At 39.5% G+C, this 70,876-nt stretch overlaps 6 protein-coding genes and 1 long non-coding RNA gene across 11 annotated transcripts in view; 3 read left to right on the top strand and 4 right to left on the bottom strand.

Annotated features, from left to right (window-relative positions):
• The window catches only part of LOC115732568 (probable UDP-N-acetylglucosamine--peptide N-acetylglucosaminyltransferase SEC), a 9,794-nt gene extending 8,994 nt beyond the window's left edge, over positions 1–800 (top strand). The window contains exons 27-28 of the mRNA XM_048281683.1: positions 217–337; positions 455–800. Coding sequence (XP_048137640.1) covers positions 217–337; positions 455–568 — 235 coding nt within the window. The 3' untranslated portion in view covers positions 569–800. The remainder of the gene's footprint in view (positions 1–216; positions 338–454) is intronic.
• A 630-nt stretch (positions 801–1,430) lies between these two features.
• Positions 1,431–2,165, bottom strand: LOC115732569 (cysteine proteinase inhibitor B). Its single transcript, XM_030663235.2, has one exon. The coding sequence runs from the start codon at positions 2,062–2,064 to the stop codon at positions 1,654–1,656; it is 411 nt and encodes a 136-aa protein (XP_030519095.1). The 5' UTR covers positions 2,065–2,165; the 3' UTR covers positions 1,431–1,653.
• A 4,466-nt stretch (positions 2,166–6,631) lies between these two features.
• LOC115743397 (kinesin-like protein KIN-12B) lies at positions 6,632–13,782 on the top strand. Its single transcript, XM_048281679.1, has 16 exons — positions 6,632–7,126; positions 7,363–7,500; positions 7,587–7,670; positions 7,754–7,876; positions 7,967–8,026; positions 8,122–8,175; positions 8,262–8,354; positions 8,464–8,559; positions 8,759–8,904; positions 9,904–10,053; positions 10,136–10,265; positions 10,354–11,448; positions 11,546–11,644; positions 11,725–11,877; positions 11,960–12,760; positions 13,248–13,782. Exons 1-16 carry the CDS (start codon positions 6,821–6,823, stop codon positions 13,560–13,562), a joined length of 3,843 nt encoding a protein of 1,280 aa, XP_048137636.1. The 5' UTR covers positions 6,632–6,820; the 3' UTR covers positions 13,563–13,782.
• Positions 13,783–15,545: 1,763 nt separating this feature from the next.
• Positions 15,546–21,951, bottom strand: LOC115743411. Of its 4 annotated transcripts, none has more exons than XR_004015678.2 (9): positions 21,644–21,951; positions 21,471–21,526; positions 20,557–20,719; positions 19,150–19,238; positions 18,180–18,312; positions 17,725–17,817; positions 16,713–16,815; positions 16,362–16,559; positions 15,886–16,026 (listed from the first exon to the last, which is right to left on the bottom strand). XR_004015678.2 is itself a non-coding variant. In XM_030678174.2 (8 exons), the coding sequence occupies exons 1-8, from the start codon at positions 21,839–21,841 to the stop codon at positions 15,620–15,622; spliced, it is 1,242 nt and encodes a 413-aa protein (XP_030534034.1). In that variant the 5' UTR covers positions 21,842–21,951; the 3' UTR covers positions 15,546–15,619. The 4 variants fall into 4 exon arrangements, 1 of the variants encoding a protein (XP_030534034.1); XR_004015679.2 differs by having other exon boundaries at positions 15,888–16,026; positions 16,344–16,559; XM_030678174.2 differs by lacking the exon at positions 16,362–16,559 and having other exon boundaries at positions 15,546–16,026.
• A 1,454-nt stretch (positions 21,952–23,405) lies between these two features.
• LOC115743338 lies at positions 23,406–25,971 on the bottom strand (the record flags this gene model as incomplete). The annotated part of the gene is made up of 2 exons (XM_030678075.2): positions 23,406–23,821; positions 25,396–25,971. Coding segments are annotated over 2 exons (729 nt in total), but the record flags the coding sequence as incomplete, so codon positions are not given.
• Positions 25,972–27,226: 1,255 nt separating this feature from the next.
• LOC115743337 (DNA topoisomerase 3-beta) lies at positions 27,227–38,993 on the top strand. 2 transcript variants are annotated; one of them, XM_030678072.2, is made up of 15 exons: positions 27,227–27,355; positions 27,461–27,517; positions 27,848–27,951; positions 28,397–28,490; positions 29,525–29,624; positions 30,409–30,652; positions 31,364–31,526; positions 31,653–31,772; positions 33,552–33,631; positions 34,132–34,410; positions 34,753–34,921; positions 36,195–36,323; positions 36,419–36,631; positions 37,333–37,512; positions 38,069–38,993. In XM_030678072.2, exons 1-15 carry the CDS (start codon positions 27,332–27,334, stop codon positions 38,708–38,710), a joined length of 2,598 nt encoding a protein of 865 aa, XP_030533932.2. In that variant the 5' UTR covers positions 27,227–27,331; the 3' UTR covers positions 38,711–38,993. The 2 variants fall into 2 exon arrangements, with proteins under 2 accessions (XP_030533932.2, XP_030533934.2); XM_030678074.2 differs by lacking the exon at positions 27,227–27,355 and having other exon boundaries at positions 27,475–27,517; positions 28,402–28,490.
• LOC125315818 lies at positions 30,570–49,437 on the bottom strand. The gene is made up of 3 exons (XR_007199099.1): positions 49,425–49,437; positions 39,748–39,758; positions 30,570–30,677 (listed from the first exon to the last, which is right to left on the bottom strand). It is a non-coding gene; the product is annotated as an uncharacterized LOC125315818 (long non-coding RNA).
• Between the last annotated feature and the right edge of the window lie 21,439 nt (positions 49,438–70,876).

Below are 70,876 nucleotides of genomic sequence, written 5' to 3'. Positions count from 1 at the left end.
TCTCTTGTGTGCATCATTGAGTAGACTATTAGGTAGTTTGACTTTTTGACAACTTTCAAGTCCTCATGTGTGCACTGCATTTGCAACCTGTAGTTTGGTTGAGATGGTTGTGTAAATTCTTGGTACGCTATCATTAAGTATCATATTCCCCTATTCCATCCTCGCTGCTGATGTATTTACATTGCTTTCTGGGACTAAAATGATCCAATCCGACAGTCTGAAGGAATATGAAGAGAAAGCGGTTTCACTCGCATTGAACCGACTGAAGCTCGAGGATCTTAAAAGTAGGCTTAAGGCAGCTCGTCTGACTTGCCCTTTGTTTGACACAACCCGATGGGTGAGCTCTATTTCTTGGCAATTCCCCTGATTTCTGTTTCTGGTTTCATTGCACCTGCATGTTGTAAGCTTTTTCGGGTCAATTGATTGATCTATTTAAACAAACATCAAAATCCAGGTGAGAAACCTCGAGCGGGCATACTTCAAGATGTGGAATCTCTACTGCTGCGGCGAGAATCCTCAGCCCTTCAAAGTAACCGAGAGCGATTCGGAGTTCCCATGCAATAGGTAGGAATAACAGATACAGAGAGCTAGTAGACGGGAATGTAGATAAAAAAAAAAAAAAAGATACAAAAAAGAGTTCCGGGGGATTTGCCTTGTCGCTCTTTATGTTGACAAGAACGAGAAAACCTCCTTCAACATTTGACCTCAAAAACAGTTTTTAAGGATCTCAACTATGATGTAATACCCGAAACGTTCATAAGAGCCATGGGAGGTATGAAATTATTAAAAGTCTTCGATGATTGATGCCAGGATCAGTGTCTTGTCCACTCGGTTCGTTTTTTTGTCTCAAAAAGCTTCCATTAGCCATGGAAGACGAGCTTTTCCTATTCGCTTGTTCAGAGTTGAATATGCTGTGGGCAAGCATGCCTCGGCCGTAATGAGCACCGATCATTTTCCTTGCAGATTGTTGAAAAAAAAAAAAACGAAACACTTTCTGTAATCTACCAAATTATTAAGAATATTTCTTTTTACCATGAAGATCGTTCGAACTTTCCAAATGGCGTTTGTCGAAGGGCATATCATTGAGTATTTTACAGGGTTCGAAACTTCCTTCCGACATTAAGAAGAACAAGATTCGAAAGTAGAAGAAGAAAGAAGTCGGACCGAATGAAAGATGTTCTCAACCCCACGTCGGCAGGCCTAATTAAATCTCTAACTACCTCTCTAAGACGCAAACTGACATAGCAAGTATTTGCCATTTGGAGTGTACCAAACTCGAGTAGTTCCTGTTGACTCTGACTCGGCCATAACCACGCGTCACTGACTCAGTAAACCAAATTTAGTAAACAGCCCCATTGTCGGGAGTGGTGAAGTTTATAGGTCGAGCAGACCAGACCAGACCGATTCATGGAACCGAAAAAATCCGTCGTTCCGAACATAAAATTTCTTCTTCATCACTCATTATTGCCTTTTATTCAGACAGTTACACAGCTCGAACTTAACCTGTGCATGCAGAGAAAAAAACCTACGAAGATCTAACAAAACTCAAGACAAACACACCAAAAACACCCACCAAGAGAAAAAAAGAAGAAAGCAAAGAAGATAAACTCGTTATTTAACTCAATAAGAAGCCGGATTGGTTACTGACTGATCTCAAAACCCGGACTTGCCGCGGCCACCGTCCCCGCCTCTGGATGGCCCGAAGGTGACGAGCTCCTTGGATCGCACCCACGGCTTCACCACCACCACCGACTCGAACACCTTCCTCGCCCCGCGCTGCACCCCCTCGATCTTTAGGTAGTACTTGATCCCCGCCACCACCTGCCTCTCCGCCCCCACCACCTCCCCGAACGCGATCTCCCCGTTCCCGCCGCCGCCGCCTCCCCGTCGCTGCATGCGGTTGTACTCCTCCACCGAGTACCGCCCCAGTTTCTGCACCTCCTCGTTCGACCTCACGTCGGGGACGGAGGTCCTGCCCCCGACTCGGGGGCCAACATAGCCGGCGGCGAGGAAGGAGAGGGAGGTGAGGGTGAGGGTGATGAGGAACAATAGTGAGGAGGCCATGCGAAGGTGTTTGCTGTTGTTGATGGATAATGATGGAAGGGTGAGATTGTTGATGAGAGCGACGATGAGTTTGCTTGTATTTATAGAAAGAAAGAGAGTGAGAGAGAGAGAGAGAGAATGGCTGTGGTTGTGGGGGGTGGACACGCAAATTAAGGGAGGAGGATGAGACCGATGAAGGCAACACCAACGGCGTGCCGCGTCTTATACTAAACGACACCTCATTCTTTGTTTCTGCATGATTTTGTTTGCATTCATCGACAACTCACACACACACACACACTCTCTCTCTCCCCTAGTGGGGCGAGTTCGTCCAATATCTATCTAACTAAAAAAAAACTTGAGATGATGGATGGTGGGAGATCACATATATCGTGTTTCAACATCTCTTCTTGCGTGTAATTCAGATTAGGGTCGAGCTGAGAGGTGGTCAGGAGCCATATATATCATGTTTCAACACTTCTTCTCCCGTGCAAATCCGATTAGGAATGACGCGTGATATCCGACGAAACGTGCACGAAATAAAATTGGGGTTGAATCTATATATAGTGTTATCTCAGATTCCATGTTGCCCCTCTCAATTGATCCAAAAGTTTGTTGAGAGAGACTGCAATTATGTAAAGAGAATATAAACCCCATCGTCAAAATCAGTCTTGTAAAGTCCGACTCAAAAACTCGAGTTGATAGGTGTTTGAAAAACATATATATCTCCAACCAAAAAAGAAAAAAAGAAAGAAACCATACGTGTCATACGTCAACACTTTCTCGCGTGCAAATTGGATTAGAAATAACATGTGACATCCGACAAAATAAATTAGGGTGAAACATGTTTCCGATATCATATCCAATTTCAGGGAACCATTGTTAATTGTTCTAAAAGCTTGAGTTGATAGATGAAGAGAGACCTCAATTATGTAAGGAGCATATAAACTCATCGTCATAGGATACATCGAGCCGGTTCTCAAGGCACTCGTGACATTATTGCAATTGCAACTAGCTAATTAGAGGCGAGCCCCTCATCGAGCGGGAGGGGAAAATAATAATAAAAAATAAGCAAATAATTTTAGGGTTGATAACACAGAAAATTCCAAACTGATACACTTGTGACAAATTTATCCTAAAGTATTTTTTTGACCACAAAAAAACCCAAACTAGTACATCTGTGATGAATTTATCTCAAATTATTTTTTTGACCATCAAAAATCCTAAACTGGTATACATGTGATGAATTTACCCTAAATTAACTTTTTTTACCACGAAAATTGCAAAATGGTATACTTGTGACAAATTTACCCTTTGTTAAATTAGATTAATACTATGAAAAATCCCAAATTGATACACTTGTGATAAATAGAGGGTAAAAATCATAAATTTGCACATCCATGACCTGCCATGTGCTATGTAACTCAACAATTTGACGGTTAAATTTAATGAAAACTAATGGAGTGTAATTTTATCACAAGTATACTAGTTTAGGGTAAATTTGTCACAAGTATATTAGTTTGGGAGTTTTTTGTGATAAAAAAAAATAGTTTGACATAAATTTGTCACGAGTGTATCAATTTAGGGTTTTCCGTGGTATTAACCCATAATTTTATATATGTAGATGGCACGTTTATATTAATTTGCTCTATCCAATACCGTGAGCCCTCTTGGGCATACGGATGTAGTCGGATCAAAATCCCAAAAAGATATCATCCTCTCAAAATGTACAAACCCATTTCCTGTGGATGCAATGGCACCACATCAAGCCTTTGCACCATCGTTTTGTCAACCAAGGCCTAGAAAAATTGGTCTTATTCCCTAAAAATCTTCTAACTTCAGATCCAATTTCAATTCTGACATAATTTTCTTTTTGTCTAAACTCAAATCAGCCCATGCGTCCACAAAAAAAAAAAAAAAAAAAAAAAAAAGCCACTAATTTCTTCAAAACTATGAACATCGAGGCAAGTAAGAGGTTCATTATTTGAACTTGCGTCTTCATCAATACTCTCACCTTTGTATAAAACAAACATATTCTGATGTTGATAGTTTTGAAGAAACCAGTGACTATTTTTAGACGTTTTTTTTTTAAGACAAGAAAAAGTTCGGGACAAAACTGAGATTGAACCTAATATTTGGTTTTTTTTTTTTTTTAGATTTACACTATGATACTTATTATTGTACAATAAGTTCATTTTTTTTCTTTTGCATCATCAAAGCCGTATAAGTCTAATGATTTTTTAATTTTTCATTTCGGCGAAAAAAACCACCTTAAATTCATAAAATTCACTCATTTTTTGTTTATGAACTTGTGGAACTTGAATGGATTCAGCTTGGGAGCTCAAGGTTCAATGAGAATTTGTCCAACTATCATGGAGATGGATTTACGAAGAATCATGAAAAAAGTTCTAAGTTTATTGTAATTGTGCCAATTCAATCTTATCTATATAATACTAATTCTATCCTAAACTTTTTGCATTTGTGTCAATTCAATCCATTTGACTAATTTTGGTCGAAAATCATTGACGTGGACGTCGGCCGTCCTACGTAACAAGACCGGTGCTAACGTTTGGAACTCCTAAAAGAGTTTACGGGGCGTAGCTCAATGAAAAGGCAAGTCCTTTGGACATTATTTTAAAATTATTTTAATGATGTAACTTTTTTTCTTTTTTATTTACCTTTTTTCTTCCCTTGCACTTAGGGTTGAGACACCCAACAATTTGGAGATGTCCTTTTTTATTCCCCTACACTTGGGTGTGGGTCGCGACACCCTCACCCAAATTTGGCTAGGTGAGGGCGTGGGGGCCCTTGCTAGGTCTAGGTGAGCAAGGCCGGCACACACTCGTAGTAATATTTTAATGTGGATGCAATTGCCTATTGGGGTGTGATTCATACTCCCTATCTATGGAAAAGCAAGGAATCTTGCTTCTAAATGAGCGAACAAAGGTTTCACGAGAGGGAGCGCCCTCTAGACACAAGAGGGCTTTTATAATTTGAGTTAATATTTTTTCATTGATAGTTTGGGTTTGGGCTTGTGCTCATAAAGAGTTATATGCATATATATATTATTTTTTGCTTATGATTGAGTGATGTAATAAGAAGTGTAATGTGCTAATTATAGTGGAATCATCTATTGACGTAACTTAGCAAGGTGCAATAGTACTTTAACGTAGCCTTAGTTCAAGGGCGAACCGGGATAAATCTCGTGTCGATTTCTCTTTCTCGCTTTACGCTTTATTTCGTTGTGATTGTGTGTCGAATTCTAACATTGCCTTTTCAGCATTATATTTGGCCCTATCATTATTCCCATGTCATTTCTTATTCAGCTGCTCGATTTCTATCAAACTCCCCGAACTTGTTTGGTGATCGAGAGTTTTCATTCATGTTTTGTTCCCTCCTCGTGTCAATGTTTCCATTCTATATTTATGCATACGAGATTGGTTTTGTCTCCCTAAATTTCATGTTCGGTTAAATCCCCGGATTAGGCGATTGGTCGGGGGCGTCAGGTACTTCCAAATCAGGAGCTGCAGGTCATTTTTTTCACGAATCCGACCAATTGTCTTTGAAATTACTGTGGATCCAGGACACTTAGCACAAGCTGAAGGCGTAAACTTAATCGGTCCATGAGGCTTGCAGAGTGTTATGTAAGCCTTCCGGTAGCCGGACATGTTAGGGACCATTTCGATCGAGAATTCCGGGTCGCTTTTTGAAATTCCAACCCCGCCTTATGTAAAATTGCTATGGATCAAGAACACAATCACACTCCGAAGGCGTAATTTAATTGGCTCGTGGAGCTCGCAAAGAGTGTCCCACGAGAGTCCTCCCGGCAAAGAGACCTTTATGACAGTACCCTTGGGTTGTAAAAAGAATTTCATATTGGACCGCCACGTAATTAAGGATCCGTTTGTTTGAAGGAGAATTGTTTGTGGAAAATTATTTTCCGATTTTTTGACATTTAGATGACGGAAAATTAATCTATCTATGGAAATCGTTTTTCATGGACTGAAAATAATAATATTAAATTGGGAGGAGAACAACTCCCGCTTCTAGTAAGTAAATAACTTTCTATAAAACCACTAAACAAATGAAAATTAACCATTTTCTTTGAACATGATTATTGTGAAAAATATTTTCTTTTATCATGAAGTTTTCAATGAAACAAACACACCTTAAATCACCAAATCACCAAATCACCAAATGGCTTTGGCCTGCCTGATGCAATTTTCATTTGTTTCTCTTGAACAATGTAGTCATTCCATTATTAACATGATACTATCGTTTAATTCCATAAGTGAAGTTCAAATTGTTGATTCGAGATGGGTTTTAGGGTCATTAAGTGATAGTCGAACAATTTGAAATAATCAATACTCTTATTTATAATGTGAATTTTTTATTATGTATATTCATGTATACTATTTAAAAAATAAATGTAGTTTAAAGTTAAGATTATTTAAATCGGTTCGGGGTCACTGGCCACAAAATTTACAAATCCACAGCGCTCCAGATCCAAGAAATAGATCGAACCAGTTTTAAGATGCCCGCACGCGTGAGGGGACTTGGCACGTGCGACGTCACTTCATCATCTTCTCCGCTGGGAACTCCCCCAATTTCAAAATCTCTCTCGCCAACGGCTACATCTTCTCTTTCCTCTCTCTCTCTCTACCTCTTCTCTCGCTGCTTTGTCTCCTTCCTCAAACCCTAGCTCTCGTTCAGAGACGCCCGCGACCCTTCTCTCTCTGTCTCTTCTGTCTCTCTCTCTCTGTGTTGCACTTCGCCGATGAAGCACTTCATGTTGCCCAAAGGCGCGGCCGTGTTCAGAGAAGCGCAAGCACCGCCTGCCTACGATTCACCGCCGCCGAAGAGCAAGTCGTCGTCGAAGAAGTCGAGCCGGTGCAAGGAGAACACTCCGCCGCCGGATCCGAACTCCATGGGCTCGGACAAGAGGGCCTCGCCGGCGGCCGCCGCGAAGGCGCGGTTTCCGCTGCCTCCGCGGCCGCCCTCGTCTAATCCGCTGAAGAGGAAGCTCAGCGTGGAGGCGGTCGCGGAGAATGCCCTAGCTGGAGCTTCCGATACTGGCGTGAAGGTGATTAGGTTTTGTAGCTCCGCGATCTTGCTTCATTTTTTTGTGGTACATGGCGATTGATTGCTGGAAATGGAGGGAAACTTGGTTAGATATTACCTAAACTGGACTACTGCATTCATTGGTAGCGTGTACAGCAACAGATTTGCTATATTTAACCTCTAATTGATTGATTTTTGCATTTTAACGTAGCAGTACTTCGCTAAGATATACTTCTGCTGATTTAATATTATGGTCAGGTCGTAGTAAGGATGCGACCACTAAACCATGATGAAGAAGAGGGAGAGATGATAGTGCAAAATGTGTCTACTGACTCTGTTTCAATTAATGGTCAAACATTCACATTTGATGCTGTAGCTGATGCCGAGGCATCACAGGTACTCTTAGCTGATCTCAAGCAACTTAAGATCCATCGTTACCTGAGAAATGGACTAAAACATTAGTTTGCATTCTATTATTGCAGCTCGATATTTTTGAGCTTGTAGGCGCCCCTCTTGTTGAAAATTGCTTGGCCGGATTTAACAGTTCCATATTTGCTTATGGCCAGGTACTTAATCTACACTCCTGATCTGTTTGTAATCACATATAGATCCTGTTATGATATTAACCGTTGCGTATCTGTTTTGGTAGACTGGAAGTGGGAAAACTTACACAATGTGGGGTCCAGCACAGGCATTACTGGAAGATAAGTTGTCGAACCAACAAGGCTTAACTCCTCGTATTCTTGAGTGCCTCTTTGCCCGTATAAATGAGGTGAAAACTGCTCCTGTGTGGTACATCTTTTGAGGCACTTCCCTTAAGCTGAGCACCATTATAGTACAAAGTCTTCCTTTTTGTGTGCAGGAACAAATTAAGCATGCTGACAAACAGCTTAAATATCAATGTCGCTGTTCATTTCTCGAGGTTTTTTCTTCTTGTTGGATTGATTTTTCCTAAGTCTCTTATACCATGCAGCACCAATTTATAATCTTTCATCACTCAACACTCTGTATTTGTAGATCTATAATGAACAGATTACTGATTTACTGGATCCAAATCAGCGAAATCTTCAGGTTAGATTACTGAAGTTTATTATAACCTCTGTAACACTGTAATTTAGGAAATCCATGTAAAGTCTCATGACTCTTTTCCTAATCAGATTAGAGAAGATGTCAAATCTGGTGTATACGTCGAGAACCTCTCTGAGGAAAGCGTGTGCACTATGAAGGATGTGAACCAACTCTTGCTACGGGTATGGATTTAGAATCTTTTTGAACTAATGCAGATTTGTTATTGGCCTTGCATCTAAGAACTTTAATATAGGTCCAGCATAATCTCCTAAACAACCATTAATGGTGCAGGGACTGTCAAACAGGAGAACTGGTGCTACCAGCATAAATGCAGAGAGTTCTCGCTCACACAGTGTCTTTACTTTCATAATTGAATCCCGATGCAAGGTAAACAGAAATAATTTAGTTGTACTAAAAAATTGTGGAGTGCATGACTTTACATTGGATGTTAGTCTCCACTTGATTACAAAGCATGGGTTATGGGATAAGCATCTTTAAAACGAAGCAATCGCCAAAGTTGACAAGTGCTGTAAAATTATGGGGTGCTATGACTTTTCTCTAAAAGTTAGTCTCGTCTTGATTACAGAGCATGGCTGATGGAATTAGCAGTTTCAAAACAAGTAGAATTAATCTGGTCGATCTGGCTGGATCGGAAAGGCAGAAGTTGACAGGAGCTGCAGGAGAACGGCTAAAGGAAGCTGGGAATATAAATCGCTCACTCTCACAGCTTGGGTATGGGTCTTTTCTCTTTGATTGTGATTATTCCCCTACTGCAAATTTATCTTCTGCAAAATCCTGAATGACTAATCAATTTCAGATGATTCAAAAAAAGCTTTGAACAGGAGTACTGCTGGTGGTTTGGTTTAGAATCTGCAAAAAAGTTTTAATAATATTATTAAGGAACATGTAGGTGGTTAGGAATGTGGTGTCCTAGAATTATTGCATGGGGATAACTCGAATGAAAGAGCATAAAAATTTATCTTCTGCAAAATCCTGAATGACTAATCAATTTCAGATGATTCAAAAAAAGCTTTGAACAGGAGTACTGCTGGTGGTTTGGTTTAGAATCTGCAAAAAAGTTTTAATAATATTATTAAGGAACATGTAGGTGGTTAGGAATGTGGTGTCCTTGAATTATTGCATGGGGATAACTCGAATGAAAGAGCATAAAAACAGTACTTGAAATTCGCCAAAAATATTATGTTCAGCAAAATCTAACTGAGAAGCAAAGGGATCTCACCTTTTCATCTCAGTTATTGGCATAGACAGTGATTCTTTAGATTTCATCACTTAATGACATTACTAAAGGGAACCAGGATGGAGGTATGGCTATGGGCAGCAGAACTTAAGTACTATACATTTTCTTATTTTCGCTTTTTGCTTAGGAAATTGGAGTTGAATAACATTTGACAAGGCCGTTGATCATATTAAACTGGCTTAATTCCTTTCCGAAATAGTTGTATCAGAAGTACCATTTGTTAGTTTTCTTGCATTCATTTGGAGTCTTGCGCAAGCTTGCATGACCTTATGCAAGTCTCAATCAAAAGGTACTTATGTTTATTGCGTTTTCACAGATACAGTCATCTTTCATATGTATTCTGCATATTGTGTTTGCTTAGTTATAGACTATTTGTTTGCATACAAGAGTATCACGATAGTGTGAAGGCTTTTTTTAGTAGGATGCAGACATTTTTAGTGCTATTCTAATTATGTTACTTTTGAGCAATGCAGAAATTTGATAAACATTCTTGCTGAAATCTCGCAAACTGGGAAGCAAAGGCATATTCCATACAGAGACTCCAAGTTGACGTTCTTGTTGCAGGAATCTCTTGGTGGAAATGCAAAGCTAGCAATGGTTTGCGCTATCTCTCCTGCACAAAGGTAATTCTCCCGAGCACTTATGTGGAACAAGAAAAGTATCTTCTTTTCTGAATACGCATCTTTACTTGGATAAATATTGCAGCTGCAAGAGCGAGACCTTTAGTACTATGAGATTTGCACAGCGTGCAAAGTCCATAAAAAATAAAGCAGTCGTGAACGAAGTAATGCAGGAGGATGTGAAATTTTTGCGCGAGGTGATAAGGCAATTAAAGGTATATGATCCTTGCTGTTCTTGGCAGCCTGTGTACCTAGCAGCGGTCACAAATTTCATAGAGAATCTTACCTTTCTATAATCTGCAGGACGAGCTACTTCGAATGAAGGCAAGTGGAAATAACCCAAGTGACTCAAAACATTACCTAACGGGAAAGGATGTTAGGAGGAGTTTGCATCTTCTGAAATTGAGTCTCCACCACCCAATGACATTACCTCATGCTGATGATGATAGTGATGAGGAGATGGAAATAGATGAAGAGGCAGTTGAGAGGCTCTGTCATCAAGTGGGCTTGCAGTCATCTAGTTGTGGAGATATTGAAGGAGTTTCTGAACAACCTGATGTGGAGAACCTTGGAGATCATAATATAGAAACCTCAGAGAGCAACTCCTCCAAGCATCTATTTGAGGGGGAAAAGTTGAACTCCTTGGATGTCAAAATGGATGAACAACCTGACGTGGAGAACCTTGGAGATCATAATATAGAAACCTCGGAGAGCAACTCCTCCAAGCATCTATTTGAGGGAGAAAAGTTGAACTCCTTGGATGTCAAAATGGATGATGGAGAAGCAGCGGCTGTTTCTCTGAACAGTTCAACGAATTGTCTCTCCCCATCTGGCCTTAATGTCGCTGTTAGTGAGACATCCCCTCTTAAGTCTCCCACTCCGAGCGTTTCTCCTAGAATCACGAATGCAAGCAGAAAAAGTCTCAGGACTTCGTCCATGTTGACTGCATCACAAAAGAATTTGGGAAATGACACTTCCATGGAGCAAGGAGGTTTGCGCATTTCTTCTCTAAAATCATTAAATAAGAGCTCATCACATCACCTGCCTACGCAGAAGAGCAGTAGCTACCTTATACCTACTGAACACTTGGCAGCAAGCCTCCAACGTGGTCTTGAAATAATGGAACGCAAGAGTTCAGCTCTGAGAAGGTCGTCATTCAGATTTTCATATAAACCTGCAGAATCTAAGTCAATTATTCCTGTTATTAAAGTCGACACAGGAGTGCAAGTTTCATTGGAAGACAACCCAATGGTTGTCGAAGCTCCAATGGATTACTTGTGCAGTAATTGTAGAGCCAGAACACAGACAGATATTAAAGATGTCGAAGGGTGCAACCTGCAGATGGTGCCAGTTGGTGAGTCAGAGTCCAGTGAGAAATCAAAGAAGCAAGTTCCCAAGGTAAGCCTAAACGGCTGCAAATTTGAACTATTTTCCCCATGCCTAACTAATCTTTCATAAAGGTAATGGTGATATCAATCTCCTATATGTCATACAGGCAGTGGAAAAAGTCTTGGCAGGATCTTTCAGGAGGGAAATGGCACTAGAAGAATTTTGTGCGAAACAAGCAGCAGAGATAATGCAGCTTGACCGCTTGGTAGATTTGCTAAATGCACCTTCCAGAGATTTGACTTAGTAGGAGCTAAAAGTTTGACCATTTTGGTAAATCTTTTACAGGTACAACAATTCAAACATGAAAGAGAATGTAATGCTATAATAGCACAGACAAAGGAGGATAAAATACTTCGTCTTGAGAGCCTCATGGATGGTGTTATGCCAACTGAAGAGTTTATGGGGGAAGAATTTGCCTCTCTTAATCACGAGTACAAGGTACAGTTTTGCTCTAAAGTAATTGCACATTTATTATGGAGTCAATGTGATGACACAGCATAAGTTCTTTCCTTTTTTCCAGCTTCTGAAGGAGAAATATGAAAACCATCCTGAAGTTTTGCAGTCACAGATTGAGCTAAAAAGACTGCAGGATGAACTGGAGCAATATCAAAACTTCTATAATAATGGGGAAAGGGAAGTACTGCTGGAAGAGATTCAAGACTTAAGAAGCCAACTCCAGTATTATATGGATGCTTCCACTTCATTGTGTACGAAACGCAGTCCACCACTGCTATTGGATTATCCATGTGGACCCAGTTCGGCTCCACCGTTAAGCACAGTCCCAGAGTCCAATGAAGAAAGTGCCGAAGAGAAATTTGAACAAGAGAGAAATCGTTGGACTGAAGCAGAGAGCAAATGGATATCACTCACTGAAGAGTTGAGGATGGAGCTCGAAGCTAGCAGGTCACAAGCTGAAAAGTGGCAGCAGGCATACGTTGGTGAGAAAAAGTGTGCAGAAGAGTTGAACGAAGCAATGCAGTTGGCTATGGAAGGGCATGCGAGGATGCTTGAACAGTATGCCGATTTTGAAGAGAAACATATTCAGTTACTTGCAAGGCATAGAAGAATGCAGGATGGTATAGAGGACGTGAAGAAGGCAGCTGCTAAGGCCGGTGTGCGAGGTGCTGAATCTAAGTTTATAAATGCCCTTGCTACAGAAATATCAGCTCTGAAAGTGGAGAGAGAGAAAGAGAGGAGATACATGAGGGATGAGAACAGAGAACTTAAATCTCAACTGCAGGATACTGCTGAGGCTGTGCAGGCGGCAGGTGAATTACTCGTGAGGCTTAAAGAAGCAGAAGAAGCTGTTACTGCAGCCCAGGTGACTCTTGCATTTTCTTTACTTGCTGAAACTTCCTGCTTTTACAAAACCGAGTTGTATTGTTTGCCTCTTATTGCACCTTCTGTTAGTGGCTGGTGTGTGAACTTCATCATATGTGCTAATCGACATCCATTCATCACTGGCATTGGTGCGGCGCATGTGACGCGCAATACTGCTCACTGATTCGTGTAATTTTCACCTGAGTTCATTTGACAAATAGATCTGCATCTTCCATTACCTTTATATGAACAGTGTAGAACATCTTGACATCTGCTCTTTGGGGAGCCATTACCACGAAGATGTCTTGTATACTCGTGTAAACCTTGGGCATGTCTTATCTTTTAATACGATTTGCTTTCTTTTTGTGCCTGCAAAGTTTTACTTAGGCCGAAGGAAAAGTTCTTTTTAGATTGTATATGTATGGTTGAAGTCATGTTCTTTGTATTTGTAATATGATAATCTGACGTAAAGTTTTGACATGCTGCAGAAACGAGCTATGGAGGCCGAGCAAGAAACTCAGAAGGCTCACCAAGAGATGGATAAGTTGAAAAAAGAGCACCAAACTGAGATACAGACTGTGAACCGCCTCCTGGCAGAGTCTCGATTGCCCAATGATGAGGCATGCGGAGCTGCTGCTGATCATATCACTGTGGCCAAATACGACAACTGCGACCCCCAAAATGCAGATGACCAGCATTGGAAAGAAGAATTCAAAGAGTTCTACAGTGGTGAAGACGGTGAGTTGTCTAGACTTGTGGAGCCTAAATCATGGTTTATGGGATACGATAGTTGCAATATATAGAGGAGATAAATGTAATTGCAGAGTCATGTATGTATGTATGTTTACATGGGCCCCTCGTGGCAGCTTCTTCTAGTCAACCCTTTTTCTCATCGATTGTGAGGACCAGTGTCTTGGTTCTCTTTATAAGCTTTGTATCAAAATGTTGGATTTTCACTTCCCAACTTTTACATATAAAGTGACATGGCTTCATTCTTTTATTGAAAAGTGTCTTCGGTAGGTATTCGTCCTCTTCCTCGTTGTCATCCACCATGTTTTCTAACGTTTGAGAAAACTACTGTTGGTTGTGGTTAGGTCAGGCATTTGAAACGCATGGGTGAATCTTACCTTCTTTTTCTTTGTTTCCTTCATTAGCTGTCCAGAACAGGTGAAGATATGATCCTGGCTTAATGGCAGCAAACTGAAGCATTCTTTTCTTAAAGAAACTTATTTGAACATGGTGCATGAATAGTCATGCGTTTTTCCCCTAGTAAGGGTATTCTCCATGTTAAACATAAGTTAAGACTTGAAGAAACTGAAAGATTTGAAAATGAACTGGCAGCATTGTGAAGACGACTTCATGCTTCAATGCTCTGTTTCCCTGTTTTTCCGATTATAGTCGGACTGACGTGGAGATAGCGCACCTGTCGGGAAAGATCACCAAAACCAAACTCAGATGATTTGCTATTTGAGTTTGGATAAGATAAATCCCGCTCCTCGGAATGCAGTCACGAGGCTCTCTCTGCCTTCTCCATTTCAATTGCTGCTCAAATTTTTCACAATGACCTTGGCCTCGGCTTTAGCAGCCATTATGGATAGATGGTACTTTTGGGTCGCTGCCATAACTTTGGATAGATGATCTGGACAGAAATTGATGTGGTGTGGACTCTCTTCCCGCAGAGAAAATATTCGGTGATTTATAACCACCACGTCATTGGGCCACATGGCATGTATAAGCCCACGTGGATCCGCTAATAAAGCTGACACGTGGCCCTAAAGCTCTCTTTTCTCTCTCCTTCGCCGTAATAATGAAAAGACCTGCATAAACAAATAATAAATGCTCATATTTAATTCATGCTTAAAATTTGCTCTCCTCTTTTCAATTCTCAAGGGCCTCTTTACCGTCGCCTCCACCTAGAGGAAAACTGAGCGAAAGAGGTCCGACAGAGAAGGAAAAAGGAGACGAGAAGGAGGTGAATGGAGAGAAAGTGAGAAAGAGGGACCGAGAGCGAGGGACGGATGGTGTCTCCGGCACCGTCCAATGCACCGGACCGCCACTAAAACGAACATAATCAGTTGGTATTCATAGCTACCAAGAACGATCAGTAAACGAAGAAGAACTGGGTACTAAGTTCATTCGACCCAACTTGATTAGAAAACCAAAAGCAAGAGGAAGTGCTGATCATAGTCTCTTTCCACTGATGAGTGTCAATCACTGCGTCATATGAAAAACCAAATAAGCTCCTCAGGATAGTTGCTTCCTTTGTAATAAGCGGTGCTTGTTTTACTTCTTTTCATGATGTGCGAGAGGCTATTTTGGCCTTTTGGAAAATTGGAAAACGAGTTCCCATGTGACGGCGTTGTGCTCGATGGCGGCGACTTCCGTCTGCCCGCCATAAAAAAGGATCACAAGCACATTGTGCCCGCCAAAACAAGATTTGAATCCGTAAGACCAATCTAATGGCAATGTCTGGTTCTCACATCATCAGAAAATTTATTTTCTTGTGTAAAAAGTTATTTGACATATAGAGTATTTCGGCATTAAGTCGAGTGTGTATTCATGTTACATCAATAGATTATTATCATCCACCTGAATTTCTTACTCTTCTATATAATAATTTAGTGGCCATATCGAGGAATTACAAATATTTCAGAGATCTCTCAGCTGCTTTGATCCGAGAATTCTTAATCCCAATACATGAAGCAGCAATACACTTACCTGAAAGTTAAAGTTGGATCAGGCGCAACAGCTTTCGCCGGCGGGGCTCGGGCAATACCTTCGAGAGGTAAATAAAAAGTGTAGGCGAATTTCCATTCACGCTCTACTCATTTGCAATTTCTACATTCTGTAAAAATAGTTCTCATTTGTTTCCTATGTCAGATTGAAGTTTGATAGCTGACTTATCTGAATCTCTACTAGGACAACTTCGAATGTTGTGTCCTTTACATTGGCATAACCTACAAGAGTATGTCTTTCTCGCGGAAATCAGTTTACTCTTTGTATCATCACTGACTCGAACAGCCCCAACTCTCTTAGGGCACGTCCGGCGATTATGGCCACTTTGACCGCAGATTCTGCAATGAGAAAATTTAGTGGCCGGGCTTTTGGGGTATGTCCACCCTGAATTTTCACAAGTTCTTCTATTATGGCCCTTTTCTCCACAGACGCGACATCTGAAACGCCTGTCGATCAAACTGTCCCTATGTTCAGGACAATAATGCCTCCTATGTCCTTCGCGTCCACAGTACGAGCAGTAAAATTTAATGCCTGCAAGGAAAATACAGGACGCGAGTTGTCATATACCTAAAAGGAAGAGTAGATCTACTTCTCTAGAGAGAGAGAGAGGAAAACAAGCTCTGCTTTCAGGTTGCAAGTACAGGGCCAACAGCATGACAATATAATATTCTAAAATAAATAAAATTGTTGGTGAAGTTTTTTATGTATTGATGCGCCGAAAGAGAACTTCGGGTAGCAGCATTTTCAAAGAAGTAACTTTAAGCATGTGGATTAACACGATTCAATGCAGTGAAATGAGGTGGGCAAAATCATGAAATAAGCATCTTAAGGTGTCTTAGAGACGACACCTGTATCAGGTACAACACCTGATCTAAATCATTTGCCAGCTTGGGGATCAGCAGTCAATGAATTTAAGAGGGAGTGTTGCTGATGGAAGGTCGAGAAAGGAAAATCCCCTCTATCTCCTTATTTCTTTGTGCTTCAAGGAGAGAATCTGCAGATTATGAATTCATCTGGAGGAGATGGTAGTCTTCCTCATCAGTCTAGGTGCAGAACACACTTACCTGTTGATAACTTAAAGGTGTTCACTAAGGAAACACATGCTGTCATAATATTGGAGAAAATCTTCTAGAAGATCATGCCACAATGTAGAGGATCAAAATTCACATGAATGACTATTTAAAACTAAATAAATCCAATATCTTATAGAAACTTACCTTTCATGGCCATGCTCCTCTTGCGGCGGTTCTCAGGATCACTGAAAAAAACTTTCTGCAGTTCAGAAGCATGTTTCCTCGCTGCAGGAGTTCCTTTGGCTTTCTTTGTAACACAAAATAACAAATTCTTTAACACTTGACATTCATTTTTAGTCAGACAAATAAACTTGGAAAAGAGAAAAGCTTCTCATAACACTCTGATCATCAATAAGATGGCACTTACGACAATTTTCATGAAATCCCAACTTATGCTTGAATGCTGACAAATTCTTTGAAAATGCGTGGCAGAAGTTCATATGATGAAAACATAGAAGATCTATCTTCAAATGGGTTTAGTGAAGAGAGAAGTCTATACAAGAGTTCTACCAAGTAAAATTGGATTTTGGCCTTGTTTGCGACACTTGAGTAGTTACTGGATCTTGGGCTCATTTGCCTGATGGTGCTGGAAGAGAGGACACAGGTAGTGCAGCCTTGCATTATGGGACCAAACCTCTAATTTTTTTTTTACTCACTGATTCCATGTGCAAACTTCTATTTGAAAGAACCAAAGAAGTTCGGACCAACTACCTAAATCCATCTTGACAAAGCAGAATGCATCGTTCATTGAAATTGATGCACAAGTGGAAGCAAACTTGATGGGATTGATTTTGGTAATACAGGCTGCAAATGCAGAAATTAAGGGTAATGTGCGTCATCACATCAAAAGCATCAATCTAAAGGGACAAAGTTGTTGGATTTATCCTACTAAAAAGCACGTCAGACCGAGATTACCCAAAGCAAACTCATGATCTAACTGTTGACAAGTCATAATTTGGGTGGAAGCCTCACAGGAAATTTCTCTACCTTTACATGGAATTGGAAGCAGACATTAGCACCAACATGGTGACGACATGGGATTCACAAACCTTAGAACTGCTCATGCAATTGACATTATAGAAGGCCAAAAAAAAAATGTAAAAAGAAAGTATAAACTACTTCGCAAAATGGTGTTACAGAGAAGAAAGAAACAAACCTTGATTGCAGCCACTCTTTGTGCATGAAGCATGGGATCACGGTGAATAATCTTCATTCTGTTGCTAAATAGTCCAGTTTTCTCATTGAGACTCTGAAATCAGCAATAAGCAAAGAGATTACAACACGCCATCACAAGACATGCAGTGCCTGAAAGTAAAAAAAATACGTTACCCTAGACATAAATGCCCTACAGCAGTAATTGCAATCCTTCATCACCAATAACATGCATATGATGAAGGATCCTGTGATGGAAGTGATAAATTTCTACTTTCTAGCTTGTAACGTCTCTTCACAAGAACCCACTGCTGCTTGAACTAACATCAGCTACCCCACATAAAGCTGCATAGCTTCTGCCGGCATTACAGTGTCTAACAATAGGAAATACACAAAAATGCACCCCAAAAATTTCTCGATCCAAATTTTGGCCAACTAGAGATTAAGTGGTAAACTAACTTTAAGTGCTCGGCTGATCTTCAGACCAACTTCAGGAGATGTTGACTGGTATACTCGCTTTGACTTCTTCCTTACATCCAGCTTTATGTCTAGATTATCAACTTCATCATCCTCCTTTACTTTAAATGGAGAACTGTAGGAAATAAGAGCAAAAGTTTAAGTGTCTAAACTGTCAATTTATCAAGAAAAGTTTAATGTCTATATGAGCACCAAGCAGGCACTTCAAAGTCGCACATTACCACCAGTGAGAAAAAGATGCAAACAGCCATCCACAAGCTGTTTCATCACACAACGAAACCCATTTGTGGAGCCGAATTCCTAGGGAAGGCCACTAATAGATAATTGACCTAAAGAAGAAGAATCGCATTTTCACGGAACTATAACAGAAAAAACAAAGAGACATGAAGTTTTAAAGGAATTGTGGAGCACCAAAAGTCATCTCTATGCTTTGTAAAACATTGTAGCTCAAGTTTTGCGGCACATTTGATTTGGTACACTGCCAAGTGCAACCATTATCTAGTAGTCACTAACTTGAGCTTCAGCTTGCTTGTCCATGACAATAGCGGAATCTCTTAGTGTCCCAGAATTTTTCCATCTAAGGTAATGTTTCTTTGTCAATGTAGATCAAACAGTTCCTATGCTCAAACATTTAGATAACAATAAAAAGCTGCAAACATTCAGTAAATTCTTCAGCTCAAGAACCTTAATATTGCAACAGATAAACTAGGACACTACCAAACCCAAGGAATTGGAGCATGCTCAAATGACTACAATAAGGAATTTCTTTGATTAGAATAAGGAATTCCAACAAGGTGATAAAAAATAAAAAAAAAAACAGAAAAGGCAACCACAAAGTTACCAGAATGTCTAGATAAGTGTGGATGCATTATAATTTTGATTTCAGAAAAAGGAAACGTGACTTTTGCAGTCCATAACTAAATAAGCTTAAAGCATGAGGTAACAAGGTTACATGGATCGGGCTTTCTCCCATGGTTGTTCATCAATTGATTCTTCCCATATAACACATTCGCCCACGCACCGATGGCAGGTCACTATACCCTGTTGAAATGATCAGCCAAGTCAATCTGGTACATTGTAGACAGAGGACAACAATTTCACGTGACTCTCATTCTTGGATTGGTCATCACAGAAATTGTCTAACAAAAGCATGGTCAGCCTATGCAATAGATTCAGGGGATTTGTGAAAAATATGAGCTCCCGGAAAACTTTCAGCGAATGGTGGTGCATGACAATGAGAGAGAGAGAGAGAGAGAGAGAGAGAGAGAGACAGAGAGACAGACAGACAGACAGACAGACAGAGGAACCAGCCAGTAACATGCCATTGCTGCTGTTTGTTCTGATAGGCAATCAAGTTATGTAGGTTGCCCCATCAGAAAGTTGTGTAAGACATTCATTCAATTCAGCCCACCCAATTAAGCTAGATATTTCACCAATCAGCAACACATAACTGAATCATGATCGTCCAGTTGAAGTTGTTATTCTTTAGACCGATTCGGGTTTCCATTTCCCGACTAGTTTTAACTTAGAATTATATCACGGTCAAAATATATGTCCACCTACAGTAAGTTGACCAACTAATGCAAATGCAATGAAAACAATGTGCAGTGTACTCGACTCAACAATGGTCATTGAAGAATTTCATCAGTTTTATCCTATTTTAATCTTCGACTCAGATTAAATAATGGATATTCCTATTTCTATTGAGCTATTTCAACCAGTCATAAAGATGTCAAGGTTGCAGTTTTCCTCCAAGATGAATCCAAGAGAAATCTGTACCATTCTTTGACATCACAGTGATGAGGTCTCTTAAGTTGCTGACTCTACCAATCAAAAGATAAAAATTTCAGGCAAGTGCAATAGACGTTAACCTAATGCATATAACTGCAATATGATCAGCCAAATTATATCTATGTAATATTATTAGAACTTTATCTTAACCTTACATCCTTGCACTTCCCAGCCACCTGTCACCAGATATAATTGCTGGAACAGGAGATCTCTACTGAAGAATATATATTCCTTGCGTCATCATGAAGTATCCAAGTAACGTGTATGAGTAAACCAAAGGAACTTGTAAGAACTCGTGTGTGAAAAACCAGTCTTTTGCTAAACAGCTGAGAACTGCTAGCAAAGTAATTGACCTTCACTAGATAGGTTTAGTAAAAAGAAAAAAGCATTTTCCAGTAATATTCACTAGTACAGATCCAAAAGAATGTCTCCAGTTCTACATTAGAAATTACATATCCCGACGAATATTGCTTTGAGACCATTAACCAGCTTTAATGTCAAGACCAAGATCAGGCTTCCCAGGTGCAAATTGACATGCCTTACGGAAGAAGGCTACAATAAAAATTACCTTTCCATTGCACAGTGAACAGTCCAGTCTTGATCTTTCAATCCCGCAATCAGTACAAGGAGTATAACCCCTTCCACGACAACTTGGGCAAGGTAGCTCTCTCATATACTGGCCATTAGGGCCAAACCAGGACCTTGGTCGGGGTGTGCCAGAAATGGCATTCCTGAAATTTTGAAGCAAGTATGTCAGGTGTCAATTCATACTGTTAGATAGAAAACAGAGATGAAATGTGTGAACCCAAATCGTGAACCGCTAAAATGCAGTGGCACCTACACTTAGAGTGCAAAACTAAACATGCAAGATCATATTCTGTATGCAGAGATCTGACTAGAAAAATCTACAACAATGCATATGGACTAACAACAGGCACAAACTTTTGGCAGACCTTAGTTTAGCAAGGGACTTTATCCTGAACTAAAGAATCTTCCTGACTACATATATGCACATTGTAATGCACATCGATGTATCCTGCTGTCACATGGAACTTGCTCGTCGAGTTGATGCTATTCATATTTATTTATATAGTCGATCGTTAAAAGAGTTCGCTCAAATGCATGATCAATGCCTCCCTCTATGGTGCCTGCTGGTCGCGGGTGGTTAGATGGTTTTGCTATACTGCAAGGCCATTCTAGTTGTATTTTTTTAAGCAAGTCCTCATCGGCCAACTAGCAGCTGCAACATCAAGAACCAAACCTTTTCCGACTATGTAAAAAGCTAATTCGGGTTAACGACAGAGTAAAAATTACGCGACCCCACAACACGCTTCACTGAAAAGCCAACACACGCAAATGAAATCAGAACCAAATGTCGACAGTTGGATCGAGGCAACGCAACGTGTATCGCAGTACCAGCATAAATTCAGCCTACACCTACAGACCCTCATCTAACAAAATGGGATCACAGCAAGAGCTAACCTTGAGGGCAAATCGACCTCCAGCCCCAGTAACTCCTCGGCCGGATCATAACCCACCTGCCATTAACAACACGGAAGCTTAAAAAGAAAAAAATCAAGATGCAGTTTTTAAGCTCAGTCTTCCCTCCAACACCTTTACACTCTTCAGAGTCGCACGGAGTAGTTTGTGCGTACCTGGCTCCGCCTGGGCTTCGGCGCTGCATCGTCGCTCTCCGAGGAGGAAGAAGAAGAAATTGCTCGGATGATGAGGGAAGGCCGTCTCCTCGAACGCAAGAGGACCAAGAGGCGAGCATTCTTGCGTCTCCAAGGAGGCAAGAGAAGTCGCAGAGAAGAACAAATTGAGGACATGTCTTGTAAATTCTGGGCAAACATATCCTCACAACAGAAACAACTAACGAGAACGACACATGCAACGACTACCGACTTGAACTCTTCGCAGCGATTCACGTTGGCTTCGGCAGCGGAAAGTGATAATCATAAAAAATTTTTTGGGTGTTCTGGCGTTGCAGTTTTGTGGCCACCATCGTGGCATTATCCATTCGAGTATTTCATCATATAACTTACAATATTAACGGACTAGATCGACATCGACATCCCTCTACCTCATGCTTCTTGACTCATTTTCGCCTTTCACTAAAAATTTGTGATGATGATGATTGATCTTACCCAATATTCGTTCGATTTCTCCTCAAGAAAGATTAATTTTTTGATATTTTTCTCAATATCTTAAATAATAATGCTTGTTTTCTTAAGATGTTTGAACGAAAGTCAAAAGCAGCAAGAATTAGTCTTTAAGCCCCCGAGTTGGTTGTCAAGCCATATCTGTTAAAAATTCGATCTTGGAAGTAAAGTTGCCTTTTTTGGGAAGTTTGTAACGTTTGTAGAAATCTCTGAACTCTGCCTCAACTGTATATAACATTTTACTGGGGAGCCATGCTGAAAATGCTGCTGGGTCTTATTCCATAACACAGTTAATATATGTACAAAGAATAATCCTTTTCTTTGTTGCCCCTTCTGCATGTAAATTTCAGAAATTCACCGTCTGGTTCTTGGCAAAAGTTTGTCTGAACATAGTTCCTTCGGGGATCGGGAGGCGTATTATGTTTGACTGTCATATTATGCGCTTCGATTTGCCTATGATATTTAAATGGGAATTTAGCTGCCCATACAAGAACAGTTTTTGAGACCTTGAGAACTCATCATCTTCTTTACCCAGAGTCTTGTTACAGATACTATTAATCTCTTGGTCCTTGATTATGGCAATCTCTTGGAACCCTACTTGTCTCTTAGGAATGTAAGTTTTCAGTTGCCCGGGGGTTTTAGGCATAACTCACAGTGGGTACGGGCTTCTCGCTCTTTCGTTCTGGCAGAAAATTGCTGGATTTGGCGTGCATGCATATGATGCAATGTCAAAGTGAAGGTACAATAGTTAGTAGAACTTGGGTGGAATTTTCTCACGTAAACCCTCTTAGCAAGATCCAAAAATGCTATTGAAGAGTTGCTATCGAAGAGCACAATTTTAGACTGATCGTGAAGTTCAGCACAAGGTTTATCCATCACAAATGGCCTTTCTTACAAAAAATTGCCAGAATATTTTCCTAATACTCTTCGATGTCCTGGCTGTCCTGGGCAGCGATGCCATGAATCTAACTCAGGACCTGCAGAGGAACATCTTCCAGACGACACCAATTGAAGGCTCCGTTTTCCAGTTTCTCAGAGACCAGATGCGCTCTATGTAAGCAGCTTTTAAGTTTTGATGATGAGCTCAAGTCCTGCAGTCAGCTAGAGTTCTTGGATGATCAATAACGCTTCAGACATTCACTGATCTTATCATACCAGCATCACCTCGATGGGTTTATCCTCTATTCAAATGAAGTAAAAGAAAACAAATATCAACAGGTGAGGGGCAACGTAACTAAACAGGACCAAGAGTCAGTTGACGTGAAATTGGTTTCGACCCCTCAACCATTCTGTTGGGAAGAAGGCCATCAATCAGCAACTTTTTTATATTCAGCTTGTCACGACTCTACAGAAAAGGAAAAGTACAAATCACTGCATTAACAGGCGACTCCCGGTAGAAGGATAAAAGGCAGTCGGCGATTTCCACCTAATCAACTTAGGCAACTTCAAATACCATAATAGCTTTCAAGAATTGTCATCCAGTGTCGGCTCAATCACCAGCATTGCCTGATGTAGCAATCACTCGTTTTGCGGACGCTTCATTTTGAGAAGATGAGAGAGGCCAGCTATTACATGAAGCCTACTGCTTGGGATGCCTGTTTTTGCCAGTGCGCTTCCATTTTTGTCCAAAAGCACAAAGCAAGGAACATATCTAATGTCATAGTGGAGGAGCTGCAGAGACAGAGACATAGCTTGTAATTTCTTCGTAGAGCTGCTGGGAAAATAGTGAAATATAACTCAAATGACGTGACAATTATGGCACATGTGCAGACATGAGACATAGATAATTTGTGCTTATAAGAAGATGGCGATAGTATAAGAATCAATGAGGGGAGCAATTCCAATTTCATCAAAATTGAAGAATCAGTTCAAGTTCATTTCAAAATACTTCAATTGGTGCACGCAAGAAATAGGCCAATTCGGCGGCTTTTCCAATGTTTAGTAGCACCAGGAAACATGAAACAAGGACTTTTATCACATAGACTAAGAAAAAGCAACTACATTTATGGATCCTGAATAGCCCATAAGGCAGTGTTTCTCATAGTAAACGATATGCTAGTTCAGTAACAATCACAATTATCTGTAAGAGCTTCAATGAAACATTTAATGACATCGAAGGAAGAGATTTTTCTCTACCCAGTAAGGAGCTTCAATTCATTTTCAAATGCTCTACATCTTTGCACAAGAAGAAAAAGTCAGAGGCAAAATCCTTGAGGCTATTCAGAATTTCAGCATCTCACACAAACTTCAGCATGGGACTGTCCTTTGCACTTACTCCCATAGAAGTAATTGCTTAATGATCAGGTGAAATGCTCCTTTGGAATTTAACAGGTCGTTGTTTCAGATCCATACGAACAGAGATAAACCCCTTGTCAGGAGGCACTTCCAAAAGAGAGATCAAGAAACAAAAACATGAGTAAAGACAGACCAGACCATAAGATTGACAATTTGACGTGCCAAAATTTTCAAGGACAACTGAAAAGTAGACCGATTTCCACCATACTGGTAGTTCTCTCTAGACCTTTCAACAGGGAGTGAAATTGTTGGCATAGGGTTTGCAGACAGAAGCAAGAATTTTGACAAGAAAGATGATCTCATGCAAGAGAACAAATCATCTTGGAGCTACTGGAGACAGGGAAGACAAGTTTGAGAAAAACAAGTCAAATTCATGAAAATTTTAGGCACCCCTAAATAGCTTGTTTGAGGTACCCAATCAATACGGAGGATTTAGATGTACGCACACTTCCATGTGGAAGGCATTGGGCAGGGCATAGCCAAACATCTGAATCATATGGTGGAGTTGACTTTAAATGCTAAGCAGGATAGAACTTGGCCAAAGGGATGTGATGCGAAGCAAGAGTGTTATAGTGCCCTGAAGTTGATATTGTTATGTTCTGCTTGTCTTCATAAACTGCAGTTTCGATTTGCTACTGAATTATATGGCAAAAATCAAAGTGTCACAACAGGCAACAGCTCCTTCCCCAGTTTCCCTGCTCATCTTTTATAACTAAGCACAAGCTCACAACCACAAACCTAACACAGATTATTCCAGCTCCAAGCCATGTGAATGATCAGCACACTGTGCATACACATTTAAGCGCATACAAACGCTTAAGTGTCTACAAGTTTTTGAACAACGTCCTCCATCTATTGCTGAAAAACGTTCAATCATAACATACAAAAGAAATCTCAGTACTACCAGATAATAACCAAAAGACTCAAAAGAGAAAGATACATGAAAGTACCTCAGGAAGCCACATCGCATTCTCTGCATCGGCCATAACAATGTTGAGCCAATCCGAATTCCGTCCCTCCACCTCCAGAACAAACTTGAGCAAAGAACTACACAGCCTGCACTTGGGTGAGTAGAACTCAATCACAGTGGCCTCCTTCCGACTGGCCAGAGCAGAGGCAAACGCTCTCTGCTCCGCCTCTCCTTGCTCTTCAGCACTCAAGCCCTTCTTTTGTGACCTCAAGACCTTGTCTTTACTGTTTCCAGCAACTAAGGCCGAGGATCGAGAAGATGGGTCATGAGAAAGCGGGGGTTTTAAGGCAGGGACGAGGAGATTGGAAGCGAGAGAGCCGATGTTTTGCAAAGATTTGAATAACCATGGAGTTTCAAAGCTACAGCCTCCGGGGTCGGTGGGGTTCCGGTGGATGTCCCATGGCCATTTCAAGCAAAACTGAGGCTGTTTGGGAACCAAGACCCATGAAAATCTACTATGCCTTTCTTCGTCCTTCAGTCTGACTCGCAACTGCTCGGACCCGAATCCGAGTCCGGTCAGCGAAGGGAAATTTGCAGAACCACGGTCCGGGCTCGATCAAAGAGCCTAATAAGAAGAGTGAAGTGACGGCGTTGTCTCCGCCGCTAATGAGAAGAGTAAAGACGGCGTTGTCCCCGCCGGCGGCGGGGTTGACGAGTCGGTTAAAGGTAAGGGAAGGTGAAGCAGCTGATGGAGAATTGGAGATGGTAAAGTGAAGCGAATTTGTATGCAGTTCTCTACTCCTAATGTATACTATGATTTTGAGTTATAGATTTCTTTTCAGTGTGATTATTTTCTTCTTTTCATTTAAATATTCATCGAGGAATAATTTCATTTAATAAATTTTCATCCATTTATTTATGAAATGATTATTATGTTTATTTTTTTCTATAAACTTCCAAAAGAATATATAATTCGTTTGATTCGGTTCAAACAGGTAAATGTAATTGATCCGTTTTAATTTGACAAGATTTTGTATTTATTGTGTTTAATTAATCTTAAAACTTATCCTACGATGATAGAATAAAAGGTTATTTGGGCTATATGGAATCATCAATAATTACGGATGTATCTTTAGGTCTAATTCTTAAAAATCTTCAATTTTAAGTCCAATCCTAATTCTGTTAGGAACTTTTCTTCCCCCCTTAAAAAATATCACCAACTTTCATTGTGGTTCTAAACCCGCTCACGTGTTCAAAGATCACCACTATTTTCAAGAAGTTTATTAACATCAAAGCAAGTTAGAATTCCATTATCATACTTGCATCTTCATTAACACCATTATCTTAGTATGAAAGCCAGTTGATGATCTTAATGAATTTAGTAGCGATTTTTTCTAATAGAGCGAAAATTTAGGATTTTTTTTAGACAAAAAGGTTTGGAGTTGAGTTAAAATTCAATATAAAGTTAAAGATTTTCAGAAAATTAGCTTGTATTTTTTTTACCGGTGAAAACCAGACGAAAAGGATTGGAGTCGAATTAAAATTCAATATAAAGTTAAAGATTTTCAGAAAAATTAGCTTGTATCTTCATATATCAAGAATTACAAGATTGTCTAATTGATTATGTGCGACATCGATTTTTTTTTCATGTCCAAATTTTAATTGGCCTGAAGTTTTCAATAGTTGAAATGAAAAAAACAAAAGATAGATTTGCTTGTATAAGGAATACTTCAAATACAAACCAGATTTTGCATGGATTATATAACCTCGAGGACCATATTGGGAAAATTAATGCAAGTTGAGGACTGTATCTGCAATTTCTTTATTTTAGGGGTGTAAATTGGCAAAGACAGGAAGTTTCACATTAAATGCTTCGTTTTCATTTCGGGGGTGCGCAGGACACAGGAGTAAACTCTTCCCCTGTTGCTGTAGCTCAAGACTGGAGAATCTCTCTCGGGAGTCCGAGGCGGATTTCTATGGCTCCTCCCGGAGTCCTAATGGTGAGTTTCGAAGCGTATAATCACTTCCATCGACGCATTATATGTGTCTTCTCCGATGATTGCTTTCGAGTTCTCATCCGCTGGGCGCTTTTCTGAAAACTGCAGGTGGCGGAGAAGCCGAGCATTGCTCTCTCCATAGCCTCCGCTCTCTCGCGCGGTCAAGTACGTTCTCGCTGTCCAACCCGTCGTTTGGTGTCGTGGGTTTCATCGCCTTTCGATTCTTAGATGATGTTTTGTCGTGTCTTTGCAAATGCCAGCAGCGATGGAGTTTTTAATTCGGTATTGGGATTTACATGGAGCGATTGTTTTCTGATTCATTACCGCTTCCTACGAATTAGTTTCGGCGCCCATGATGAGTTTGTCCTATGTTTCGGGCCGCCTTTTTCTTAATCCTCAATTTTTCATTTCTTGCTGAGTTTGAGAGTGCTTCTATGTTGCGCTGTGGAAGGATTATTTCTTTCTTTCTTGGGTTGAAATATGCACGCGTTACAGATGTCTACACGGAAAGGGAGCACCGAGGTTCATGAGTTTGATGGGGTGTTTCTCGGGTTCAAGGCGTGCTATAAAGTGACTTCTGTCATTGGCCATGTTTTCAGGTGCCTTCCACTTCCGCTCTAGATATTTGAACACAGTGCAAACTGCATTGATACCATTTTCACAATTGTTGGCCTTGACGATGGATCGATCACAGTCTCCAAGTCCCTAGTTTGAACTCTAGGGTACTGAATGAGGTCCGTTCAGAGTAAATTGTTCTATTGATCACGCTTCCACAGCCATTCCTATACCACCGCAGATGTTTTTGAAGCATTCTTATATATTTGACACATTGGATGGTGTATTGTGTCTGAACACAATTGCTTGAATTTGAAGAGCTGCTAGTCTTGTCCCTAACACCAGATCTTACAAATTGATACTATCACTAGCACTGTCAGTGAGTTTCACTTCTTAATATTTAATTTGTCTGCATTATGTTTGGTTGGCATTGAAGCTCACAGAGGACTTTGTTTATGATTTCTTTTTTGTTGTGTGTGTTGAATATAGTGTAGATTTCCCAACAGCTTATCAAGACTGGAAAACCACTAATCCTTTGGATCTCTTTCAAGCTCCAACAATTAAGACAGAGGCAAACCCAAAGGTATAATTGCTTTTCGTCTCTTCTTCCATTTTCAATTGGTTTCTTTTTTCTTTGTTTTTTTCCCTTTTTGAACATTACTGTATGTTAATGTGCATATATTGTGGATCTAACTATGATTAGTAAATAATTTCATGGTTGAAGAGAATTTTGTGCTTGAGATTACCATAAGATATTGATTTTCCAGATCTTTAAGATGTTTGACACTTTATACATTATAGACATCTTCCCCTTTTAGCGATTTATCTCTTTTGGACATTTCTAAGCATGTGCGGTGCACCAGTCTGGTTGACTAGTTTTATAGGGCGATGTGACCTTCACAATTTATTTTGTTGCTGGTGTGATGGTTGTTAGACACGATGAATTTGTGCAGTAGGTCTATAGACTAGGGAAAAGGAGCTTTTGATTCGGTGATGGTTGATTCTGCGTGCTTGTAGCTCAATTTTTTTTTTTTTTGGAAAGGTAAGTTTGGGATTTGACCCAAAAGATATGAGAATTTTACATAAGTAATTGAGCGTGAGAGCCACTTTAGTAGAGTTATTAGGCGGAAGTGCTAAAAAAAAGGGTAAATTTGGGATGCATGTAAAGATTATGGTATGGAGCTCCCCTTCTTTCCATCCAGGCAAGGTAATATCATTAGAAGGTCATTTAATGATGATTTGTGTTTTAGAAATCACCTATGATATGTTGATTGAACTTCAAAGCAATGTTGGTAGTTACGAAATGCTTCCTATCATAATTTAACTATGATGTAAATGCAGCTTTCCTTCATGTAGAGATAGCTATCTCAGTATCTTCAAGCTTCTTCTTTGGTTAATTGGTTTATGAAGAAAGGAACTGGAGAGCTTGTGAAGGAAAAGTGTTTTATTTAAGCAGCTACTGAAAACTTAATCTTATCTATTACAATTAACTGTAGGGAATTTCCTGTGATTATGGCACCTAATTGCCTCTTTGGAGAAACTTATTCTGTGTTTGTTTTTATGCAGTTCTCGGTTTCAGTTTTTTACGGATAATGTTTTGTCTTTTACTGTGTTAAGGCTCATATTCGGAGGCATCTAAGTCATGAAGCTCTTGGTTGTGGATACTTGGTGTTGTGGTTAGATTGTGACCGCGAAGGAGAGAACATATGCTTTGAAGGTAATTTTCCATGTTTTAAGCTACATGATCCATTGTCCTTTCTTATGAATGCTAAATGGTGATAGTAGCCTCTCTTTCATAACTTATCTTCAACGCTATGAAAGTGAAGAGGATTCTTGTGACATGCATTAATTCAAGGGCTTCAAGTGACTGCTTCCCTTTTCTAAAATAGAAAGTTCAGCATTTTGCTGGATTGTTCCACCTGGCCTTGTCTGTTAGTGCTCTTAGAAACCCATTTTGCATTGCTTTTAAAATCAAAAAGGTAGACTTGCATGTCATTGATCTGAGCTGTGTTGTTCGGAATTAGGTTCTCATGCTATTTTCACTTATTACGCCTGGCATCTTTTTCCTGGATTTGTGGAAAAGCCAAACTGCAGTTTAATGTTCCCTTCTTATTTTCCCTCTTCAACAGAAATCCTAATATGCTAAAGCAGCTGCAATTCTTTTGCTTGTTTTTTCTTAATTGTCCTCTTCACCTAAACTGTGAAACATAGTGTTGATATCTTGTAGTATGTTTGCAATTTTTGTGAATGTTGTTAATTGTGGTAATGTCAGGATCCTGATTGGGAGATGTAGCCAGTGATAGTTGTAGGAGATAAATGATTGGGATAGAAGAACAGGAATAAAGTGATTGAATCTTTTTAACTGCTTGAGTATATCGTTGTTAGAAAAGGATTTAGGTGCATATTCCTGATTTAGGGCATCTTCTGTCTTTAAATGTGATTGTGTTCTCCAGCAAGAATTCATGAGCTTTGGTTTATTTCATCTCCTTTTCCTGTTCCAGTTATTGAGTGCACTGGCTTTGGTCGAAACAAGGACCGTAGAAAAGTTTATCGTGCACGGTTTTCTTCTATCTCTGAGAAGGACATTTTTAAATGTATGGACAACCTTGTTGAACCTAACAAGGATGAAGCATTGGCTGTGGATGCTCGTCAAGAAATAGATCTCAAAGTGGGTGTCGCATTTACACGATTTCAAACTGCTTATTTCCAGGGAAGATATGGGAATCTTGATGCCAGAGTGATTTCGTACTCTCTCTCTCTCTCTCTCTCTCTCCCCACCCGAGACTGCCAGCCTGTCTGTTAATCTTTCTTTTGACTGATATATTTGTTTTTTTAGTTTACAAATGCAAAGTGAACAGACATGACTATTAAGCGAAACCTACGCTTGAGATGTGTGGCTGTTGGGCTGTAGTCGTAGACTGATAGTTCTTTACCTCTTTTGTTGTTGGTTTATTTTCACTATATGCATACACATGAAGTGTGTCCATCAATGATCGACAAATGGTGACCTAATAGTTCGTGACGTCAATAATTTGTATTTTTGTTGTTAGATTTGGTGTCTCTCATGTTAGCATCCTCATGTTGTGACAGACATCAAGTTGCAATGTCGTCTGAAGACCACTTATGTGCTTGCATACTGTTAATCTTTGATTTAATTATGGCTATTAAGTTTGAGCAGGTCTTAACTAGAGATGGTGCTTGGCTCCTTCCATTGAGTCAAGTTTTTGTACTTTATCAATTTGTGAATCCCATGAAGATCACTTGCCTAGAAATACAAGTGATTGACACTAACTTTATTATTATTAATTGCACTGTTGCAGACTGCTTTTCATTTTGTAGTAATTTGTAATTACGAACTGGTTCCTAAGTTTTTAAGGCACATGGTATTCTAGATCCTTCCCTATTTCAGCTATGGGCCAGGTTGGATTCTTTAACTTGTGCTTTTTGGTTGTTCAGCTATGGGCCTTGTCAAACTCCTACCCTTGGGTTTTGTGTCCAACGGTATTTGCAACTTACAACGTTTAAGCCAGAAAAGTTTTGGACGTTGCACCCCTACATAATACATGATGGCTATGAAATTAAGCTGGAATGGGAACGTCAGAAGCTATTTGACTTAGATGTAAGGCAGCCCATGAATAAAGTTTTGCAGAAGTAACTTTATATTTCAGTCAGAGTAGCATGGAAGAATTCTCTCCGTTTCTTGAAGATTTGATGCTTCACTATTTTTTCTTTCCACATGACACAGGTTGCTATGATGCTCCATAAACTGGTTGTAGGTGATGCAATTTTAGAAGTTACTGACATATCTGAAAAACAGGAAAGCAAAAGTCGTCCTGCAGGTCTCAACACTGTTAATCTTCTGAAGGTATGCTAATCAATATTATAGATTGGTTTACCATGTTCTATACTCTTTAATACTCGTCTAGACTCTTGGTATTCGATGTAACAACATCATGGGCCAGGTATATATCGTTTCTTGTGATAGCAATGAATTCCATTTGCTGGTGGGATGGGTAAGAAAACTATTTTGGTAATGCCAAAGAGATACCGACAATCTTATGGCATCTCAAAGAGTGTGATAATATTTCAACCAAAAGAAGTATAAGAGTGTGATAATATGATATATCTTATGTATTTATTTAAGAATAAGTGGTAATAATAATTTGAAAAGGGCTTAATACCACGAAAAACTCCAAACCGATACACTTGTGAGAAATTACCTCAAACTAATTTTTTTATCACAAAAAATCCCAAGCCGATTCATTTGTGACAAATTACTTAAAACTAATTTTTTGACCACCCAAACTCCAAACTGGTACACCTGTGACAAATTTTACCCTCCGTTAGTTTTCATTAAATTTTATAGTCAAATTGCTAAGTTGGATGACACGTGGCGGTTGACGGATGTACCGGTTTGGGATTTTCACCCTCCATTTGTTAAATTCTATCGTCAAATTGCTGAGTTGGATGACACATGGCAATTGACGAGCGTACTGATTGGGGTTTTTACCCTTCGTTTGTTACATGTGTATCAATTTGGGATTTTTTGTGGTATTAATCCAATTTAATGAAAACTAATGGAGGGTAAAATTTGTCACAAGTGTACTAGTTTGAGATTTTTCGTGGTAAAAAAATTAGTTTGGGGTAAATTTGTCATAGATGTACCAGTTTGAGGTTTTTTGTGATATTAACCCTTTTGAGAAACTATAAATTAGTTACTTTCCTATGGATGTGAAGCAAAGAGTTCTCTTAATTTTAGTTAGGCTTGTCATGAAATTGAGCATGTATGGAGAAAGATTTTTACCTCTGCACATCATTATACCTTGTAATGTCATTCGAATGTATATTGCTTCCTTGCAACATGTGTGTGAATATCTTCATATGCGAAATCTCCTATTATTTTTATTAAAACTGAAATAAAATACAGGAGCATGTAGCTTGTGATGTTGATAAATTCCTACCCTCTTTTCTTTGTTCAAGAGTAATTTGGGAGGTTTATGGAACAAAAAGATAAATAGTGAATGCAGGGAGGGACATTGCTGTCTTATTCTTGTTGCCATGTTATTTGCTTCCAGAACTTTTTTTTTAATGCAACTTTAGTTTCTAGCCCTCATTTGAGTTTGGTCTATTTATGTCAAATGTATGATTTTCTTTGTATTTACTTTGGTCACTTGTAAACCTTGTGGCTTAAGTTTCCTTGATGCAGAGGGGTTCAACAATTAAATTCATACAAAAAAGAACTTATGACTAAAAGATCAATATGTAGAATTATGAAGAAAAACTGCAAAAGTGGTCAAAGTTCAGGGATTGCAAGTGCAATTTCTACTTACAACTATTTACTCCATTATTGCAAGTACATGTGTCATACTAAGCTGAGAAGGAGCAGCAAGATTTTGCCTGCCTTACATAGGATACTTCCAATTTTTGAAGGCTCCACATGAATGTGCGCGAGCGCACACGCACATGTCTTTGCACACGTGTGCATGTTTTGACTGTAGTGTTTTTGTCATCATTGTATGCGCTTGTCTGTTCATGCTTATCTGCATGATGAGCTATTGAGCAATTTGCTGTCCTATGCATACCCAAAGTTATTCGTCATAACCTTGAGAAATACATGACAATCTTTTTTAATTCATTAAAAAAGGTTGCTTCAAGTGCACTGGGCTTTGGACCTCAAACAACAATGCAATTAGCTGAGAGACTGTACACTCAAGGATTCATCAGGTGGTTCTTTGAGCTTTTCTTCTTCTTCTTCTTCCGAGTAATTTCCAGTATCTCTGTAGTTTTGTCTCAATTGTAAGATTGTCATGTCTGTGCAATTCCTTCTTATTTCTTTTGGATTTAATTCGTTGCTTTGATCATTGATTGTTGAAAATTTCTTGTAGGGGGCACTGAAATCTTTACTTTCCAAAAATCTTTATCCTTGAATAATACTTTCAGCTGAGTAGGTTTGATGTTACAAATATACCTGATTAAGAAGTTTGGCTGCCCATTGATCGACCTATTAGCTTGTAAATGCTAGTTGGGATGGAAAACTTTGACTCATGGCCCATAAAACAGGCATTGCATTGAGATTTCCAGTCATTATGCAGTGTGATGGGCAGCATTTTATGGGACATTCGCATTTTCCCTTATTTGTTGGATATTTTTATGGAAACAACATCCTTTAATTTCTTATAGTATCAGAAGTTTGTATTCCTTCTAATTTCAATTGGATAATCTAGCTATCCACGCACAGAGAGTACAGCCTACCCTGCTTCCTTTGACTTTAGAAGTACTCTTGCTGCACAAGCAAATAATCCTACTTGGGGTAGTTATGTGGACAAGCTTCTAGTAGATGGTTATCATAAGCCAAGGTCTGGAACAGATGCTGGTGATCACCCTCCAATAACTCCAGTAAACTCAGCAACAGAGGATATGCTTGGTAATGATGTGTGGAGGCTGTACCAGTACGTTTGCCAGCACTTTCTGGGAAGCATCTCTTCTGACTGCATGTACACTAGGTAAAACATTCATTCCCCAATCTTTAAGTTCTGTTTTGTTGTCTGGTAATATGTTTTGGTGGGGTCTTTCTTCTCTGGTTTTCAAAATGAATTTACATAGAGAGTTTGTATTGTTGGGAGTTGAAGCAAAAGGAGATAATGCATATAATGGGTGAGTGGCTGGGTTACTGTTTATGTTTACATTCATTAGCCTTCATTTGAATTCCTTTGAAGTAAAATTGGATTGTGACTAGGCTATCAATAATTGCCTCTAATTTTTATAATGAAGAGAGAAGTGGAGCACATATATCTGCTTATTAGGAAATGGCTCATAATATGCTCTCTAATCCTTTTTGTTTCCAGGACAAAAGTGAAATTTGCAAGTCAAGGAGAATTATTCCATTGTATTGGACATCATATCACAAACAAAGGGTTTACTTCTATCATGCCATGGTTGGCCATAAATGAGAAAAGTCTACCTCAATTCTCTAAAGGCGAGAAGTTAAAATCTTCAAAAGTGGAGCTGCATGAGGTATCGTTTTGTGCCTGCAAAACATGTTGCCAATTCATAAGTGGAAGTGTCATTATGTCTGCCTGTGGTGTGGTTGATTAAGACTTATTTCTGCCCATAAAAGTGTTTTGCTCATAGAATTTTTGTGCAGTCCAAGGAAAAAAAACACTAGTATACTTGTGAGTAATGTAATGGTGCTGGCATCTTCTTTCAGGGGATTTAACAATAAATTACAGGTTGTTTAACAGTTTGGGGTTTTGGGGGGGTGGGGGGTTTTTTTGTGTGTGGGGGTGGGGGAGATGATCCATTAGATAAGTGCAATTTGAGTTTGGAGCTAGGTTTACTTTCTTTGAAAACATTTTTGTCCGAGATGTTGCATTGCCAATTCAAGAGATCTCACTTACTAGTGCTAACTGGGAAAAAAGTTTTTTCATATGCATAATATCAGTGGACAAATGTGGCATATACAAAGTGAACTGGAATGGTTTGGCTTTGTGACATAAGCATACATTAGGTCAGTGCCATTTTCTCTTCTCCTTTGGTAACATTGTGTTACTGCTTGATATAGATATATTTTTTATACAGCGATCAGTAGTATGCAATCAAAGCAATATCTATGTGATGCTCCTAGTTCTAACAATTTTTTAATTACCAGATTTGAGTGGGAGAATCAGTGGTTTAGTACTGTTAACGAATCAATTAGGAGCATAGGTTATATTCTTGTCATATGTCAACCTTACTTGATGATAGGGTTCGATGCAAGACCAAGAATTGCCATGGAGGCAAATGTAAGCTGTTCATCAAGCAATTGGCAAATAGAAGTGGGAGCTTGATTAGATCAATGAATGAGTTAACGTCATCCATGGTTAAGTATTTGAAGGAATGTTTGGGTGAACAGGGCACCACTAAGAATGTCAAATGCATCTTGTGTCTAAGTATGCAGACACAAACTGAAGCTTTAAAAAAGGTTGATGAGTTGTTTTTCTGGGTTTTATTTCACTATTTCCCCTTTTTGTCCTCCCCTTTTTCTTTGTTGTTTTTGGGGATCCACCCAACGATTGATAAATTCTAAAAAGGAAAGGATGAAGTTATTTCATTGACAACTTCAACTTATATAATCTATTTGCTCCTTCAAGGATGAGAATGTCTGAATACTTCAGTGAGGAGATGGAGTCGGCACTGTTGCAGTAGAAATTTGTTAGGCAGCCTTCATCTCAATCTGTTTAGTCGATTAAGTTTTGTGAAGTGTGCTTCGTTTGTTATTGATGACTTTTGACTTCCTATCTCGTTACAGGGGAATACAACTGCTCCTGATTATCTTAGTGAAAGTGAGCTGATTTCTTTGATGGAGAAGAATGGAATCGGAACCGATGCATCTATCTCTGTGCATATCAACAATATCTGCGAACGCAACTATGTGCAGGTGGGTGATGTAGGATTCCATCTGTTCAGTGTTTCAGAATGTTTAAGTATCGCAGACAAAGAAAGTTTCCATGTTCACACCCATTCTACTTGCAGGTGCAGGCTGGAAGGAAGTTGGTTCCAACTGCCTTAGGTATTAGCTTAATAAGAGGCTATCAATCGATTGATGCTGATCTCTGTCTACCTGACATCCGCAGCTTCATCGAACAACAGATTACTCTTGTTGCAAAGGGTCAAGTGGATCACTGTGATGTTGTGGCTCATGTGCTTCAGCAGTTCAAGCAAAAATTCATATACTTTACTAGGCAGGTTAGCACTCCTTGGTTTTAATTGCTTCATCTTTTAATGAGTAAATTTCCAGAGAAGGGGCTGGAAATGATGTTATATATCATTCTTGTGTTCACAGGCCTCTTTGTCTAAGGTTGAAAGTCAGCTTTTTTTAATATCGCTTTTTGTCTACTAAAACTGGAGTGTGCTGAATTTTGATTGTCAGTTTGTCAACTATATTTATGTATATAGGCGGTCAAATCTAACCAATGAGAATTGTTTCTTTGAAGAGTCAACAGAAATGCTGAAGAGATATCATAATGATATTTTGTAGTATTACACAAATAAAATTATTGCACCCCCTCGGAGAACTTCATTTTGCTTGAAAAAGTATGAGAAACAGTAAGCTTGGTAATGTTGAGTACAGATTGAGGAATGTATTCACATCATATCAGAGCAGCACAATCTTTTGAGGGCAATTCTTTTATCTATCTGCATTTGTCGCTATTATTATGTTCGTAAGCTTACTGCACATCCAGAAAATGGCATATATTTACTTGGTCTTGTCTAAAGTTTGTTCTTCCCCATGTATTTAATGCAAGTGTGCTAATAGTAATATGTTACTGCAAAGTGAAATATACAGTCTGTTTTACCTGGAAGTTTCAACTTTCATTAGAGATACGACATGGGCACACTGATTAAGACCTTACCATTTTATCATTCTTTCTTTGTGGATGGTTCAGATTGGGAACATGGACGTATTGTTTGAAGCTCAATTTTCGCAACTTGCTGATTCAGGTCGCGCTCTCAGTAAATGTGGCAAATGCCTCCGATACATGAAGTACATTTCTACTCAGCCACCACGTCTGTATTGTAATACATGTGAGGAGGTTTATCATCTTCCTCAAAATGGAACAATCAAGGTGATCCTTCATCATCTCATGTTAGTTGGCTTTGTTGAGCTTCGTCATTTTAAGTGGGCATTGGGCTGTGGCTTACTGCTTGACCTTCTTTTCTGGGCTCTTGGGTGTTGTCATGATATGAATTGCGTTTGGCCTGCTTTGACGTGAAGCAGACTTGAATGTTTGGATTTGTGCTGACAAAAGTTTAGAAAAAGTGGATCTTCATCGAGTATGAAACTCCTTATTCTCATTTCATGCGCCATCTGTGTGAACTATTCTGATGTGCTCAATTTTACTGATATTTATGTAGCATGGATTGCTCATACCTCTGGACTATCCCTATTCCTTAACTTTTATGCATTTGAAACTAAGTTGAGTAGCTCCCCTTGCCAACTGTACTGATGGGAATTAAATTTCAATATCTACTGCAAATACTTCTTTGAAGCCTATGCTTTCACAACTAGGCCACAAGATGCTGGAAAGAAATTGCTGAACTTAATGTATCTCTAAGTAGACTTGTCATGCTTGTCTCACTGATGAACACTGATGAATTTTCTCCTCATTCCAATTGTTGCAGCTGTACAAGGAGCTCACATGTCCTTTGGACAGCTTTGAACTCTTGATCTTCTCCATGCCTGGTCCTGAAGGAAAATCTTTCCCTCTCTGCCCTTATTGCTACAACAGTCCACCCTTTGAAGGTATCGATATGCTTTTCGGTGCCGGCAGGATGGGTAACTCTAACAATCCTGGGAAAGGAGCCGGCATGCCATGCTTTCTCTGCCCCCACCCAACGTGTCGGCATTCTCTGATAACCCAAGGAGTATGTGCATGCCCAGAATGCAATGGTACCCTCGTACTAGACCCAATCAGTGCCCCGAATTGGAGGCTCTTCTGCAACATGTGCAACTGCCTCGTTCTTCTCCCGCAAGGTGCTCACAGGGTGTCGACTACAACCGACCGGTGTCCCGACTGTGACTCAATGATCATAGAAGTGGACTTCAATAAGAAGGCGACGCCTTTAGAGGATGGGGCCACGCTGCATAAAGGTTGCATTCTGTGTGATGAGTTGCTTCATTCTCTTGTGGTGGTGAAGCACGGCAAGTCGTTTTCTAGACGAGGTGGGAGAGGAAGGGGCCGAGGAATGGGAAGATCTGGGAGAGGTACAGGCCGCGGCAGTACGAAAATGGTGGATCCTAAGATGTCTTTCCGAGGTTTCTAATGGTTGTTTGTGTCAGCACCAGGGAAGTCTGATCGACGACAACTTGATAAGCCACCGGACTTCTCTGACTTTCACTTTAATGGTTCCTTTTCAGACGTATTGAATGCATATCATGCATGGTTGCTAAATCATAAGCGAGCATTTTAGCTGGGGATCGATCGAAGAATGCGAATGTTCTGTGAATGGGTACATGTAACTATTGTATAAGAATGATGCCTGATTTGCAAAAAAAAAGGTTGCGTTTTTGAAGAAAATGTGAATATGGTTATGAGATATTTTTATCCCAGAACCCAAATGGAAATGAAAACACAATTATGGAAGTGGACTCGGTAATAGGAAAGTTTTCTATGAGTTTAGTCTATACATCAAATTGAATTCAGATGATTAAAATAGGTGGAGGTGGCGGCTCGTCCTGGCATTTCATCTTCAACGAACTTGGATGATCTGGTGGTCGTTTTAAATGGATCAATGGCTCCGGAAAATTAAAGATGTATGAGACATTTATGATCTATCATATAGAGTGATATGGGAGAGCTGGCAGTGGGGGCCACGAGGGTGGTGGCGATGGCGGTGCCAATCCACTGGCGAGGGTCCAGAAACCCTTGCCGGTGGCTGGGCATTGCCACCACTTCTAATCATCAGCACACGCACGTACCCAGACTGAGAGAGGGTTAGACAGAGGTACTCGGCAGGCAGTGATGAAGGTGGCTCAAGTTCATCCACAAATCGGACCGAGGGTTTCCTATTCCTAGAAAGCGGGTTGCGACTGAGTGCGTGCTTATCCATATGAAAGAGAAAGAGAGCGTGCCCGGTGAGACAGCCACATCCCTCACCCGCCTTTCCCCAGACCCTCACCGATCAATGGCAAGGGTCGGCCCTGGCCAACCCCCTCGACACTAGCCAGAAAGGGTTAGCGGCCCTACTGACTAGCGGCAAGGGTGTGTCGCCTTTGCGCCATTCCCACCACCCCACTTCCACCGTCTTCCTATGTTGAATTAGGCTGCCATGTAAGCACTTACCAGCGATTTGACTTCCACATCACTCTCTCCTTCCGAGCATCTCACGGAAGGATCCAAGCATATGATGGAGGACTAAAATTGCAACAATTGAACATGCTCAGGAGACCCAATTGCACAAAGTGAAAATATTCAGAGATCCAATGCCACAATCACCTCTTTTTTTGGATAACGAGGAAGCAAGCTTTGCACACGATTTTTGCTAATTAATCTTAACATATCAACTTATCCTAACCCGGAATTAACTTAAAGAGAAGTAAGTTTTTCCCTTGACAGAAGTGGACGACTACTGTTATGTGTTATCGACAAAGACACGAGCTTCGCCAACAAAGTTTGAAAACACGGGTGACCATTTTCTTTCTTGTTTTTATAATGGCAAGTCGTGCTTCGTTTATACATGAAGCGGACGACAACTCCTATCAACAAAACATGAGCTTCCCGGAAATGGTCCGAGAGAGGTTCCTCAAAAACGCACCTAATAACGTGGGACACTTCATGTGTACAATCGATTATTTCTCTAGAAAATTACCAAAAAATATTCTAAATCTATTATATTTATGCAATTCAGTCCAAATTTTTTTTGCCAATTGAGTCCTAAAATTTTTATAGTCGTGCCGGCTCAGTCCATCCGATTAATTTTTGGCAAGCGTGGCGTGGTCGCTGACAAATTGGACGATATAGAATACTAATTTAATATTTTCAAGAATTTTTTTTTCTCCTTTTTTCTTTTTCCTTTCCTTCCTTTTTCCGCCGGTCAATCGCCAATGTTCGAGAGAGGCTCGTCAGAATCTCACCCAATAAAGCGAGACACTTACATATGTCTAATGCTTTACATCTGAAAGAAATGCTCATTGCATGTTTCAAAGTCGAGTTTGGCGGCGAGACGTGTAGACTCCGGCTCATCTTCAACTCCATGAGGCCGACATCGTCATATGTATAATAAGCACTCTCAGTCATTGCGGAATCAATACATCGGACGACCGCACGTTCATTGGAGAAAGGATATGATGTTTCCCAAGGCCTCTCTCTTCTTCCTTCTTCTCCTACTCCTTTCTTCTCACTCGACCATCTCTTCAAAAGTGGCGGCCGACCGCCCCGTGAGCCACCGCCCCTTGAGCCACGGCAAGCATTTCAATCTCCATAGATACATGCGAAAAACGAGGTAAAACACGAATCATGGGTTCGACCGGATAAACTGCCAAAGTAAATAGCCGCTTTCGAGGAAAGTTATTGCATGGGATACAAAAGAAATAGATTTTACATTAATGTTCTGTTTAGAATTCGGAGTTTGAAGAGAAGAATGTCTAAATTGGAGACTAGCTAAATGGGCGCTTTAACCAATTTTGAAGAGATGACGGTGAGCAAGAGATACACAGGCAGGTCTGAATTGACCTAGCTTATCTTCGTTCTTTTAGGGAGGGGGCCGAACCTCGTGGCCCTTTGCGCCATTTCTACGACCTCCTCCGCCATGTCCACTCATACCAATAGTAACTCGGATCGGTCGGTGCACCCAATTGAACAAATTTTGTACGTGCTCAAAGTGCGTGAGGCTCATTTTATCTTAATCATCGAATAGTGTGGGCCTTACGCGAGACCCAAATGATATGATGATTTGAAAGTTGGCTCGCATGCATCGGATACTTGCAATTCTCGCTCGCAACCAATCTACCGGGTATGACACGATGTCATGCACCCTTTAGTCAAAAAGAGAGGGAGAGCCACTTCATATGTACAATCGCACTATCTTTCCAAATGATGCTCATCCATGTTTTCAAAGTCTGTTGGCGGCCAAACGTGTGAACCCTAATACACGGCTGATCGTCAACTCCAATGGGTCAACATTGTCACATAAATATAGCACTCTCACTGATTCTTTACATGTATGTACACATGGTTATCGTAGAACGAAATATTCCAAGAGAGAAAACGATGCTTCCCAAGGCCTCTCTCGTCTTCCTTCTTTTCCTAGTCCTTTCATCCAACACGATCATCTCTTCAGGGGTTGTCGATGCCCGGCCGATGAGCAATGGTAAGCGCTATCTCTATACACGAATGCGAAATGAGATAACATAAAATGTGAGTTCACTCGATAAACCGCCGATGTAACAATTGATAACAATGGCTTTTGAGAGAAGCGGTAGCAATTGTAGGGGATACAGAAGAAATTGATTTCACATTTTGCAAGTGATGTTCTTTTATAATTCGAAGTTTGAATATATCAAAATTGCAGACTAACTAACTAAATGCACGCTTTCAGGGGGAAACAACATCGAAAAGATGGTGGTCGTGAGCAAGATTCGTATTGAGGGAAGTTCACCTCGGCATGATCGACGGCGTTTTTGTTGTGATCACCAGCAATTTATCTAATAGAATGTTTGGATTTTGTTAGATATATATTACGATTACGATTATGTGTGTATCTCGTAATCATAATCATGATTGATTGTAACTGATATTGTAATGGTACTTTACTATAGATAACTGTGGAAATCTAGTGAATTCTTTTTAAAATTCTCCTTAAAAAAATTGAAGTATTTCTTAGTTCAATTTTATTTTCTTTTCCTTTTTCCCTCCGAAATCCGGCGAGACCGGTGGCAAGTAGCGACGGGCGGACGAGGTGGTTGTTCCCCTCCACCCGCTCGACCGCCTACGTCGAGGCCCGCGAGTGCCCACTGCCGCGGATCCGCCGAACGGGCTCGTCTTCGCCGGCGCCAGGGACGATGTACTTGTTAAGGTGGTTCCGGAGCTTGACCGCTGTCGTTTTGGTGAAGAAATTCATGAGAAGCGATCGATGATTGCTCTGGTTTTTTTTTTTTTTTTCTGATATGGGGGTAAAAGAGAGAATATGCGTCATACATATATGGGACTACTTGCCCGTTGTTTCTTATGCGTAGGAACTGGGGTGGAAAAATCGGATTTTGACTGGTCGTTCTTGTTGGACGAACGACATTGGGACGTAAATATGTTCTATCAAGGGGTCTTTCTTCTTCTCGACTGCTGCGGTCCGCGGTGGCGGGCGGTGACATTCTACTTCTTTGTGAACAATTTCTTTACTTTTAATTTTTGCTTTCTTTCTTTTACTTATAACAAATAAAAATCAAAAGTAAAAAGTAATACATAATAAATTTTACAAGCTAAGTGAATTGTAAATGAGTTGGGTTTGTCTAGCTAAATGAGTTGTAAACGGGTTCAAAGACAAACACATTTACAACCCATATGTAATGTTAAGCTTAAAATTTATACCCATTAACAACCCACCTGTTAGAATTTGACTAACCCGTATTTGACCCATTTTATTGAATATGGGTGAAAATATGGGTTTTCAACCCATATTGACACGTCCCGCTGTAATCATGTTTTCTTTTAATGTATAAGGATGCGAGCTTTAACACCAGACATTGGTAAACTAATCTTGCTATATGAGCATTATCATATGATTAAGTTGATTCTTCTATTTATGCCACGAAAAAGTTAAGTTGATTTTTTCACCATCTACCTTGACTTCCACCTCGTCCTTTCTTTTCATTGTACTCGTTTTTGCAAGACCGAGTCAGCTCACACCGATAACAACTCGGATTGGTCAGAGCACCCAACGGAAAAGATTTTATTTTCTTGGTTGGATCAAGCCACGGAGTATTGGAAACAAGCTATAGCTAACTTGAGTAAGGAGTAGATTTTTGGATGTTTTTCGAGAGCATACGTTTCATGCTTATTTGAGTAATAGCAATGAGATTCAATTTCATCCTTATCATCAAATTATGCGGGCCTTATTCAAGACGTAAATTATCTCACCGTTAGGATTTAATTGGATTGCATACATAGGATACATCCAATTCTCGCTCACAACCAATCTACCGGGTCCGTCACGACGTAACGCATTCTTTAGTCAAAGAGAGAGAGAGACAGAGACAGAGAGAGACTTTGTGTGTACAATGCACTATCTTTCCAAACGATGCTCATCCATGTTTCAAAGTCTATTGTCCCTGAAAAGTCCGAACCACAATACACGGCTAATCGTCAACTCCATTGGGTCGACATGGTCACACACACGCACGTATATATACTCTCACTGATTCTTTAAAGGTACACACGATTATCGTAGAATCACACATTCCAAGAGAGAGAATTATGCTTCACAAGGCCTCTCTCGTCTTCCTTCTATTCCTAGTCCTTTCATCTAACACGCTCATCTCTTCGAGTGTCGCCGGTGCCCGCCCGATGAGCAACGGTACGTACCATCTCTATACATGCATGCGAAATGAGAGAACACAAGACGTGAGTTGACCGGATAAATTGCCGACTAACGATTGAGAACAACCGCTTTTGAGAGAAGCGATTGTAGGGGATACAAAAGAAATCGATTTCACATTTTACAAGTGATATTGTTTAAGAATATATATATAAACTAAATGCTCGTTTCCAGGAGGAAGCTATATCGAAAAGACGGCGGTGGTGAGCAAGATTGGTATTACGGGAAGTCCAGCTTACCAGGCCGGCCACGGTGTTACACCCGCTATTAGAGACTAACAAACTAAATGCTCGTTTGAGATGCCCTCGAGAGGACAACATTTAGACATTCTGTGCCATGCCCGCCGCACCATTGAATCTATATCAAGTGATTCTCGATTATTAGTTTTCCTATTCGATTGCTCCTAACGTACGTTGAGGTTATTGAGAAATGAATACTTCGCTTTCTATACTCTCCATGACAAAAATTATAACACTTCTAGTATACTTTTTCTGATTTTCCACATACTTTTGTTCATGGATATCAAATGATATTTTTGAATACCCTGCAGATGGAAAGAATGTATATTGATTGTTTATCAAATTGATATTCCTATTTGCCGAATCTCAATATCTTTATTTCGTGCTCCCGATCACCGTATGCGGAGTCTTATCTATGTAAGTAAAATCATGATATTCGCAATATTCATGTTTTCTTATTTGGCTTGAACCGATGGGAACAATTGATTTTGAAAGTACTTAAAAGTTATTCAAAGAAAGCGTGAGATCTCAAATTTGATCTAATCGACCACAACCGATTAGTGGCGACTCCAAAAGGTAAGAAAATTACATGTTAAATTGAGTATGAAGTTGCGATTGGTAGGGTTGGGGAAGGCACGCGTTAAACATGAGCGACTGCCTTGTGAGAGGAACCTTATTCCCATTTAATCGTTCATTAGCTTTTCCCTAGTGGTTCACCTCTTAGAAGGGCGTCACACCTTCCAGACAACATGAGCGGCTCCGACGAATCATCCAGCTTCTCGGTATCCTACAGTCCTTCGTTATCACTAGGATGCTATCAACACCTCCGGCGTCCTTGCACCCTTACAATTGCCTCTGCACTAGCAGCCTCCAGCTTTCCGGCGAGCCTATGGGTCCCCGTGGTCCTTACAGCATCGACGTCGCCCAATACTCATAGCTGTTGCCTGCTACCTCCTATTCAACAGCCCGTGACGTCCCTGCAACTCTCAGCAACAGCTCGGCATTATTGTCGCTTCCGCAGTCGCACGGCAAGCAAGCGGACTGTTTTCTTTGGAGTATGTGCACATACGAGTCAAAGTCAAGAATGGAGAGTGGACTTTTATTGGATACACGTTCAGCAAATTTCTGCATGAGATTTGGAGTCTCTGGTCTCAAATTTCAAAGTCCACGTGGACTTTGAAGTGGACCTTAATTCGGTCAAAATTTTGGTTTCGTATATACTTGTTTACTGGAAGGTTGGATTTCTTCTTGAAGCATATGGCTTTTATCGGTGAGTGCCGTGGGTGCGCAATTTGCGCGTGACGTGCCATGGGTGCTGTTCGTGTAGCAAAGCTTTGTTCGTGAATTTTATCCAAAAGACTGATAATTTTTAGTTTTGAAGCCGATTAAATTTTATAATAAGATTTGTTAATTCATGCATGAGATTGAGGAATTATTTCATGAGGAATTGTAGAGCTAAATACTACTTGAGTTATTGGATATAATCGTGGGGCTAAACACTACTTGAGTGACTCAAGCGTGATTGGAATCTCCATTGTATCACTTGATTTATGGTGAAATACGTTGTTCCTCTCCCCGTGAATGTAGGTCACTCGACCGAACAACGTAAATCTAGCGTCCAATTTATTTTCTTGTTTTATCCGTCGATCGCTTGCTTCTGCAACAATTTATGTTGCAAGTTAATTTTATGATATAGTTTTCACCGGATGTTGTTAGAGTAAAAAACCTTGGGTTATTTACTATGATTTAATTATCCATCGCATTGGTAAAGACGTGTTGGGGCATTGAATCCTTGAGCCAAAAGTTTCGGACCCATAATGTTGTCTCATGTGATTTGTTATGAAGCCCAATTTCACCTTAACCATTGAATATCGTGACGTGAAATTTAACCGTTAAATTGCTTAGTTGGATGACATGCGGCGATCGACGGCTGTATTGGTTTGTGATTTTTACTTTATGCTTGTCACGTGTGTATCGGTTTAGAGTGTTTTCTTGGTATTAAACTAATTTAATGAAAACTAAAAGGGGATACATTTGTCACGGATGTATAAGTTTATGAATTTTTGTGATAAAAAAAAATAGTTTGGGGCAAATTTATCATAGGTGTATCGATTTAGAATTTTTTACGGTCAAAAAAATAGTTTGAGATAAATTTGTCATAGTTATATCTGTTTAGTATTTTTTATGGTATTAAAAAAATAAAAATAAAAATAAAAAGGTTCTTGCAAGATTCTTGTCTTCCTTTTGGGTATGGGCCTTACTAAGCCCATCGGCCCGGTTCTCGACCCATAGTTCTTGGTGACCCAGAGTAGGCTGGCCCGGATCTTCAAAATATGCGTCGCTGATGTAGACTTTTTTTGTGTTTTTTTTTAAAGCCCAATTTCACCTTAACCATTGAATATCGTGGCTCAAATTATCTGATGATCAAGATGAAGTCGTCTCGCATATGTCGGACACATGCAATTCTTGCTCATAACCAATCGATCGGATCTGTCTCGATACAACGTACCCTTTGGTTAGAGAGAGAGTGTGTGTGTGTGTGTGTCCATACTTACAATACACTATCATTTCAAATGATGCTCATCCATGTTTTCAAAGTCACTTGGCGGAGAAACGTCTCGACCACAATACACGGCTGATCGTCAATTCCATGTGGATGATGCTCATCCATGTTTTCAAAGTAACTTGGTGGAGAAACGTCTCGACCACAATACACGGCTGATTGTCAATTCCATGTGGTCAACATTGTTAACTGTAGCACTCTTACTAATTCTCTACATGTTCACCGTTTTTTTTTTTTTCAAATTTTTTCATGAGATATTGTGTAACTACTGCCAACCGTTATAAAAGCTTAACTTGTTAGATGAAGGCGCGGTTTAATATGTATATATTTTAACACTCCCCCTCATGCTTAATTCTATCTTTTTACCTAGTACTAAGCGTGGAAATATTTCACCGGGAAGGCAAATAGGGGTCTGAAAAGATTTGAATTCATGACAACTTTGCTCTAATGCCATGTGAGATATTGTGGAGCTACCGCCAACTGTTCTAAAAGCTTAAGCTGCTAGATGAAGGCTCGGTTCAATATTTATATATTTTCACTTTTCTATTAAGAAAAATTAACTTCATATATCTTTTACTTTTCTAAATTTGTAAAAGCCACCTTGACGATATGTGGCTGCCACATAGGCACTTTCAATGGTCATCTCGCTGCACATCAGCATTTTCGTCCAACCATATGACGGAAGGACAACAATCAAATATGTTCAAAGACCCGATTGTCAAAAATACAAAATATAATACAGATACGTTATTGCATAAATAATTATGTTGTGAAAGACTAATGCCATAACTAGAGATGTCAAACGTGTGTGTTGGATCGAATATGATCCGTCCCATATCGACTCATTTAACCCGTTTTGACCCATTTTTATGCGGTACAAATCTAACAACATATACACAATCCAATCCAAAGCCAACGCATATCCAACCCAACATGTATTACTTAAACACTTATATTTTTAACCAAATCATAGGATATTTATTTATTTATTTATTTATTAAGAAAAATTATATTGCTAAAGCACTTTCATGCAATACAAATCTAGCGAATTCTTTTTAAAATTCTCCTTAAAAAAATTAAAGTATTTCTTAGTTCATTTTTATTTTATTTTCCTTTTTTCCCTCCGAAATTTGGCGAGACCGGCGGCAAACAGCGACGGGCGGACAAGATGGTTGTTCCCCTCCACCCGCTGAACCGCCTACGTCGAGGCCCGCGAGTGCCCACTGTCGCGGATCCGCCGAGCGGGCTCGCCTTCGCCGGCGCCAGGGACGATGTACTTGTTAAGGTGGTTCCGGAGCTTGACCGCTGTCGTTTTGGTGAAGAAATTAATGAGAAGCGATCGATGATTGCTCTGGTTTTTTTTTTTTTTTTCTGATATGGGGGTAAAAGAGAGAATATGCGTCATACATATATGGGACTACTTGCCCGTTGTTTCTTATGCGTAGGAACTGGGGTGGAAAAATCGGATTTTGACTGGTCGTTCTTGTTGGAGGAACGATATTGGGACGTAAGTGTGTACTACTAAGGGGTCTTTCTTCTTCTCGACTGCCGCGTTCTGCGGTGGCGGCAGTGACATTCTACTTCTTTCTGAACAATTTCTTTACTTTTAATTTTTTTTTTCTTTCTTTTACTTATAACAAATAAAAATCAAAAGTAAAAAGTAATACATAATAAATTTTACAAGCTAAGTGAATTGTAAATGAGTTGGGTTTGTCTAGCTTAATAGGTTGTAAACGGGTTCAAAGACAAACACATTTACAACCCATATATAATGTTAAGCTTAAAATTCATACCCATTAAGAACCCACTTATTAGAATTTGACTAACCCGTATTTGCCCCATTTTATTGAATATGGGTGAAAATATGGGTTTTCAACCCATATTGATACATCCCGCCGTAATCATGTTTTCTTTTAATGTATAAGGATGCGAGCTTTAACACCGGACATTGGTAAACTAATCTTGCTATATGAGCATTATCATATGATTAAGTTGATTCTTCTATTTATGCCACGAAAAGGTTAAGTTGATTTTTTCACCGTCTACCTTGACTTCCACCTAGTCCTTTCTTTTCATTGTACTCGTTTTTGCAAGATCGAGTCAGCTCACACCGATAACAACTCGCATTGGTCAGAGCACCCAACAGAAAAGATTTTATTTTCTTGGTTGGATCAAGCCACGGAGTATTGGAAACAAGCTATAGCTAACTTTAGTAAGGAGTAGATTTTTGGACGTTTTCGAGAGCATACGTTTCATGCTTATTTGAGTAATAGCAATGAGATTCAATTTCATCCTTATCATCAAGTTATGTGGGCCTTATTCAAGACGCAAATTATCTCACCGTTAGGATTTAATTGGATTGCATACATAGGATACATGCCATTCTCGGTCGCAACCAATCTACCGGGTCCGTCACGACGTAACGCATTCTTTAGTCAAAGAGAGAGAGAGAGAGAGAGAGAGAGAGAGAGAGAGAGAGAGAGAGAGAGAGAGAGAGAGAGAGAGAGAGAGAGAGAGAGAGACCTTGTGTGTACAATGCACTATCTTTCCAAATGATGCTCATCCATGTTTCAAAGTCTATTGTCCCTGAAAAGTCCGAACCACAATACACGGCTGATCGTCAACTCCATTGGGTCGACATGGTCACACACACACACACATATATAGTCTCACCGACTCTTTAAAGTTACACACGATTATCGTAGAATCACACATTCCAAGAGAAAGAATTATGCTTCACAAGGCCTCTCTCGTCTTCCTTCTATTCGTAGTCCTTTCATCTAACACGCTCATCTCTTCGAGTGTCACCGGTGCCCGCCCGATGAGCAACGGTACGTACTATCTATATACATGCATGCGAAATGAGAGAACACAAGACGTGAGTTGACCGGATAAATTGCCGACTAACGATTGAGAACAACCGCTTTTGAGAGAAGCGATTGTAGGGGATACAAAAGAAATCGATTTCACATTTTGCAAGTGATATTGTTTAAGAAATCGAAGTTTGAATATATATATATATATATATATATATATATATATATATATATATATATATAGAGAGAGAGAGAGAGAGAGAGAGAGAGAGAGAGAGAGAGAGAGAGAGAGAGAGAGAGAGAGAGAGAGAGAGAGAGAGAGAGAGAGAGAGAGAGAGAGAGAGAGAGAGCCAAAGCAAATACCCGCTTTCGAGGAAAGTTATTGCATAGGATACGAAAGAAATAGATTTTGCATTAATGTTCTGTTTAGAATTCGGAGTTTGAAGAGAAGAATGTCTAAATTGGAGACTAGCTAAATGGGCGCTTTCGGTAGGAACCAATTTTGAAGAGATGACGGTGAGCAAGAGATACACAGGCAGGTTTGAATTGACCTAGCTTATCTTCGTCCTTTTAGGGAGGGAGCTGAACCTCGTGGCCCTTCGCGCCATTTCTACCAGCCTCCTCCGCCATGTCCGCTCATACCAGTAGTAACTTGGATCGGTCGGTGCACCCAATCGAACAAATTTTGTAAGTGCTCGGAGTGCATGAGGCTCATTTTATCTTAATCATCGAATAGTGGGGGCCTTACGCAAGACCCAAATGATCTGATCATTTGAAAGTTGGCTCGTATGCATCGGATACACGCAATTCTCGCTCGCAACCAATCTACCGGATATAACACGATGTCATGCACCCTTTAGTCAAAAAGAGAGGGAGAGCCACTTCATATGTACAATCGCACTATCTTTCCAAATGATGCTCATCCATGTTTTCAAAGTCTGTTGGTGGCCAAACGTGCCTAATACACGGCTGATCGTCAACTCCAATGGGTTAACATTGTCATATAAATATAGCACTCTCACTGATTCTTTACATGTACGTACACATGGTTATCGTAGAACGAAATATTCCAAGAGAGAAACCGATGCTTCCCAAGGCCTCTCTCGTCTTCCTTCTTTTCCTAGTCCTTTCATCCAACACGATCATCTCTTCAGGGGTTGTCGATGCCCGGCCGATGAGCAACGGTAAGCGCTATCTCTATACATGAATGTGAAATGAGATAACATATAATGTGAGTTCACTCGATAAACCGCCGATGTAACAATTGATAACAATGGCTTTTGAGAGAAGCGGTAGCAATTGTAGGGGATACAGAAGACATTGATTTCACATTTTGCAAGTGATGTTCTTTATAATTCGAAGTTTGAATATATCAAAATTGCAGACTAACTAACTAAATGCACGCTTTCAGGGGGAAACAACATCGAAAAGATGGTGGTCGTGAGCAAGATTGGTATTTACGGAAGTATATCTAGCCCTGATAGACAGCATTCTTGTTGTGACTAGCAATATATCTATTAGAATGTTTGGATTTTGTTAGATATATATTACGATTACGATTATGTGTATATCTCGTAATCATAATCATGGTTGATTGTAACTGATATTGTAATGGTACTTTACTATAGATAACTGCTCCACAACTACTTTTTCCCGCTTTATTCTTATCTTGATATACCAACTAATGACCGCTATCGTCCGACATCTCATGCATCCTCACTAGTAGGTAACTGATTCTGCGACCGAGATCCACGCGCTTGCATGCCTTGCGCATGCTCCATCGCCGAGTAACATCATCGACACGTCAGCAATTGACGTTGGCGCCACCTGTCCGCCACCTGTGTGCCACGTGTCTGCCATGGCATCATCTATTGATCGCATCGGCGTTGTCTTTCGTTGACCGGATTGGTTCACTTACATTTTTTATCGGTTCGACTCCTTTCAGATCGGTTCATGGTGTTTTCAAGCTGATTCCCGAGGTATTTCTTTTACAAATACTTTGTGGTATTTATAATGGTAGGAAAAGTAATTTCCCTTCGACAGTTATAGCTTTTGGTGGGTCAATAGCTGCCACGCCTATCATTTCCCATGAACTCTCTTGATTAGTTCCTCAAAGCAGTTATTGGCTATGAGCTTAGCACTATTGATAACTTTAAACCTTTGTATAAGTTCTACCTTGTTCTCAAATCAGTCATGCTCATGTTCTTCACCTTCATATCTTTCAAACTGAATTCTTGGGGCCTGTTTAGTTCAATATTTGCAAAGGACTTTGGAGCTCTAACGTCCCTTGGCCAAATACAAATAGCGTTTGATTTGTTTTTTGCTCAACTTTGAGAACATGTACTTGCATTTCCAAATGCTCCTAAAAACCCTTAGCCCAAAGTATTTTTGGAAGTACTTTGAAAAGTTACATTTCTAAAATGTAACTATTTTTTTTTCCACCATCGCCGGCTGCCACCCACCGACTGCCCCCGCCACCCGCTACCCGCTGACCACCGTCGACCACCGCCGTCGCTGCCGATCACAACCGCCACCAACGACCGCTGCCACCACCCGCCGATCGCCGACTACCACCGCCGTCGCCACCTACCACCTTTGCCAACCACCGCTATCGCCGACTACCGCCGCCGTGGCCTACGTTGACCATCGCCGTTGCCATCGCCGACCACCACGACCGCCACCGTCGCCGACCACTGCCGCTACCACCATCGCTAACCCCCGCTACCAATGGACCACCACTTTTTTTTTTTTTTCAAAAACTAAAAATACTTTACAAAGTGTATTTTTCACCGAGCATCATTTACGTCAAAGTTACTTTCTAATGTGTTTTTAAAATACACTTTACTAAACGCTATTTACATTTTGGAAAATGCCTTTAGTCTAAAGATATTTACATTTTCTCAAAGTCTCTTATCCAAATGTTAAATCAAACAGGCCCTTAGTAACTGTTGATAGCCTCTAGGTTTCTTATGTTGACTCAGCTCCTTCTTTTCTGTCCATATACTCACTTCTTGCGTGCTTTAAGGACTCCCAATTCGTATTTTCAAGAAGCTATTTGCATGTCGATAACTGTTCTCCCGCAAAGTAATTCAAGAACAAATATTCATCTTTTCCGGCACTCCTTTGAAAGTATTTGGATCTTTGGCGAAATTCCCTTCCATTGGAATCAATACATGAAGCTTGCTTTTTTCCATCCTTGACATATTCTACTACTTTGGGACACGTGGCGTTATCCGTCGTAGCTCTTGGTAGCTTGTTTAGTGTTTCTCTCTGCTAATCGATACTTGTGAGGATCCTCACATGTCATGCACATGTCTTCCTTGTGTCTTGATGTTGTCGAGGCCCTCACGTGTTTAGCGTGTGCTAGTTTGTCCCGTGCGCAACGTGAAAAATATTTTCTAGCTCATTTTCAGGTTTCTGTTAAACATTAAAAAATAATTTCATTTTTCTTGAAACCATTTTCTGAAAATGTCATAATTTTTGCGAAACAAATGAAGCTTTGATCACCATTTTTTTTTTTTGGTCGAAAATCGTCAATTAACAACAAGACAACTAAAATCCGATCTAAGAGTCGGTGATCGGCCGCCGTTTGAGCCTTGATGCTATCGAATCCATCTTTATGAAATGGGCTACTCTTTGTAAGCAGTGCTAAGTTAATTCACTTTTTAAATTTACTTATTTTATTTATTTTTCCGAGATTTGCATCTTTTTCTCAAAGTCATGTACTTTTGTTTTTCATATGAAATGAATTTTTCGTTTCAAGAAAAAAAAAAAAACACCGATCTAAGAGTAGACGCACGAGAAACTTGTCAGCAATTTCGATGCCCAACACAAACTGGCGTGTGTCCTGAGTAAATCCTTGTTTACATCAGCAAATTGTTCCACTTAATTTCTCGACTTTTTTAATTTGTGCGGTTTCGTCCATAGACTCTTTTTTTCACTAATCGGATCAGTGAACTCCGTACTTGCTTCGTTTGTTCATGCTCGTCCTTCCGCCAAATACCTGGGGACGGAAATGCTGAGATAACATCCATGTCTTCGTTCCGTAAACGCTATCGGAAGAACATTTAAAGCCCAATTTCACCTTAACCATTGAATATCGTGGCTCAAATTATCTGATGATCGGGATGAAGTCGTCTCGCATATGTCGGACACATGCAATTCTTGCTCGTAACCAATCGATCGGATTTGTCTCGATACAACATACCCTTTGGTTAGAGAGACAGAGTGTGTGTGTGTGTGTTCATACTTACAATGTACTATCATTTCAAATGATGCTCATCCATGTTTTCAAAGTCACTTGGCAGAGAAACGTCTCGACCACAATACACGGCTGATCGTCAATTCCATGTGGTCGACATTGTCAAATGTAGCACTCTTACCAATTCTCTACACGTTCACCGTTTTTTTTTTTTTTTCAAATTTTTTTCGTGAGATATTGTGTAACGATCGCCAACTGTTATAGAAGCTTAACTAATTAGATGAAGGCGCATTTTAATATGCATATATTTTAACACTCCCACTCACGCTTAATTCGGTCTTTTTACCTAGTACTAAGCGTGGAAATATTTCACCGGAAAGGCAAATAGGAGTCTAAAAAGATTTGAACTCATAACAACTTTGCTCTAATGCCATCCGAGATATTGTGGAGCCACCGCCAACTGTTCTAAAAGCTTAAGCTGCTAAATGAAGGCCCGATTCAATATTTATATATTTTCACTTTTCTATTAAGAAAAATTAACTTCATATATCTTTTACTTTTCTAAATTTGTAAAAGCCACCTTGACGATATGTGGCTGCCACATAGGCACTTTCAACGGTCATCTCGCTGCACATCAGCATTTTCGTCCAACCATATGACGGGAGGACAACAATCAAATATGTTCAAAGACCCGATTGTCAAAAATACAAAATATAATACAGATACGATATTGCATAAATAATTATGTTGTAAAGACTAATGCCATAACTAGAGATGTCAAACGTGTGCGTCGAATCGAATATGATCCGTCCCATATTGACTCATTTAACGCATTTTGACTCATTTTCATGCGGTACAAATTTAACGACCTATATACAATCCAATCCAAAGCCAACGCATATCCAACCCAACATGTATTACTTAAACACTTATATTTTTAACCAAATCACAGGATATTTATTTATTAAGAAAAATTATATTGCTAAAACACTTTCATGCAATACAAATCTAGCGAATTCTTTTTAAAATTCTTCTTAAAAAAATTAAAGTATTTCTTAGTTCATTTTTATTTTATTTTCCTTTTTTCTTCCAAAATCTGGGCGAGACCGGCGGCAAATAGCGACGGGCGGACGAGATGGTTGTTCCCCTCCACCCGCTCGACCGCCTACATCGAGGCCCGCGAGTGCCCACTGCTACGGATCTGCCGAACGGGCTCGCCTTCGCCGGCGCCAGGGACGATGTACTTGTTAAGGTGGTTCCAAAGCTTGACCGCCGTCGTTTTGGTGAAGAAATTCATGAGAAGCGATCGATGATTGCTCTGGTTTTTTTTTTTTTTTTTTCTGATATGGGGGTAAAAGAGAGAATATGCGTCATACATATATGGGAAGACTTGCCCGTTGTTTCTTATGCGTAGGAACTGGGGCGGAAAAATCGGATTTTGACTGGTCGTTCTTATTGGAGGAACGATATTGGGACGTAAGCGTGTACTATCAAGGGGTCTTTCTTCTTCTCGACTGCCGCGGTCTGCGGTGGTGGCAGTGACATTCTACTTCTTTCTGAACAATTTCTTTACTTTTAATTTTTTTCTTTCTTTCTTTTACTTATAACAAATAAAAATCAAAAGTAAAAAGTAATACATAATAAATTTTACAAGCTAAGTGAATTGTAAATGAGTTGGGTTTGTCTAGCTTAATAGGTTGTAAACGGGTTCAAAGACAAACACATTTACAATACATATATAATGTTAAGCTTAAAATTCATACCCATTAACAATCCACTTATTAAAATTTGACTAACCCGTATTTGACCCATTTTGTTGAATACAGGGGTTAATATATGGGTTCTCAACCCATATTGACACATCTAGCCATAATCACATTTTCGTTTAATGTATAAGGAGGACAGTTTTAATACCAGACATTAGTAAACTAATCTTGATAGATGAACATTATGCTATGATTAAGTTGATTCTTCTATTTATGCCACGGAAAGATTAAGTTGATTTTGTCACCGTCTACCTTGACTTCCCCCTAGTCCTTTCTTTTCGTTGTACTCGTTTTTGCAAGATCGAGTCAGCTCACGCCGATAACAGCTCGGATTGGTCGAGCACCCAATGGAAGAAATTTTGTATGTGCTCAGGATATGCGAGTCAATTTCATCCTTATCATCAAATTGGGCGGGCCTCATGCAAGAGGCAAATTATCTCAGTGTTAGGATTAAGTTGGATTGCATACATAGGACACATGCATTTCTCGCTCGCAACCATTCTACCGGGTCCGTCACGACGTAATGCATTCTTTAGTCAAAGAGAGAGAGGGAGAGAGAAGAGAATCCTTGTGTGTACAATGCACCATCTTTCCAAATGATGTTCATCCATGTTTCAAAGTCGATTGTGCCCGAAAAGTCCGACCCACGATACACGGCTGATCGTCAAACTCCATTGGGTCCACATGGACACACACACACACACATATATATACAATACTCTCATTGGCTCTTTTAAATGTACACACGATTATCGGAGAATCACACATTCCAAGAGAGAGAATTATGCTTCACAAGGCCTCTCTCGTCTTCCTTCTATTCCTAGTCCTTTCATCTAACATGATCCTCTCTTCAAGGGTCACCGATGGCCGCCCGACGAGCAACGGTGAGCACTATCTCTATAAATGCATGCGAAATGAGAGAACACAAAACGTGAGTTGGCCGGATAAATTGCCGTCTAACATTTAGAACAATCGGTTTTGAGAGAAGCGATTGCAAGGGATACTGAAGAAATTGATTTCACTTTTTGCAAGCGATGTTCTTTTAGAATTCAAAGTCTGAATATATCTAACTTGGAGACTAACTAACTAAATGCACGTTTTCAGGAGGAAGCAGTATCGAAAAGATGGCGGCGGTGAGCAAGATTCTTGTTTTTGGAAGTCCACCTCGCCGCGGCGGAGGTCATGATTGACGGGCTCGGACTTGGACACTCTCTTGACGATCTCCTTAGGTGAAAGTATCGGACTTTTGCTGCACACTCCCAATACTTAGGGTGCGCATGACAACATTTCTGCTGGTGGTTCATCCTCGCAGCCATCTATTGGAGATATGCCTTAAAGCAACCATCTAATAGTTATATATTGGCATTTCAGTTGTATTTCAATTTATTATTCAATTAATGGCAAAAACTTATTTTGTTCATTTTTCCATTTATTGACATATATAAATAAATTCCATAAGAATAATTGTGATTGGACCTATTCTTGAGGCGTCAAGAATATATGTGACGAGTTCATAGTTACATTGAATCTTTAAACAATACGCGATCGATGGGTCATTGAGTGGATATTAATGATCATGTTGAGATCGGTATGTTCTTAGCTTCACCATTAAGTATTGAATACTTAAGGGATTGACGAGTCACAAGTCATTGGCTATTGTGATGCCCGAGTTAAAACACAAGTGCTTATACCGGACAAGTTCACCGAACGTGACACGCTTTGAACAGGTTAGGAACATGAAAGTTTTTAGCATGGTTAATGTCTAATCATTCTTACTCTGGTCTTGTGTAAATAATCCTTCGACCCGAGACACAATGTTGACTTGTGTGTTGGATGGCTATGGTTCACAAGTGCACATATTGGCGATTCCTCGATCCGTCTCCGTGCTTGATGGTCATAGTTCATGTACATACAAAGTCACACGTGTTCGCAAAATGGTCATAGTTCTAGTCTTGTGTAAATAATCCTTAGACCTGAGGCACGATACTGACTTGTGTGTTGGATGGCTATGGTTCACAAGTTCGCATATTGGCGGTTCCTCGATCCATCTCTGTACTTGATGGTCATAGTTCATACACATACGAAGTCACACACGTCCCCAAAATGGAATATGTCTTCTTGTTACATGCAAGGTATGATGTCATATGCAATCTAATTATGGTAATGCATTGAAATCCTCAGCCGGGGTTGTAACCGAGAATAAAATACTTATGTCTCGTATAAATGCATATCGATTAGACTTGGGCATATGGTCGAATTGATAACTTGACAAATATTCCATGGTCTTTGTTCGGTCGGGATATAGTAAGACAGAGTGATTGAATTACACTATAGTCAAAGCTAACGGGTTCATTATGTTCTTAAAGCATTCATACTATTTGGGTAGCCATGACATGTTGCTAGATGTCACTCATCACTTGTAGGACCTAGAGATTGATCGGGACAATCAATTCTTTTGGAAGTATTAATGTGTTAGTGCATGTCTTACTGTCAAATCACTAATGAAACTAGAGACATCACACACCTTAATCAATATATAACAACATTGAACGAAATGACGATATTGCAAATATGTTTGCAATCGCAGCTATATAAAGAGTCGGACTGAAATTAAATTAAATGATATTTAATTTAATTCTTATTTTTGATTATTGATGTATGAGCATATGATGCACATGTACGTCCTAAATCAACACATATTGATGTGCCCGAACTTGCGCACATGCCGGTATATATATTTAGATATATTGATGTGTGTGTGTGGTCAGCAACATTTGTTGACCGCGTGGACGTGGTGCACGTTGCACACACGATCAGATCGTGCGTGCCGTGCAATCAAAATTTTTCTTCGTGCATAACGAGCTTGAAAAACAATTTTTCGCTCCACTGTGTGTGCCGCTCAAGAGAGCTTATGTGAGACGAAGAGTCCTCTCTCTCAAGTGAGCAATTTTCGTAAGAAAGACAAAAACGTTTTTCTCTCTTTGGTGAGCGAACAACGATAAAAAAATCAAGAGTTTGGAGAATTGATTCCACAATATTGTTAGCATAATTAAAGTAGTGATTCTCGCGAATTCGTTCTTCCGCTCGACATTCCGATTGGTGGTGTGCCTAAGCTGGAAGTCCGACACTTGTGAAGCTCGAATTGAAGAACATCTGAACTATTTTGTTTCAAGCACGCTTCAAGAGGTAGCTCGTTTAATCCTCATTGTTAATATGATTTTCGATTGAAACGCACGAATGCCGCCTCTGGAGATACGTGTATTTTTTATTCTTCTCGCTGCGTATTTTTATATATTTTATTTGCCTATGCATGTTATGTGGATCCCAACACCATCGTGAATCTTTCAAGTGATTCTCGATTATTATTTTTTCAGTTCGATTGCTCCTGATATGGTGTTATTAAGAAATAAGCAATTCACCTTCTATGCTCTCCTGTTCAACTAGGGTTTTCCACATACTTTTGTTCTATGGAGCTCAAATGATTTCATTGAATACCCTGAAAATGGAAAGAATGAAAATCGATTGTTTCTCGAATTAATATCCATTTGCCATTTTCGCCGAATCTCAATATCTCTATTTCATGCTCCCCATCACTACATGCAAAGTCTTATCTATTTAAATAAAAATACGATATTCGCAACATCACGCATATTTATATTTGGCTTGAACCGATAAGGATCTCAAAAATACTCAAAAAATTTTCAGAGAAAGCAGGAGATCTTAAATTTGATCCAGTTCAGCAAGGCCTCTCGTAATTCTCCTGAAATCAGATATCAAGAAAGTAGTAAATTTCCATGGCTCAAGCTAAACAATAGGACTCGTTTTTCACTGGGCTGCCACACTTGATGGTTCCAATCTGCTAGATTTGTCACATCTCTTAAGCAGCACATAGTCCGGCTTAAACAACTCCAACTTGACCTCCAATTCAACAAGAAAACTACATCCGAAGCAAAGAGTAGACCTAATGAGAAGCTTGTTGGATATATCGAAATGCATAGATTCCTAACCAAGTTGGTGGACGACTTCCCTTTTCAACAAACATGCCACAAACTGGCCTATCACTTTCGTGAGCAAACCCTTATCGTTATCAACAGATTGTCACACTTAAAAGTTTTTATTTTATTTTATTTTATTTGGATATTGATATGGATTGTTTTTTCAGAACTTGGGTGCATCCATGATTTAGGGCTTTCATGTTTGGAATCATGCATTTAATTCATTTATACTTAGGATACTTCATAGTCTTTATTAATAATAAAGATCATGTATATTGTCATCTAAGTCACATAGATAGCGTGTACGTTTAGTAAATTTCATCGTATGCATGTTACATGTTGCATGCCATTTAGTGGGTCATTTAATTGAATACAATCACCTCATGTAGATTGACTAATAACTCAATTCCTCGCACATCACATGCATCGTGTACAATTCAACTATTGTAAAATAAATTGGCAAAAGTAATTAACATCGCATTGTTAGGTCACTATCTTCTTAAATTAAAATTATGTTTGGTATCTCTAGGGTTTAAATTACTATAAAAAGAAAAGCACTAAAATCTCTCATGTAGTGAGATAATGGGGTTATTTTATAATTGATCATATTTCATGTCGTTAGAACTGCCTATAGGTTGAATTTAATTTAATTATAACATAGCTTACATGTCACTTAGATTTCATTCTAGTTCACCAACGCACGTTGGATTAAAATTCATGTAGTCATAACATTTAAATTAAGTCATGTTTATCTTAGACAAGAAAAATCCCAAAAGAATTAATTGGTATTGCCAATTAGAAGTAATGTTAAGATCATGCATACATCACGTCGTTGTTTGCTTCTTAGTCGATATTTCGCAGAACAATGGATGTATTGAACGATAATGGAGCTTTGCTTTTGATTTGCTCAGCGCATCAAGGTTCTTCTATCTCCTCAAGGTAATTTATTCATCACTTTGATTGTTGTGTTAAATTAATTTGTGCACCCGTATGATCACCCATCACGTGATAGTAGTTTAGGATAAAAATTGATCAAGAAAACTTGCAAAAAAAATCAAAATAAAGAGAAAACGTATCAAAACGACATTAGATGTGATCAAGTCCCCCTATATTCATGAAATCTCTAGTGCGTAAAAGTAAGGTTTTCTCTCACATTCTGAATGGCATGTTCAAATGATTTAACTAGAACTTCAAAGTTGCGATCAATATGACCTTGGAAGAGTCCTCACTAAGCAACGGTACCATTTCTATAATGAGTAACCGTTTGTGCTCGCCTAATGATCCATCAGCTTTCCCTTGACGATTCACATCCGGCAAACGTCGCGACGAACGTTATCATAAACAGGAGAAGTCAATTTTTGCCTTGATCGAAATGGAAGACTAACTGCAATTAACAAGACACGAGTTTCGTGCTGTGTACATAGGAAGTGGGCGGAAACTCCTACCAACAAAACACGAGCTTCGCAGAAATGGTGCTAGAGAGGCTCGTCAAAATCTCACATAATGAGACAAGAGACTTTACATGTACAACGCATTATTTTCAAAGTGGGTTGGCGGGGAAACGTATGGTGTGTGATTAGACATGGCCGGTTCGGTGGAACCGGCCGTGTATACTTCCGGTTCCGGTTCTGAACCGGAACCGGCGGTTTCGGGCCGGTTCCGGTTCCGCTTCGGAACCTCCGGTTCATTCCGATTCCTTTTTTAATAATAATTTTTAAAATAATAAATAATAAAATAAACATAATAAATTATAAATTATAAAATACAATTAAATTGTATATTGTAATAAAATATGGGGAAAAAAAAAAGAAGGAATGTGCTTGAACTTAATGAATTATCATTAAGCGTCTACATATTTTCTTGGGGATAAAAGAATCAAAGCCCATGTAGTTCTTTTACCTTTGAGAACCCCAACTTACTTCATCGTCAATCGTCGCTACCCGTTGTGGTACCCGTGGCGGTGGTATCTTCAACATCATCGCTAAAAAATTCGTGTTCACGATCTAACTCTTGGTGTCGATATTTCGCCCTCGTTCAATCGCCAACACAAGCTTGAGCTTCCACAGAATCCGGGCTTAATCTTGAACTGCGAGAGTCCAAAATTAATCCTCCAGCACTAAATGTTTGTTCAATCGTAACCGTTGAAGAAGAAGTTGCTAATATTTGACGAGCGATGAGGGCGAGAACTGGATAATCGATTTGGTGACTCTTCCACCACTTCAGGATTTCGAAATCTGTACTATGTTCCGCATCACGAAACTCAAATTGAGTGGTTAAATATTTTTCTAATTCAGAAATACTACCCGTTGCCCCTTTTTTTTTTTTTTTTTGCCTACTCTTAAGCATAATATACCCTCTACTAAGTGAACTACCACCTTCGCTACGTGAGGCAGTAGATTGTAAAGATCCAGAATCATTTAAACCATATCTACTACAAAATTCTCCATATAATGCTACTATAGATTCTTTAACATCTCCTAATATATTTGAAATATCTATTGAATCTTCCAAATGTAAACAATCATGATAATACACATTCAAATAATCTTGTAAACCGTCTAATTTAATACGTGGTTCAAAAACAATACCAACTAAATAGACAAGAGGAATTTGCAAATAATAATGCAACCATTTTTCTCGCATTACTAAAATAGTTCGACCTAATTCAGTATCATTTTCATATTCACTAAAAACACTACTAATATTAACACACTCTATTAAAAATAAATGCGTTGTAGAATAATAAATACCAGATAAAGTCTTAGTAGCATCATTAAAAATTTTCAAAATATCTAAAATTTTCTTGCAAACGTCCCAATGTTGAGGAAGTAAAGTAATTTCGGGAATATTTTATGAAATAAACATACACAATAAATCTTTATATTCAAAAGTTTGCCGAAGCAACTCGTACGTAGAATTCCAACGAGTCGGAATATCTTTTGGAAATCTTCTTGCCCTTCTCCCATTTTGTTTACAAAATTTTCCCCATGATTTCATACAATGGGGACGACTCCATAAAAATTTAATTACATTTTTTATTGGGGCGAGAGAAGTGTCAAGAGTTCGTAAACCATCTTGTACACATAAATTTAAAACATGACAAGCACATCTAATGTGAAAAAATTGTCCGCCAAAAGTGGGTTTGCAAATATTTTCTAATTCGGGAATATAAGCGGTATTTGCGGTGGCATTATCAAAACCAATTGAAAATACTTTATTTATTAAATTATATTCTTCTAAAACTTGCCTAATTATTCTATAAATATTATGAGCCGAATGTCTTTCATCAAAAACTCGGAATGCAATAAGTCTTTTTTGAATCGTCCAATCGTCACCTATCCAATGACACGTGACACCCATATAAGAATGAATTTGCCAAGAATCACTCCAAATATCGTTACCTATATGCACACGTCCATTGAATTCCGCAAAAAATTTTGCTAAAGACTTTTTTCCTTTTTTATAAAGATGAAAAACTTCGTTTAAGAGTATTTTTTGGAATAGTTGGCGCTATGGAACCAACGCAGTATTTATCAAATATTTCATATTAAAATTTTCACCAGTATTAAACGGAGCATGATCAAGGGCAACATATTCACCTAATGTTTGTTTATAAAGTGCTTCAGTGAAACGAAATATAGGATGAGGATTAGAAGTGGCGTACCCGGAAATTTGTTGTTGCGTATTGTCGATCCCCGCTTGCGTTAGATGTTTTTTCGTCAAATGCCGACGGAATGTTCCGTAGCCGTCTCCTTTCGTAAATTTATATGTTTGCGAACAATATTTACATTTTATATTATACTTACATTCGACTTCATCACGTACCTTGTCGAAGTGTAGCCACAAGTCGGATGTATTATCTCGGCCCTTCCGTTCCGGCTCATTTGCCGTTGACGTTTCTTCGACACCGGTGGGAGGATGAAGACTTTCTTGTGTTGGGATGTGCTCGACGTTTGGAATCGGGACATAGTTGATATTATCGTCGTCGTCTTCCCAACTTGCATACTCACGAGGATCATATTCAGGAATGGAATACTCGGAATCTCCCATAGTCATCTTGCCCTTGTCAGCATTTCTGCTTCCACTTGCCATTTTTGAGAGAATTGATCGGAAATCCGATTGAGAGAATTGAGTCGGGATTGAGAGAATTGGAAAAATTTGAGCGATTTGATAGGATTTCAGAGAGAATTCGAGAGATTGTTCAGAGAATTTGTGACAAAATGAAAGGGGGAGCATATGTATTTATAGGCAAGAGAAATTTTTAATTAATTATTATTTTTTTTTTTGCTTTGTGCAACGGCCCAAAGAGGGGGGGGCTGTGGCGGGCCCGGGGCCCGCCTTTATTTTTATTTTTATTTTTCTTTCTTGTTTCATGGTTCCGAACCGGCCCGGAACCGGCGGTTCCGGGAACCGTGGCCCGGTCAACGGGCCGGTTCCGGGCCCACGGGCCCAAATGGCACCCACTATGTGTGATCGACCTTGTTATATATATATAGCGCTCTCGTTCCTTCTCCATCAACCACAGGACATTAAGAGAACGCACAATGCTTCCCAAGGCCTCTCTCGTCTTCCTTCTTTTTCTAGTCCTTTCATCCAACATGATCATCTCTTCAAGGGTCACCGACGCCCGCCCGATGAGCAACAGTGAGCACTCTCTCTATACATGCATGTAAAACGAGAAAACACAACACGCGGGTTGACCGGGCAAACCGCCGACGTCAAGATTAAGAACTATCGCTTTTGAGAGAAGCAATTGTAGGGGATACATAAGAGAGCGATTTCATATTTTGCAAGTGATGTTAGGTTTATTTGGTAACAATTCTAATTCTCTTATTCTGTTCTCCATTATAGAAAAATATGAGAAACTTGTTTCATAATGTAAATAATTTTTATTCTCAAATTCTCTAATTCTGTTCTCGGGAACAAATTTGAAACAGAAACAAGAATAAAAACAAAGTTGATTTTTTGTTCCGGAATCACTTTTAAGAAACAAGACCAACAAAGTTGATTTAGTCCATTTGGCCAGCTGATACTAACTTTTGAATTTTTCCTCTTTTTTTTTTTTTGGTAATTTTCCCAAACAATTAGCTATTAAGCTTATATTTTTTCTTAAGGATCTTACATATATCTTCATACTCCACGAAATAAATAGACTAAGTATCGATTATGAATTATTTATGTTTATTTTATTAGTGATGCTATATAAATTGAGTTTAAAGTGGCAATACGTAATCATTTGATTTAAATTTAAAAAAAAAATTGGAAAGCGAAATTGTTCCAGAGAACAGAAATTTTATGCAATTGCTAAACTCGTTCCGATTCTCTAAAACTCATCAAGGGAACGAAATCAGAAAAAAAAAAAATCAATTCTGAACAGCATTGATTTTTTTTTTTATCAGAAATCATTGCCAAACACACCCTTAGAATTCCATACTTGGAGATAAAAATGTCTAGGTTGGAGACTGACTAAACGCACATTTTCAGGAGGAAGCCGTTCCGGAGAGATGGTGGTGAGCAAGATTCAAACTTTTGGGAGTATACCCGAGCGTGGCCATATGTGCCGTAGCGATTGCTCCTCAGCGCCTAGCCATCACCTTTCGAAGCTCCTTCCTTAGATGCCATGCCTGCCATCGAGAATGATTCCCGATTATTGATATCCCTATGTCTTTTCACGGAATTTCAACGTCTTAATTTCGCGCTCCCGATCACCGCATGCCGAGTGTTATCTATTTAAGTAAAATCATGATATCCAATCCATTTTTTGGTTATTCTTATTTGGCTTGAACTGATAGGAACAGTTCATTTTGAGAGCAATTAAAAGTTTTTCGGAGATAAGCGCGACTCGTAGCTCTCCTGAAATCAGATAACAAGAGAGCGAGAAAGTACCTACAAATCCACTAACCCGTAGTATAGGTGCATGAACCCATTGTCGCAGTCCTATTGGCGTAAAGTTTCTCCACATAGCACGCCCAGAGCACAATCTGATAATTTTGCGATCTCATGAAAAACAATGTGACTCCTTCATCGCTGTGCCACGTGCCACATGCGATGGTTCCAATGTGTTGGATTTATCACATCTCTTAAGTGGCCCATAGATTCCGTCTGTTTCGCGGAAATAAATGATTTAAAAAATGCTTTCTTAAAAATAGTTGCTTGTATCGTTTGTCATCCAACGAAAATATATAGTTAGAAATAAATTATTGTTATTGATGAAAACATTTTTTTTTCATTGGTTAATCATCTCGAGCCATAAATTACTTATTTTTCTAGAGAGAAAAAAATGGAGGAGCCTTAACCGTCAATTAACAAGTAATATAAATTCAAAGTAAGAGTAGACCTATGAGAAGCTTGTTAGCGATTTCAAGATGCAAAGATGCCCAACCAGTTGACGCATGAATTCCCTTTTCAATAAACATGCACCAAACTGGCCTATCCCTGTCTTGAGCAAATGTTCTTATCTATATCAGCAAATTGTCACACTTAAAATTGTTTTTGTTTTTTTTTTTTTTGGATAATGGTATGGAGGAGTTTTGAACTTTTTTTTAATTTGTGCAGTGTCGTCTTTGAACTTTTTTGTGAATCGGGTCATCCGCTAGTCCTTCCATCAAATACTTGCACGGAAATGCTGAGATAACACCCATGACTTCGTTACACAAGTGCTATCGCTTCAAATAGTTGCCGATATGGAGAAAAAAAACTAGAAAAACGAAGACCATAAATAAGAATAAAAAAAAAACTACACAGAGTCAAAAAAGAGCGAGGGGCAAGTGGACCTTGGGCTATAGTGGCTGCGGCGGTGACAATCCCGGCAACCGTTGTTGGTGGTCGAGCATGGTCACCGCCTCTAATCACCCACAAAAGCACATATTCGGATTGGGAGAGGGTTGGACAGAAATACTTAAGTTCCATTCGTTTCGCGGAAAATGAATTGTTATGGCAACATTTTTCTAAAAGCTGATCGTTTTGTATTAGTTTATAAATTGTTTTCCATAACAAAAGCATTTTCCATCGACTGACACATCATTCTAGAAAAATATTTTACATTATTCTTTTTTTGGAAAATTAAAAAAATATTTAGGTGAGTTTGGAATTATTTTTTTTTTTTTGGGACGAAGGTGAGTTTGAATTGACGTCGCCACCTCGTTCGCCTTCGTCCACGGACTGATCCCGCTCATCCGTGGCCTGCTGGGCCATTTTCGCCATCCTCCTCTGCCAACATCCTCTTTCACAAGAAGTTGTTGTTGTTGTTGTTGTTATTATTATTATTATTATTATTATTATTATGTACTTTCTGATTTGAAATTTTTTCTGTTAAAAAAAATCAATTTCATATATTTTTCAGTATCAAATTTATGTAACCCGCGTTGGCAATACGTGGCTCCCACGTAGGCACTTCACACTTAACAGCTATGCTACCATATCAGGACTAAAATTGCAGCAATCAGTGAAAAAAAAATTTCATCAATGATACTCCATAAATGGAAAAAGTGCAAAAAAAAAATTACCAATGCCATAGTCACGTTTTCTTGAGGAAGCGAGCATTAACCTATGAGTTTTGTAAATTAAGATTAATGTACCAACTTAATCCTAAAATGAAGTCGACTCATTTACATATGCCGCAAATAAATCAAGTTGATTTATTTGCCATCGACCTTGACTTCCTCCCCGTCTTTTGTTTTCATTTGGAAAAGTTACTAGAAAAGTCCAAACCAATTGCAATTGTGTCAATTCGGTTATAAACTTTTTTTGCTAATTCGATTCTAAACCTTTTTTCAATTGTGCCAATTCAATTCATCCGATAATTTTGGTCAGAAACTACTAATATCGCGCTGTCGGTGCTAACGTCACAATTTTTAATAATATTTTAATAGTTTTTCAAAAAAATTATTTTTAATTTTTTTAATTTTATTTTTATTTTTATCTTCCCTAGCGTAATTGCAAAAGATTGAGAATTGAATTAGCAAATAAAATTAGGGAAAATTTCAAAAAAGGGCCTCAAGTGTCCTCTTTGTTTCAAAAGAGGGCATAATAAGGGATGATTTCGTCTTTTACATTCAAAAGAGGACCTAATAAGGGATATTTTCGTCTTTTACATTTTAAAATCTGTTCTTTTATAATTTTTCTGCGTTTCTTTACCCTTCTTTTTCCTATTCCTTTCCTTTCTCCTCTCCCCTCTCCCACCCATCGTCGGCTTCAGCTTCTCTTCAATCGGGTGCATCGACTTACCCTCTCCTCCGAACGTCCTTGAGCTGCACCAATTGAAGAATCAACCCAACTTAGAAAAAAATCGGCAAACGTTCGACGAGAAGCAAGAACCACCCAACGCCTGCTGGAAAAATCAAGAACCAGAAAGAAAATCGCCGTGTCCCGTACTTGGTGAGGAACTCCGAAATGGGGTGAGAACAGAGGATCCGAGACTTCTCGCCCTAGCGATACGAGCAACGTCCGACTGGAGGTCCTCGTAGGTGATCACGGGCATGGTCTTCTTGAAGGACTTGCAATCGGTCTAGCCATCGAGGCCGTGGCGGCGCATGTACTCAACGCGAGCATTGCGGCTAGGGGTCTCGGCGAGGACCCACCTCTGGACCTCATCGACGGTCGTGACTACCTTGATGAACTGGAGGGCCTTCTTATCCTTGTCGGGGAGGTTGTGGTCGGATGGGAGTTGAGTGGGTAGGAGATGGAGACGAGGGAGGCGTAGAAGGGGTTGGATCGGAGGGTGACATAAAAGCAGCAGGAGTTGCGGAGGCCGTTGAAGGCGAAGCCCTCGGTGAAGTTGTCGCTGGTGGTGTCATCGCAGGCGAGTTGCTTGTGGTTGATGTACACTTGCTGAGAGAGGAGGAGGCGAGCTTGGTGGAGGAGGAGGAGGAAGAAGATGGAGAAGAAGGAGGAGTGAGCGGAGAGAGAGATGGTGGACTCCATGGATTCCTCTGTTGCTCAAAAATCAAAATAAGAATTGGAGTTGTTGGAGGAGGAAGAAGAAGACGATGACAAGGACGACCTGCAATGAAGGATGGAGAAAAAAGGGAAAAGGAAAGAAAAAAAATAAAGAAAAGAAAAATGGGAAAAAATTAGAAAATGTAAAAAGACAAAAACACCCTTACTAAGGCCCTTTTTTGAAATCAAGAAGGTATTTCGGGCCCTTATTTGAAACAATGTCTACTTCAGACCCTTTTCCGAGAAAACTAGAGCACTTGAGGCCCTTTTTTGAAATTTTCCCATAAAATTATAACTAAATTAATACAATTATAATATATTTAAGATTTTTTTCTTTCTCGTGACCAATCTACCAGGTCCGCCACGTGTAGTGCATCCTTTGGTCCAAGAGGGGCTCGTCAAAAACTCACCCAAGAAAGCGATTCTTTCAAGAGAGATGCTCATCCATGCTGAAGTGTTATGGCACTTGACAACGGGTGCTTAAATGTTCATTATATTCAGGCGGTCTATCCCTACTTATGAGTTTAAGAATGAAGGCGCCTCTAGTCTTCTTTCTTTTCTTAGTCCTTCATCTCACATGATCATCTCTTCGCAAGTCGCCGCAACCCGCCCGATGAGTAACGGCAATCACTTCGATCTTCGTGGATGCATGCAAAATGAGACAGCACAAATCATGAGTTGGCCGAATAAGCCGCCAACGTAATGGTTAAAGGACGGTCGCTTTCGAGAAAAGTGATAGTAGGGGATATGAAAGAAATCGATTTAGCATTTCGAAAGTAATGTTCTTCAACAATTCGATGTTTGAAGACAATATTGCCATTGTCAATGTTGGAGACTGACTAAGGGTCCGTTTGCCAACAATTCCATTCTCAAAAACAGTTTCTGAGTGGAACTGATTTTTTTGTTTTTTGTTATGTTCCGGTGAATACTTTTTAAGTAAAAGAACACGTTTGTTAACTGCACAAAATTCATATTCTCGGATTAGAAAAAGAACAAAAATGCTTTTGGCAAAAATTTTCTACTCTCGATTTTTTTATTTAATTATAAAAATATGAGTAGAGGCAGCGGGAATACCCTGGCGTGACCGTTCATTCTACACCAATTTCTCCTCATGTATGTTGAATTTTGTATAATCCCTTAACAATCTGGTGCGGTTGGCGAATTAAGATGCTGAAGAAGCCATCGACGGTTGGTAGATCAACACTTTTCTTTTGTCACCAGAACTTTTCCAATCTTGACTTGCAATGAACAAAAAAATTGGTCAATGAATGGAGATTCTTCGACCAAAGTGCGCCGATGGTCTGGTGGGACATTGAAGGAGAAGGTAACTGTGAAAGTCTCCGATTGATCAATCGCACCTCGAAAGAGGCAAGCCAAGCATTCTCTCTTATCTGTTAGAATGTTTGGATTTTGTTAGATATATTTTACGATTACGATTATGTGTGTATCTCGTAATCATAATCATGGTTGATTGTAATTGATATTGTAATATTACGTTACTATATATAATTGTTCCACAACTACTTTTTCCTGCTTTATTCTTATCTTGAGACACCAGCTAAAGACCGCTATCGTCCGATGTCTCACGCATCCTCACTAGCAGGCAACAGATTCTGCGACCGAGATCCACGCGCTTGCATGCCTTGCGCATGCTCCGTCGCCGAGTAACATCATCGACACGTCAGCAATTGACGTCGGCACCACCTATCTGCCACACCATCATCTGTTGATCACATTGGCGTTGTCTTTAGTTGACCGGATTGGTTCGCTTACATTTTTTATCGGTTCGACTCGTTTCGGATCGGTTCATGGTGTTTTCAAGCCGATTCCCGAGGTATTTCTTCTACAGATACTTTGTGGTATTTATAATGGTAGGAAAAATAATTTCCCTTCTACAGTTATAGCTTTTGGTGGGTCAATAGCTGCCACGCCTATCATTCTCACGAACTCTCTTGATTAGTTCCTCAAAGCAGTTATTGGCTATGGGCCTAAACCTTTGCATCAGTTCTACCCTTTTCTCAAATCAGTCGTGCCCATATTCTTCACCTTCATATCTTTTAAATTGAATTCTTAGTAACTGTAGATAGCCTCTAGGTTTCTTATGTTGACTCGGCTCCTTCTTTTCTGTCCATATACTCACATCTTGCGTGCTTTAAGGACTCCCAATTCGTATTTTCAAGAAGCTATCTGCCTATCGATAACTATTCTCCTACAAAGAAATTCAAGAACAAATATTCATCTTTTCTGGCGCTCCTTTGAAAGTATTTGGATCTTTGGTGGGATTCCCTTCCATTGGAATCAATACATGAAGCTTGCCTTTTTCCATCCTTGATATATTCTGCTACTTCGGGACACGTGGCATTATCCTTCGTAGATCTTGGTAG

The sequence above is a fragment of the Rhodamnia argentea genome, chromosome 1 (genome assembly GCF_020921035.1).
Source record: "Rhodamnia argentea isolate NSW1041297 chromosome 1, ASM2092103v1, whole genome shotgun sequence".
NCBI lineage: Eukaryota > Viridiplantae > Streptophyta > Magnoliopsida > Myrtales > Myrtaceae > Rhodamnia > Rhodamnia argentea.
The sequence above is the reverse complement of the archived record's forward strand: the minus strand, read 5'-3'. Positions and strand labels throughout refer to the sequence as shown.

Excerpts from the sequence above, each read along its gene's own strand:
- LOC115732569 (XM_030663235.2), bottom strand. The coding sequence starts at position 2,064 with ATGGCCTCCTCACTATTGTTCCTCATCACCCTCACCCTCACCTCCCTC.
- LOC115743397 (XM_048281679.1), top strand. The coding sequence starts at position 6,821 with ATGAAGCACTTCATGTTGCCCAAAGGCGCGGCCGTGTTCAGAGAAGCG. Across the intron at positions 7,877-7,966 it reads TCTTTGCCCGTATAAATGAG|GAACAAATTAAGCATGCTGA; the intron begins GTGAAAACTGCT and ends TTTTGTGTGCAG. Across the intron at positions 8,176-8,261 it reads CAAATCAGCGAAATCTTCAG|ATTAGAGAAGATGTCAAATC; the intron begins GTTAGATTACTG and ends TTTCCTAATCAG.
- LOC115743411 (XM_030678174.2), bottom strand. The coding sequence starts at position 21,841 with ATGTTTGCCCAGAATTTACAAGACATGTCCTCAATTTGTTCTTCTCTG. Across the intron at positions 20,720-21,470 it reads GAGGTCGATTTGCCCTCAAG|GAATGCCATTTCTGGCACAC; the intron begins GTTAGCTCTTGC and ends TCAAAATTTCAG. Across the intron at positions 16,816-17,724 it reads AAAGAGTGGCTGCAATCAAG|AAAGCCAAAGGAACTCCTGC; the intron begins GTTTGTTTCTTT and ends TGTGTTACAAAG.
- LOC115743337 (XM_030678072.2), top strand. The coding sequence starts at position 27,332 with ATGGCTCCTCCCGGAGTCCTAATG. Across the intron at positions 29,625-30,408 it reads AGAGAACATATGCTTTGAAG|TTATTGAGTGCACTGGCTTT; the intron begins GTAATTTTCCAT and ends TTCCTGTTCCAG. Across the intron at positions 31,773-33,551 it reads ACACTGTTAATCTTCTGAAG|GTTGCTTCAAGTGCACTGGG; the intron begins GTATGCTAATCA and ends TCATTAAAAAAG.